This window comes from Peromyscus maniculatus, chromosome 10, assembly GCF_049852395.1.
Source record: "Peromyscus maniculatus bairdii isolate BWxNUB_F1_BW_parent chromosome 10, HU_Pman_BW_mat_3.1, whole genome shotgun sequence".
Taxonomy (NCBI): Eukaryota; Metazoa; Chordata; class Mammalia; order Rodentia; family Cricetidae; genus Peromyscus; species Peromyscus maniculatus.
In genome coordinates this window covers 40,583,791-40,654,378 of record NC_134861.1, presented here as the reverse complement: position 1 = coordinate 40,654,378, position 70,588 = coordinate 40,583,791, and the positions used below count along the sequence as shown (strand labels likewise).

Genomic DNA, 70,588 nt, shown 5'->3' with positions numbered 1-70,588 from the left:
CTCTGACCATCATCTCATTAGCCAGAGGATGCTGGGCAAATCCTCTGATCTCCTTGAAAGTGAGTTTGCATGTCTGTGGAATTAGTATATGTAAGACCCTCTTTACCTACGTTTCATGATTGTCAAGGGTCAGAGGACTGTAGGCATTCACACTCCAAGTTTTCTACTTCTGTGTCTGAGACCAAAAGCAAGATACTCAAGCTCATGATGTCTTTTGCTGTCTGGAGGGGAGAAATACTGACAACATTTTCCTTATGAAGCCACTTTGAAGATGAATTAAACTTATATAACGATCGTTTCAAAGCAATGCATCTAGAAAGTTTGCCCTGCAGCATTTGCAGTTATTAGCACAGGCACATAAGAGTGTGTGGTTGACAAGCAATGCTACATAGAGATGTGTTGCTGCTGCTATTAGTGGAAATAACCCACAACAAACTGTCTTTCCTATCTATGTACCAAGGTGGCCCCAGTGTTCCTGTAGCATGTGACCAGCAGGCAGTCAAGAGCAGCCACTGTCTAGGCAGTAAGATCTGATGAAGGCAAAGATTCTGAGATCTGAGGGATTAATTTAAAAGACTCTGAACTGCAGTGTGGGTGGATAATCCTCATTAAACAAAAGAGTAATTAGTCATATGAAAACAGCTAGTTATACCAGGCAGATTATTGAGATTATATAACCGACCTGCTTGCATTAGATAACTAGCTGCCCTTATCATCTGCACGGCCTCTTTAAAGTCCAAATCCTTCCTGGCTATTATATAATTAAAAGTGTTTCACATGGCGATCTGCATTTTTAAACCATAAACAAGCTTATGGGGGAGGGGCTGCTGAGGAGATGCCTCAGTCACTAAAACGCTTGCAGCACAAGCATGAGGGCCTGAGTCTGGATCCTTGGCATGTGTTTAAAAATCGGTTTTCTGTAGTGATGTGCACCAGGAATCTCAGCATGGGAGACGCTGAGAGGATGCCTGAGCTTGTGGCCAGCTAGCTGGCTCCAGGGAGCACTGGCTTCAGTGAGCAACCTTGTTCTAAACAGACAAACAAATAAACAATACAGAGGGCAATTGGCTTTTGCCCATACCACACCTGCATGCACACACACCAACACACACACACACACACACACACACACACACACACACACACACACACACACACACACACCTATCAGTGCACACACTCAAAAATAAGTTTATTTAAAAACAAAATCCTTAATTACTCATTTGTCACTAGTGATAATGAACAATGATACCATTTGTTAAGAGGAAAGTTTCATTGTATCTTCCAAAGTTATACTCACATTTAGCCTTTAATCCAGAAATCTCATTCCTTAGAATTCACATATAGTACTTGCGTATGATAAATAAGAATGCCTTGTGCACAAGGAAATTTGATGAGGAACTTTCAGAAAAGCCAGGAATAAAATCAACTTGAATTTCTGGCAAAAAGAACTGTTTATACAAGGCATGTAGTAGCAAAAATGTTCTAGTGTTATAGTCATCAAAAAAATAATGAGGCTTGTCTCCTTGTATTGAAATGATGGGTCTATTATTCAATGAAAAAGGCAGTGTTTACTTCTATGCAGTAAGTTTCTCTCTCTCTCTCTCTCTCTCTCTCTCTCTCTCTCTCTCTCTCACACACACACACACACACACACACACACACACACACACACACACACACACAGATACACACACACACAGATACACACACACACATACACACACACCAATTAGCTCTCCATGTCTGAGAGCCCCAATCTACTGACTGAACCAACAACAAATAAAAAATGTACAGACGTTTTTCTATTTAGTCTCTTGATATTCAATGTGACAACTATTTGTATTTTATTAGGTATTATAAGTAAACTAGAGAGAAATCAAAGTGTTTGGAATGACATAAATGTATCCTATACAAACACTGCCATTTTGAATAAGGGAGTTGAGTTGAACATTTATGTATGTTGGTGTCCATGGGTTTACTGGAACCAAGCAGAGATGACAACAAGTACATATTTGCATGTGTTTGTGTGTGTATCTATATATAACTTGTGCACATCTGTATAAAGGTGTGTATATATACACATATGATATGTCTTGTGGCATACTCTGGATTCTTCATATACATATATGAAATATATTACATTATATATAACTATATATAAAAATCTATATATAACTATATATATCTATAACTATATATATACATATATATGTGTGTATATATATAGTTACCTGTAGGTATAGGAGGGAAGAAGATGAGAGAAAGTAGATTAGAAATAAGGCTTTACTATATTTGTCTTTTTAAATAGTTTAGCTTTGGAGATCTTGTAAATGCCTTGCCTATCTAAAACCAAGAAGAAAAGAAAAATTAGAATCCTGTGCTAGTCCACAGCAGTCTACGCTGCTCAGCCTTTTGGTCCTACAGGTAATCAGGAGTGTATAAAATGAATGGCAGCAATAAACGTGTTCTTCGTAACATCTGTTGCAAGGTAAGCTAGTTTCTTGCCAAAAATGAAGTGTTCCAAGAACAAAACAAAATATCAACAAGAAAAGCAACCCTGGAGATGGGGGAGGACCCTGCCTCCACCCTTCTTATTCCATCTTGAATGTGGGGAAAAGACTGGTTCTTCATCTTCTGCCTCAGTGAGCAAAGTGAGAGCTCAATTCTCTGTTGAAAAGGAGATGTCACAGAACTTGAGGTCCTCAAAGCCAGGAGATTAGGTTTCTCCCCCTCCTTCCATATTGTTCTTCCTGAGAAAGCCAGCTTTCTTCCAATTGCCAGGTCTTTGGTGTTCTCTGCTTTCTAGAATTTCAGTGTCCATTTCCTCTCCATTTGGGGAACTCCATATCCTCTTCAGACTTTGAAATTCACGTCCTTCTGTTCAGAAAGAAAATGTTTGGCTCCTTTAGTTTTGGTTTCCTCCCTCACCATCTTCTGGGGGTACTTGTTTTCCCACACAGCCTTGTTGATAAGCTGTTGGCCTTTTGATTTGGTACCCTCATTTTCATTCCTGTCTCATTTCCAATGCCTTTTCTTCCTGACTTAACTAATGTAATGACCTTTTACTCCTTCCACAGAAATTTTATACTTTTATAATATTGTTTTTACTTCCAACTCTGTTTTTAGTCTAAGTATTTTTCCTTTACAAAATTAGCTGTATCCATTATTTTTCTCATGATTGTGACAAAATACCCAAACAATATCAGCTTAGAAGAGAAAATTTTGACTCAGATTTGATGTACCACCCATCACAGTATCAGGAGTGTGAGGTGGTTGGTCATAATGTGTCCACAGTCGGGAAACATAATACTAGGACTCTGCTCTCTTTCTAATTCAGTCTTGGACTCCAGCCCATGGAATGGTGCTGTTCTCGTTTAGAATCTCAATCTCACAGCTCTCTCACAGACATGCCCAGTGGTTTCTCTCAGAGGTGATTCTGGAGCTTGACAAGCTGACAAACAGTATTAACCATTACCAGAGTAACTTGTTATTGTTTTGTTTTCCTATATCTAAATATATCGACTTTTTCCTTACATTTTCATCTTTTGTTGATTGCCCTCCAGGTATTTTTCTGCTGGTCTGGGTGTCTAAATCTCATTCTAGGGAGTTTCCTCATATGTTTAGGGTGATCTCTGTTTATCTTGTTTACCCCATCAGGGTGACTAGCTCAGGGTGCATTCCTAAACAAACTAGAAACTTTAACAGCTTTAAAATTACTGTGTTCATATTCACTCATGGGGCACACCCAAAAGCTAGTAAGGGCTTTTTTTCTTTGTTTTTTTTTTTTTTGTTTTTTGTTTTTCAGTGTCTTCACTCAAGGGTATAAGATGCTTCATGTCCCATGTCAGTCCATGGTTGTGTGCCCCAGGAGGCAGGAGAGCTCACACTGACCCTCAGAGCCTCTTTTCAGGAGCAACAAACACGGCATCTTGATAGCTATGATCATGCCATTTTGAGAAGTTCCTGTTTTGGCTGAACTGTGATAATTCTGAAAGTGAAACTAAATTGATTTCCGAGACTACAGGAATTCATTTCTAGATTCCTGCCTTCCTAGCTCTGTTGGCTAGAGGGTCGATAGTAGTAGGTGTCCAGGAGAGATTTTTTTATTGGTCACCTAACATTCTGTAACTGAACACTCACTGGTGACCCCTAGCAAAGACAACTGCAGAAGGAAACTTTCCAGTCTCCTTCCCACCCACTTTCCCATAGAAAACTTTAAGAAAAGATTCCCACTCCACCACATAGGGTTGAACTCTCCCCTGACAGGCTGTTAACTGTTACTGGTATTAATGTCTATTCTAATAGATCTCTTTTAAAATGGCAGTCCAGCATTATCCTTGATCTTCAAGCCCAAAACCTTTCATCTTTTCACATCTCATTCTGTTAGAGCAAGTCACATGGGCTCCACATGACAGAGACGTGTACTCCTCCCTCAGGAAGAGGCATGGGAAAATTATTTATGAATAATACCGATGTCTACCACCTCTGCTCATGGTATTGAGTAAGGCACTGGAATGTGACTTGGGAGTTCTCAGAATAGGTGGTGGAGGATGCTGATTTTTTTTATTTGATTTTTAAATCATGAAGTCTCTGCATAGCCCAGGCTATCCTCCAACTTGTCCACCCACCTCAACCTCAGGAGTAGCTGGAAGTACAAGTTTGTGTCAGAAAATGCGAGCTCCTAGGAGGGGTACTTACTGAAAGTGAGCATCACTTTAAGGTAACTGGAAGTTTACTGACGATACTTCTGATGTTCTGGGTTTCACAAATACTCAAGAGAAGACTGTTAAAAGTCTCTCCTGAAGATGTCGTCATTATGAAACCACACTTCAATATTCTGGTCACTGAGTGAGGAACTGAAGCATCTGGAGCACAAGTTTAACTTCTTATCCAACAGCAGCACTTTCTTATGTGACTATTACACAAGTCTATGGATCCTTTGCTTTGTATTAAGAAAATCATATCTCAGTGTTTAGTGACTCTTTGTTGCTGTGATAAAATACCATGATCAAGAGCAGTGTATGGAAGAAAGAATTTATTTTGGCTTATGGTTGCAGAGGGTTGGTCCATAATGGCAAAGAAGGGGCGGCAAGAGGCAACCATCTCAGGAAGCACACAAAAACTGGAAGCAGGGTGAGGTTATATATGACGGACTTCCTCCATCAAGGCTCCACATCCTAAATTCCATAACTTTCCTGGACCATACCATCAATTCAGGATCAAACATTTAATACTTGAGCCTATGGGGACATTTCTCATTCGAACCTTAACCCAGGGAGGAAGGAGTAACTTCTGGGAGCCACTGTGAGGATTTCCGCTGATTCTTGTGAAGGCTTCTGTTCCCTTCTCTGTTTCCAGCAGTTCCCTCTGAGCAATTGGCAGGGCAGCACTCTGCTAAGACCACAGAGTGAAAGACCCTAACCCTTCAGGCTTACACCCCCAAGCCCCAGGAAATGAGAAACTAAAAATCTAGTTTCAAGGGCAAGCTGACTCAATCATTATTCAACCACCCCTGTAACAATGAAACAATGTAAAAAGATGTCTGTTAAGAGATGTGCTCAACTGTGACTGGGATAGTTGCAAGTGTTCCAGGAAGGACCACTGTGACCTTTGTGTAAGCTCCACTCCCGCCCTGGTACCCCCCTTGAGGTTTCAGGAAGAATGTACATGCGGACATGACTGTACCCATTCTGTGATCAGACCATGATTTTGTGAAACGAAATTGTATGGGAATTGTAATCTTATGGCTTTTGTGGGTTTTTCCTTTAAAAGCCCCCATGTGGCTGCAGTAAGATGGGACTCTTGCTCTCAGGACAAGAGTAGCCCATCTGTACAGTCACTTCAATAAAAACCTTGTGCTGTTGCATCAACTGGACTGGAGTCTGGGTTCTTGGGGCACCCTTGAGACCCTAGATTTTGGGTTCTATCAAGAGTGGGTACCCCCAAACAATGGTAACTGTCTTCTTATAATTCTGGAGTATGAAAGTCCAAACTTCTGGTCAGTAGGTTTTCAGTTTTCCTTCTGTTTTGTGTTGGGTTGTTTGGTTTGAGGTCCCCCTCCTCCCCCAAGTCTTCTCTCTGGGTTTTCACATGTCCACATCTGTGTCCTGATTGCCCCTTCTTAAGAGAAAACCATGCACATTCATTGCACCCGTACAACATCACTTTAAGCACCTCTTTAAAGGTTGGTATATTAAAGAATCACTTCCTTAGTGGCTCACATCCTTCAGGATGGGGCCAAGGATAACCTTAAACCTGTGATCTTCCTACCACTACCTCCTAAGGGCTCAGATGACATACCATGCTAAGTTTATGCAGTGCTGGGATATAGCAGGAATCTTAAAAGTTCTTATTAATAAAATCAAACCTGAGGCCAGTTATTGGGGTGAACGCTGGAAGGTCAGAGAAGCAGAACAAGCCACAGCCATCTCACCTCGCCAGTTCCTCAGCTGATCCTGTTTCCTCAGACTGGAAGCCTCTGAGTCCTCATCCAGAATGGAATCTCAGCTGAACTGCTGCTCCAGAGCCTGAAACCTTAACCAGCTAAAAGCTTCTAGTTTCTGGTCTTCATGCCTTATATATCTTTCTGTTTTTGCCATCACTCCCTGGGATTAAAGGCTCACTTCTTGGGATTAAAGGCGTGTGTCACCACCGCCTCGGGACGGTTACATCTACACTGGGAATCAAACTAGGGGCTTTGGACACGTTTTTGTATCTGAAATATATCCCCAGGACCAGAATTCTTGACTGTAGAAGACCTTCTTGATATACAGCTCCACTGAAAACTCCAAGGCAATATCTGTTGTGAGATACAAAAAAAAGGGCTGAAGACATCGACTTCTGTACATGAGAAAAGTAGGATTGCGAGGTGGAAACTGGGTTTTGTTCCAAGGTTTTGAAACCCAATTCCACTCGTGCATATCTATGAACTCAGAAAAAAAAATCCATAACTGGCATTTAAAAAACTAAGCAGAAAATTGTGTGTAGTAATTACCTCAGTTTTGCAAATGTGATTCCAAATTCATAGTTAGTGATAAATACCAACAAAGGTCAATTTACAGTTAGTTTTATTATACATTTCTGTATTTTTTTATGGTATGAAGAGAAAAAGGTTATTTTTCTTTATTCTAAAATAAAATATATCAAACTAAGGTCACTAGGTAGAGACACTATGGATGCTTTTCCTCCATTGGGCTTCTCCAAGATTTTCATTTTTTTTTTTGTGGGGTTTGTTTGCTTGTTTGTTTTAGTAATAGGTTCTAGTGTTCCAAGAAATATCTCCCAGGTGGAGAAATAGCCAAGGAAGTTAGGCAGATGAAGAATAAACTCATCCAACAGTTGGTACTCTAGGTTGGAAATCTACCTACTGTACTCTCTGTTTTGTGCTGTGAGGCCCACAGTCCTGAAGTATAACACACTCTTTGAGATCCTTCAGACTTCTAAGCATGCAGAGAACCAACCTTGAGAGAGAACTATCAAGGGTTTCTGTGTCCTGTTGCTAAGTGACTGCTCACGATATTTAGCCTTGAGGCAACAAAGAAATGGAAAGTGGAAACTCTTGCCAAAGGGACTGATTAGTAAGTTTGCATAAGTGATTGTTTAAGTACTAAATTGGAAGTGAAATTAAGGAATAAAAATGTAAATGTGCATAGTAGGTATCTGAGTAACAAAGAACAAAGAAAATTCTCTACAAATGTCTGAGCATCATATAGTGTTGTCTTGGGGATTTCCTAATTGATAGGTATGTATCTCTTACTGTTTCAAGATGAATATTTGAGTTCCTAAAAAAGAGGTGGGATTGAGGCCAAAGGAGAGACCTCCCACAACACAAACCCAGAGAAGCTCTCTGCCTTCTCAATCTTTACTTTCAATGGTAGCAAACTAAGAAGCTGTGTTTATATGTCCTCACTCAACTGAACACCCTTTAAACTTCATAGTTTTCATTCTACATACCAAGACAAAATTCACATATAAAGACAATGTTTTTTTGTGTGTGTGTTTGGTTTTTTAGACAGAGTTTCTCTGTGTGGACCTGGCTGTCCTGAAACTTACTCTTATATACCAGGCTGCCCTTGAACTCAGAGATCTGCCTGCCTCTGCCTCCCTAATGCTGGGATCAAAGGTGTGTGCACCACCACCGCCCAGCTGAAGACAACAATGCTTAAGGAACACTCAGTATCCTTTAGGACCAAGGAGCTTTGGGTCAGTTGAACTTTAAAGTGCTCACCTTAAGCTGAAAATACATATGCAGACTCTCACCTTGACCTGTTTTACTCCTACTTTGCAGAAGAAAAAGAAAGATGATCCATTTTGGACTCAGATCTTCTATAAGTCTGTTTCCCAGGGAAACACCTAGAGCTCAGTTGTCTGAAGTCATGAAAATGCTCCCATGAGTTGTGTTTTAAAACAAGAACCCCAATCTGGCTTGTAATTTTGAGGTGCATATTAGAAAGTAGATTACAAAACAATTCACATGCTCTGAACTAATGAAAAGGATATTTATGAATATAGGAATTCTGGGTCTGGAGAGAAGGCTCAGGGCTTAAGAATACATGGTGCTCTTGCAAATAACCTGAATTTGTGTCTTAGCACACAAGTCAGGCTCCAGGGGATCCAAAACCTCTGAGTTCCATAGGCACCAGCACTCATGTGCACATATCCACACATGAGTACAAACACCTACACGTAAATATATATATATATATATATATATATATATATATATATATATATATATAAAGTCATAATTACCTGAGAACAAAGTAAACTACTGTTTTCTTGGAATCCTATATTTTCCCAGGCACTTAGTTAGTCACTACATAAAACCCACAAAAGTGATTATTAATTCTGCACAAGAGAGATTTTTACTTTCCTATCACTCTTTTAGAAACTTTGCAAATTTTATTTTTTATTTGAGGGGCAAAATTATGAGAATGGCCCTAGAGATCAACCTTACATAAATAAATCTAATCACAACATTTCAGTAAATATATTTTGTGATTGTTGTAGGGCATGTGCCCTGAATTATTTCTATGCTCCAAAAAAGCTCAGGACCTACAAAAAGAAGATGTCATTCCAGCAGGAGTAAAAGAGCAGGCTTTGAGTGTTCCAGGATTTGTAACATTCAGGCTTGTCAGTAAATCTCTGGTACTGAAAGGAAACAGCCTGATATTTTTAATGAATCATTTGCATGTGGAATCTGGGAAAACAAACTTGTCTGCTTCTCATCAACCTCAGGCTAATGACAGAAGAGACAGAAGTTTCCCAGCATGAAGTCTTTGACAAGGATGCTGTAGATAGCAAGAAAGCACAGCCTGGGCTTGACAGCTTGTGACCAGTCTTCAAATACTCTGACATTCTTTATTGAACCAATCTGGAAACTGATATGCAAACATTATAATCAGTTATTGTACTTTGCTACCTGTTCATTTACATGTATTCTTCACTGAATATGTTTGCTCTGGTATTTAGTTTAGAGATGTAAAAATGATGTATATTGTCAATCTAAGGCTAAACAGACACATTGTGAACAAAATATTTTAGGGTGTTATTGATTTTCCAAACTATATTTGTTTTGCCTTTTTTTTGTTGGCAAGAGTAAATAGATTTTACTATATCTTTGTTGCAAAAATAACAACCAGTCTTGACAGAAATTCATTAGCAACATGTGAACACTTCTCTAGAAGCTCTCCAGTTGCTGATGAATTTCTGTCAAGCCAAAAGAAAGTTGAGATAATGCAGACGCCTTCCACATTACAAGACAAGACTAGTCATTATTCTGATTTCATGCCAAGCCATGTCCTGGGTAGCACTGTCTGATCTAATGGAACAAAGTGTAACTAGGGAAGGAAATCAGAACTGAGAAGCCCAGAGGGCTGGCTGAGCCTCTTTAAACAGTTTTTTTCCCCAGTTTTCTTGATCTTGCGATAAAAAGCCTAGCAAGGATTCTGGAAATTAGCAGTTTTCATCATGTTCAAGGCTATTGCAGTTTCCCACGCAGAACCACCCGAGTTGAGCATCCTATGAGGAGGATGGCTCTCATTGCTGTGAACTTCATGTAGCTCTCCTGATCCTCAGCTATCTGGTGGGAGCGTGAGTAGGGGCTGAGTGCTTTGGTCCCTTGATGGTGCACAGGGGAGGGCCCTTTGATTGAATATAGTGTGCTACCCACATCTTTCTCTTTCATGGAGTTTGCAATTATAGATCCCTCTTCTGTCCTACAAGCCACTGCTGAAGGAATCTCCCTAAAACTACATATTTTCTGGTCAACAATTTGTTGTATTCATGGGCTGACAGTTATCAAAATCTTCTAACAAGGAAGACTCAAGAAATCATCTTGCCTGACTCTTTCATTAGATTAAAAATTAACCCCTAGAGAAATGAAGTGACTTGTCCAAAACTACATGGCAGGATCTTTTCATCAGCCTCAAAGCCAACCAGCCTCCATGTCATCCTCAAGGACAGCTCCACTCAGAGTCCTCAGTGCCCTTATTATAGAGTGAAGATGGATTGTTTCTCATTGTAAGAGTGTGGCTGAATGGGTTCTGGGCTCACTGTTGTTTCATCCTAAGAGACTACTCTATCCCTTACCAATAGCCCAAGAAAAATCAAAATTCCAAAGTGGAAGCACAATTTCTCCTGAATGCAGATCACTTTTACACCACTGGGAAGTCAAAAGACCCAAAAGTTGAGCCATTTGAAGCTGGGACCACCAGTAGAGCGTTGACCTGTGCCACACAGAACTAAATTAGCCTGAATTCCTCTTAATGGTTGTCTTTTGTGTAGTGGTGGAAATGTAGAGTGGCTGTTCCTGCATGGGAGATAGAGAGGTTGCCCTCTTTCTTTCCAAGCTTGGAGGCATTCCCTACTTTCTTGTAGGCTCCCAGACTCATGTGGAGATAAGAAAAACATAGCGACCAGGTAAAAACAAATAAAGAAAGGATTATGAAATGTACTGTGTCTGTACCCTCACTACCTGTGGTGGTTTAAATGAGAAACGTCCTCCATGGGCTCATGAATTTAATCACTTTGTCACCAGCTGGTAGCATTTTGGGGGAAGGTTATGAAAGGTTATGGAATCTTTAAGAAATGGAGCTTTTAGTAGAGGAAGTATGTCACTGGGAATGGACTTTGAGGTTTTATAGCCTGGCTTTATTTCCTATTCTCTCTTTTGTTCCTTGTGTGCATTTAAAATGCGGTCTCCCTACCTTTTAGCTTCTGGGCCAGCTTCACATTCCCACTTCTGTGCCTTCCTTGCCATGATGGACTTTATCCCTCTGGAACACTAAGTCAAATAAATCCTGGGCTCCCCTGTGTTGCTTTTGGCCATAGTGTTTTGTCCTAACAACAGCATGAAATTTGAACACTGTCACATTCCAATGTTCTGGTCACCAGGGTTTTTCTGGGTTGACCACGAGGAGAACTTAATAGTGAGATGAGGTGAAATAACACTGGGAGTAACAAAATAACCATTTCATCACCCACATTGTCAGTAGCCTGTTGTGGAATATTACTTTAACTATGTAAAGATGTGTTTTATTTCTTTATGCTGCATTTGTTTAATGATGTAAAGATGTGTTGCTGCTTTACCTTGCCTGCCTAAGGCACCTGATTGGTCTAATAAAAAACTGAATGGCCAATAGCTAGGCAGTGGAGGGATAAGTGGAGTTGGTAGGCAGAGAGAATAAGGAGGAGGAATCTAGGCTCAGGGGGAGAAGAGAGAACAAGGGAGAAAGAGAAGGAGATACATGGGGTCAACCAGCCACACAGCCAGCAGCCAGCCAGACACAGAATAGGGCATACAGAATGAAACAAAGGTAAAAGGCCCCAAGGCAAAACGTAGATGAAGAGAAACAGGTTAAATTACATTATAAAAGTTAGTGGGACGAGCCTAAATTAAGACTAAGCATTCATAATTAATAATGAGTCTCCATGTTATGATTTGGGGGCTGGTGGTCTGAGAAAACCTGCTACAGCAGCCCCATATGAGTTTGTTCATTGACCTATCTGTATATTCTCCATTATTATGTTGTGTGCCAGGAAGGCTTCAGAAATCAGTAATGACTTTAGCAATGCTGTAGTCACTGTTCACTAAGAATCTGCTTGTGGCCAGCATTCCACTAATTATTTTAATCTCATCATCCCATTGATGCTCTCAATGGCTGTGTGGCTGGACTCCTGATGAGTACCATTTCATAGCTGAATAGCTGGGGCAAGGTCATTGCCCACATCTAGTAAAAAGGAGTGGCAGGATTTCACGTCAGATAGTCCAAGTGAAGACCTTGTTTTTGGCTACTTTCGCGGCTCATAAGGAGATCACAATCTGGGGAAAGGTACAGACCTGTTGACACACAATTTCCATGTAACCATTCCTAATGCAGACATTCAGCACCGATTGAATACCTATTATGAAAGGGGTAGAAAGTGTGCTAGACTTCAATGCTAGAAAATCCAAGGAGATACCAAGAATTTAGAGTCCAAGGGACCAGAGGCCAGCCACCCATGGGGCTCCACGAACAGCTCTTCATTTGCTTCTACATTTGAGTCACTACCAACTTGACTCACTGCTGCTTGATGCCAAGAATATGTTCTATACATGACTGGATCCATAGCCCTAGTACTGTGGCTGCATGTGGGAAACACCCAGAATCTTATGGATGAAATGTAGGCAGAGTATAAAACACTCCAGATTTAGGCATACAGTTCCCTTCCCAGGATGCTGTTTCTGAGGAAGCAGCTCTGATGCTGCAGTCTAGGAAAATGGAATGTGGATGCTGATATTTCACTTGTGGAGAGCTTGATGCTTGTCCACACAAGGGCCCTGGCTTCTGTAGCCCCTCTTGATTCTAGAATCTAACACAACTTAGGCCTTATTCTTTTTGAGTGTGCACATTTGTGTATATGTATCTGTGAGCATGTATGTGAAGGCCAGAGGTCAATGTCAGGTGTCTCTTTTTCCACCTTATTTTTTGAGACAGGCTCTTGTGTTTGGCTAGACTGACTGGTAGCAAGCTCCAGGAATCCTCCCCAGCACCGGAATTGTAGGTATTTGCCACCATCGTGGCCTTACCTGCAAAATGCTGAAAGTCATGGAAATTTTTGTTAGAACTAAGTAAGTTATTAATAAGTACTTAGGATAGTACCCAGCTGGTCATTAGTAGATGCATACTCAATAAATAACAGCTTTTAAAAAAAAATTTAAAAAAACCATCATCTTAAGATATCCCCAGTTGAAATGGGATGTTGTGAAATGGGCGAGGTTCTTGGATCTAAAGAAATGAGATGATTTACCTTTCTAACATGTTCTCATGCCACATCCCCATATGTATGGATCATCTACTCAGCTGCAATTATCCTCTCCTCTTCCAGGTTTTCACCTTAGATGCTTTTGTTGGAAAGTAATTATTAGTTTTCAGAAATGAAATGAAATATAGAACATGGGTAAAAATTGGCCAACTGCCCTTCCATGCCAATACCAATTATTTTCAGCAAACCAGTGTGGTGATGTATTGTGTCCCCCCAATATACTGTGCCTCCCAATAAAATTTATCTGAGGATCAGAGGAAAAAGCCAACCACTGTATTAGCCATAGAAGTCAGGCAATTGTAGCACATGCCTTTAATCCTGTCATTCAGGAGGCAGGGATCTGTCTGGATTTCTGTGAGTTCAAGGCCACACTGGGAACAGAGCCAGGCATGGTGGCACACGCCTTAAATACCAACACTAGTTAACTTGAAGGCAGAGCTTGGTGTAAATTTCCCATTAGCTAGCTGTGGGAATCTGGGTATGTCACCTTGTTTCTCAGGGAGAAGGTGGCCACTCTCTCCCGGGGCTGCTGTGAGGGTCATATGTGGTCTGGAGGTCTGTACAGGCAGACAGTAAGTGATAGAGCTGGGCAGGAAGAGGAAGTGATATAGTTGGACAGAGAGAGCAAATGATATAGCAGAACAGAAAGGCATATAGGTGTGGGTATGCAGAAAGTAGCTCTCTTGGGAAGCTGCAGAATTGGTGAGGTTAAGGTTAGCTGTGGCTTTTCCTATTCCCCTGATCTCTCAGGTGTCAATCCAAATATCTAGCTCCATGTTTTTTATGTAATAAGACCATTTAGCAATTTGTCTACAGACCAGGAAAAAGGCTCCCAGGTCACGAATCTTCTACGACTCACTTGAACCCAGGTCATTGCCTTGATGACTCAGAAAATAGAAAAAAAAAAAAAGCTTCAATTTCCTTCATCAGGTTGGGACTTGGCCTGGCCTCTCCCGACTTTCTTGAAAATCAAGTGACACCTGTGTTGCAATCCGAACGCATGGTTTTCTGAGAATGACTGAGCATCAGTAGCCTGTCTCATAAATCTCGCTGATATGATACTGAATACATTAAAAATTCAACCATATACCACAGCCTCACAATCAAGCACAAGTTTCATTCACATGCATAACCAGATGCCAGGCTTCAAATTGGGCAACCCCTTAAACTAGCCTTGCTAGTTTCTTTGGTCAAATAAGAAAAAGGAGAGTTTGGATTACACATATCTGATGGGGAGGGACTCCTACCTCTCTGAGCGGTGGACCAGAGCCTGTCTTGGAAGCACGGCCTTTCTTGGTACCGAAAAGTCAATAGTAGATGTGAATTTCAGCACACGCTCTCCTTCCACCCCAGGCACAGTTCCCACATGTGACCCTCACTGCAGCCCCGGGAGAGTGGCCACCTTCTCCCTGAGAAACAAGGTGACATACCCAGATTCCCACAGTAAGCTAATGGGAAATTTACACCAAGCACTGCCTTCAAATTAGGTTATTAACTGATCCACCTGACCAAAAGTACTCCCTAAATGTGGGATTATCAGTGCTAAAATACAACAGTTCTGAGAAAATTGGGACAAGTGGGTGACCCTGTGTTTAGTACAGTGTTTTCTATTGGATAGCTCAAGTTGAGGGCTCACAGGGGCTGCTACTATAAAACAGCCTGACCATTCTTTCACTGCCAGTGATTTGGGGCAGGTAGGATCCTCAGAAACCCAGCTACCTACCACACCACTACAGGGCTGTCCTCTGATTTCAGGGTCCAGGATGGCTTTCTAAGAATCACATCTGTGTTCCAAGTAACAAGAAAGAGGGGAAAGGAAGACGGAGAACCAAAGAATAATTCTGCCTTTTCTCTTGAAGAAGCTTCTTGAAAGTTTCCTAGGACACTTCTACTAACACCATTCACTAAAACCCATGTGAATTTACCCAGCCATAGAAGAGGCCAAATGGCTTTGTTCTGAACTAGATAAGCATGCCATTATTTTAGACAGAGGTGAGAATAGGTGTTGCAAAACAGTTAAGTTAACAGGCCCATGACTACCATTGAATCTCCACTATTCAGTAAATATACATAAATGCCCATTAGCATCATCATTATTACTATCCAGGTACATGCACTTGGCTCATAGAGGGACTAACAGGGAACTGCATATGAAAGGTCTTGGTTGAATCCTTAGAACAGAGATAGATAGATGGATGGATGGAAAGATAGACAGACAGACAGGCAAATAGGTAGATAAGTAGATGATATGATAGATATGATAGATAGATAGATAGATAGATAGATAGATAGATAGATAGATAGATAGATAGATAGATAGATAGATAGATAGATAAATAAAATAGAGATATCACCAGGAATAATTTCCCCAGGAGGACTTTGTCTGAGTGTTCTTGTTCTTAGTCCTTGTGCTTATGAGGCAAGGTATGTCCCACAAAGCATTCTCATAAAGGAGTCATCCAGGCATTTTAGACTATTTGAAGGATCAGTAAAATTGTGCTGTTGCTATAGATTGGGGTATGTACTCTTTGGAATGATATTTTTGGAGTAGAAATATCTCTGGATTTTATGGCTTAAAATAGCCTATCTTTTTAATTGAATAGGAAATAAGATGATTCTGGGTCTTTTAACATGAGAGAGACATCAATGGTTTTCGGTATTAGCCAATGATTTATGAGTTGTTATGTTTCTTACCCTTTTATTAGCTTTTATTTGGATCCCAGAAACCCTTCAAAGCAGGCATTGTACAATTTTATGGCGAGTGAAGAAGCTTTTGGCCTGTGTGGTAGAAGCATTGCCGTCCGCAAACGGAGCACTGCTATACCCCACAAGGTTCTCTGCTGCCCTCTAATGCCTCTCTTCTCACTCTCACCCTTATTTTCCCCGTGCACAACAGAACAAGCTCTTGAAAATAATGACAGTCAAAGCCGGGCTTTTCCAACTCTTAAGGCCTGCAGCGCACACCACGTTCTGATCAACAATACCAAAGAGCAGAGAAGCTAAGTACACTGGCGAACGTCACACTCATACAGGTCAAATGGATTCCAAACCTGGTCTTACTTGAGCAAGGAATTTTACTGCCAGACAGGAGTGTGTCAGGCAGAGAGCACTGTGTGCTGAGGGATCACAGCACTGAAGGAGTGAGGTGATTGGTCAAGGAAGAATAAAATGTGACCTGAGTGTGAGCTGCAAAGACCGGGAGGGCCACAGGCTTCCCTCGCCTGTCACCACTGGTCTTTTGATGTTCAAGAATGAAGGGATTTCTCATTCTATGAAGGAGAACTGCCAACTTGACCTTCACTGTTGTCAGAGTGGTCAGCCACGGTCAGGAGAGCAGGGACTGGATTGGAAATGCCAAGGCAGGCTGCTGAACTCCTCATCATCTTAAGGAATGAAAATAACAGATCTCAGATCCTCAGATATGGGACTGGAGGTTCTGTCTTTGTCTTTGTCAAAGGAAGAGGGATTTGGAAGGGGGTCTCATCTGAGATGGAGCCAACTCTGAAGAAGACATTCTCAGAGGATAGCTGGATGTTTCTCCCTTGGGTGGGAAAGCATTAACCATTTAGTGTGATTCAAAGCCAGTGAAAGATTATAGTTGGTCTTCTGGTAGACAAGAGAGCTAATCACTCTTTTTCACTAACATCCCACCCTTCAAGGTTCTAAGGAGTCAAGGTTTCAGCTTCCAATCCCAGCTTGCTTGTTAAGGGATTTTCTTGAGAACAAACACAAGCACCAATACCTTTCTAAAAACCAGAACTGATAGAGTTTCCACAAGTATTAAGCAGTTTCATGATAATTTTACACATTTCTTCCTAAGGACACTTAACATAATGCAACAGGTACATGTCTACTTTCCTTTCTGTGGCTGTGATAAAATACTGTGACTAAAAATGACGGAGGCCAAAAAGGTTATTTTAACTTGTAACTTCAGGTTACAGTCCATCTCTGAGGGAAGTCAAGGCAGGAGCTCAAGGCAGGAACTTGAGGGCATGCTCTCTTGATATTCCATGCAGCCTTACCTTCAACCAAGAAACTCACTTCACAGGCAAAGAAGTGTGGCAGGAGCCACAGGGACACTGCTTGCTCGTTCATAGATTTATGCTAAGTTAGCTTTTTATATAGCTCAGGACCATCTGCACAGGGAATGGTGCTGCCCACAGTGGGGTAGGCTCTCCTACACCAATTATTGATCAAGACAATCCCTGCAGATATACCCACAGGCCAATCTGATCTAGGGAGCTCCTCGACTAAGGCTCTCCTCTCTCTCATATGGCTATACGCTGTGTCAAGTTTACAGCTGCAGCAGACCATGACAGTGGGTATTACTGTGACTCCCATTTCAAAGGGAGAATCAGAGCTTGTTCTAAGAAGTAATTCAGATCAAGTCTTCACATCAGACAGATCTATGCAATAAATTCGAGACTGATACAGCAATCAAGTATCAAGACCATGCATCCACCTCTGTTACAACTTTCTGGGTAGCTGGTTCTTGTGTGACAAAGAGGATGAAAGGGAGGAGTGAGAAGAGGAATGCCTTAGGGGAAGAGGAGAAGAAGCTATGGCAAGGAAAGGAGAAGAGAAAGCAGAAGAAAGAAAGGAAGCCTTGGGGAGAAGGCAACTTAGGAATGGAGACCTGGCATCAGACCCTGTGCATGAGTGACCAGGCCAGACATCCCTAGGCCTCAGTTGCTTCAGCTGGGCCTGCTCCGGAGGAAGAAATTGCAGCTTGAGGAGGGGTCCTTAGGAGGACCTTTTGGCTTGGCACACACATAGAAATGGCGGCCCAGGTTGGATCCTGTTTTTTTCACATTCTGCACCACACATGGCTCCCTGTGGCCTCTGCAGAGGGGTGAGAGTGAGGACCCACTCAGCACAGACTTCCAGAGCAAGGTCTGTACCTCTTCTTTATCTTTGACCTCAGAAACTTGGCCTGCTCATCCACCATTGTGGCCATCACATCCTCTTCTGAAGTCTTTGGGGTAACAAGCGTGCCCACCAGAGGCCGCCTAGGTAGTTCTACAGCAGGAGAAGTTTGGGAAAGACTAACAGAAGGCTGAAAATAACTCATCCGGTTTTTCTGGTGTCTTCTGGGGCCACCTTGACGTTTTTGAGGCCTGGATGATTGCCTGTGGGCCTGTGCTTTTCGCTGTTTGGGGGCCTGGATTTGGTGATAGGGCTATAGTACTGGCTGCCATCATATAGGTTCTTGTTCAGGAGGGACTAGGAAGCCAGGAATCTTGATCTGGGTGCTTGCAAACTCATGGAGGAAATGGGCGCACAGAGCTGGGCACTGTTTTGCTAGCACACAGGACACATGCAAGACAGCTCCCACTGGGCAGTGGTCAGAGCTCATCACTCCAAGGAGCGGGAAGGCAGTTTGGAAAGTGTCTATGATCTCCTAGTACATAGTCAAATAGGGTACCATAGTTGAGACAGCGGGCACCAGTGATCACTGACCAGAAGGTGAAGGACCTCTCCTGTTTTGGATAGAAAGAATGGTAGCTATTCATAAAAGGTACTCAGCCTGGTACTCCAGGTCACTGAGCAAGCCATCCATCCACTTACACCCCAGGTCTTCTTCAAAGCACTCTAGACTGCCAGCATTGCAGTGGTCAATGGGATGGTGGGCTGTATTTAGGTCCCCCAGGATTATCACATGGCAGCCAGATAGAAAAGTATCTTAAAGGTCAGCTGCTCAGGCTTCCCAGGATCCGTATGTAAGCAGTACACGTTCATCAGGCTCAAGGGTTTCTCCTTCCCTTCCCTCATGCAGATCTTGTGCTGTGTAAGGAGAGCCGGGCCCTCACTATCCAGAGCCTGTAGTTGCTCTTGGGTGAACTCTGGCATATTTCCATAGCAACCAACATCCTGGTTCAGGGTGATAAGCAGGCCACTCAGGGCTTCTTCAGCAGCCACTGGGGTAGCACGGTCCTTACAGAAAGTGGCTACACGAGAACAGTCACTCCAGCTGTGGCTGAAGCTGCAATGGGAGTTATAGCCCTCAACAATAGCCAGGGGTTCCGATAGTGCATCTCTGGTCACTTTGGTGCCCTGGAGACAGACAATATCAGCATCCAACTCTTCTAAAATGTGTCGCAAAGCCATTGGACAATTACTGGGCACCTGGCATCCCAGACCTTGTAGGGGCTTCCGGTTCTCATTGATATTCCAGCTTACCACGCCCAACATTTTGGTTAACTATACTGTTTCACAAAGAATGTATAGGCATAGGCAAACTGTTGGCCAGAAGTTAACTAGCTTCCACCTTCCTCCTGCGTTTGCTCAGGTGCTCAGGCGTTCTCATCCCCCCAAACCACTGGACTGCTCGCAGGGGCTTCAAGTTCAGTTCTCTTTGGTGAGAGATGAACTTTGGTGAAAACTGAAAGGGTGGTGCAGATCCCAAAGAGGAAGAAAAGCTGGGTTGTATATGCTTGTAACCCCAGCACTCAGGACACTGAGGCAGGAGTTTTCAGTGAGTTCAAGACCTACCTGAGCTACATAGCAAGATTGTCCAAAAACCAGGGCAGAGTGCATGGTGAGAGGAACATCTGTGATGGTTCTTTTCTTCTGGATGCACAGGAACTCCTGAGTTCCTGATTCCCTTTCTCCTCTGTTCAAAAGTCCCCTTGATGCATCAGGTTAGTTACAGCGGGTTTTCCAAAGACTATTACTAAAAAGCAAAACAGTATTGAAAGACCCCCAGCTGAGATCTTCCTCCGGGAGAGACCCCAAACCCAAGGAACACACCGAAACCACAGATCAGATGCAAAAGCAAGAGGGTTTATTTAGACCAGGTACCTGGGGCGAAGTCTCTTGGAGGACTTGCGCGCCTTCCTAGGGCAAGGGGGACTTTTTATGGGATCCCAGGGGCAGAGGCACGGTTACAGAAGCAAGAAGCATAGTTACAGGGTCCCTATTGGTTGTTTCAAAGAAGGCCAGGGTGAACTTGGGGTCGTATGTGTGTGGCTGATTTGGCCTTGCCCAGGCCAGCTGCTTATTCCTCAAGGCCAGGGGGCCAGCCATAAAATATCCTGATTCGACTCAACTGTTTTTCTCCCAAGGCCGCCGACCACAGTTATCTCTCTCAAGGCTGGATGGCTGGCCATAGTTATCTCTGTCAAGGCCAGGTGGCTGGCTACGGCTGTGAACTCCTGTTTTTTTTTGATTCCTTCAGAATGGCGTTTCTTAGGCTAAGTTATTGGGGGGGGGAGCATTTCATTGGCCCAAAGCCCCATGTCCTCATAATGGAGCGGGGGTCTTTCATTCCCCCATTTTCTTTTGTACCAAATGGAATCTTTCATTTTAGGATGGAGAATAAGGGGTTAGCTCCATCTCTGACTGTCTGAGCCTCTGATATTGTTTGGTTAGGATCAAAGCCTGGGCAACAGAAACCCTATTCTTGATGAATTGCACCAATCTGTTGAGGATGTATGACCCAAACAATAAAATGAGCAGGAGGATGATTAGGGGGCCCATAATGGTGGAGACAAGGGTCATAAACCATGGTGACCTTTGGAACCATCTTTTAAACCATCCCTGTTGAGCATGGCTACTTGGAGCTGTCTGAATTGGCCGGTCTCCATAAGGGCTGCGGTCCTGTATCTACCCCAGCAGCTATTCCGCCCATGGTAATTCCTCCCAGTAACAGGGCCAGCGTCAGGGAAACAGGCTCTCTGGTGATGCCCCTCCTAATGTCAGGAGGACTATTAGGGGGATCAAGGGGACCCCCGGGTGAGTCTTATCTTTAGTGGGTTTGGAAAGCGTTGAACTAGATGTCTCGGTGCCCTCAGCTTCGTCGGGTTCCTTGGCAGCCTTCACATGCGACGCGTGGACCCAAGCCGCTATCCCGTCAACCTTGAGTGCGGTGGGAGTAGTTAACAGGATGGTGTATGGTCTTTTTTACCTCGGCTCTAGGTTCCTGGATTGATGGCATCGGACCCAGACAGAGTCCCCAATCTTGAATGGGTGAGGCACCACCAGGTGGTTCAGTTGCTCCCGGTAGGCAGGGGTTTCCACACCGTCTTTTGCACCAATTGGAGGGCTTGGAGATGCGCCTCTAGGGTAGGGCTAGTGGCAAAAGAGGAGATATCAGGGTGAAGGAAATTTACAATTGGTGGGGGAGCCCCATACATGGTCTCAAACGGGGTTAGGCCATGAGGCCCAGGAGTATTCTGGGCTCGGTAAAGGGCTAGGGGGAGTAGGAGCACCCAATCTCTAGTGCCAGTTGCAAGCGTTAATTTGGTTAAAGTCTCCTTAATGGTTTTATTTGTACGTTTTACCTGTCCTGAGCTCTGGGGGCGGTATGTACAATGAAGTTTTCAATCGATCCCCAGTAGCCTGGCCACCTTCTGACTTACCTGGGAGACGAAGGCGGGCCCATTGTCTGACCCCAATATCTGGGGTATTCCATACCTGGGAAAGTTGTCATCCAGGAGTTTCTTGGTTACCACGTTAGCGGTCTTTTTCTTGGTAGGCAAGGCCTCTGTCCATCTATGATGTAAGCTTGTCGCTCGGGGCTCTATTTTACCCCCATTTTCTTTGTTAGTTCCTGGTCCTCCGGGCTTCCGCCATCCGGAGGGCCTGGGTCAGCGCGATCAGCTCTGCCTTTTGGGCCGATGTTCCAGGTGGCAGTGGTGAGGTCCAAACTATCTCCGATTTGGTGGTGATGGCTGCTCCAGCCCTCCATTTTCGTTTTTGGGGGAAGCTGCTCCCATCCGTGAACCAGATAAAATCTGAGTTCAACAGCGGTTGATCTGTTAGGTCAGAGCGGGTGCCATGGGCCTCCGCCAGAATCTGGAGGCAATTGTGCTCCTTGGATGGATCTGGCAAGGGCAGCAGGGTTGCGGGGTTGAGGGAGACAACTGGTCTGAACACCACTCGATCTGGGGGCTGCTGGACCAGAGCTTCTACCGCATGGGAGGATAACACAGTTAATGGCTGTCCCAAAGTCAGTTTCCCTGCATCCTTGAGCAAAACAGCAATGGCGGCTACCATGCGCAGACAGGGGGGCCATCCTGCAGCTACCGGGCTTTCATGGCCCCAGTCTCTGTACCAGCATTTCTTTTGCAAAGCCTGAGTTCTCATCCACGAACAGTTCAAAGGGCTAGGACTTGTAGGGGGGTCCCTTTGGGTCCTGTCCAGATGCCAGCTGAACCTTTTTTTCGGTGGTCCTTCGATACCTCCTGCTACCTGTGGCCCCCTGGACCAAAGCTGTGCGGTCACTAAGAGAGCCTCCGGTATGGGTCAGGACTGAATGTTGAGCCCCGGTGTCCACTAGGAAGGTCACTGGCTGTCCCCCAATCTTGAGAGTTATCCTAGGCTGGGGGGGGCGGCTCTTGGCCTTGACCTCCCTAATCCTCCAGATTGAGGAGGTCTGTGGCCCTTGGCTTAGTTCTCCAAGACCCTTGAGGCTTCTTGGATCAGTCAGGAGCCCAATGTCCTCTCTGTTTACAGTAAGCACACTGGTCTTTGTCAAGCAGTGTCCTTTTTTGATCTCCCGTCCTAACTCCCTCTCTGACCTGTCCCTGAGACATTACAGTGGCCAGGACTTTTTTTTTTTTGTTTTTGTTTTTTCCTCTCCCTCCGTGTCTCGCCCTCCCTTCCTCCTGCTCGCTCTCTGTTCTCGTTTTTTCTCTCACATTTTTTCTGTCTCTCTTATTAAACATTTTTTTTGCCTCTCTAAGTCTTTTTAAAAACGCTGCCGGCGTCTCTTCCTGGTAACCTGAGCCGAATTGGTAGGGGGTCTAGAGCCCCTCGGAGACCCGCTAAGAGCAACTGGCGATAGAGACGTAGGTGCTCCCTACCTTCGGGGTCGCGGAGTCCCAGTTCGGGCGGGTGAGGGGAAAGGCTGCATTAGGCAATTGGGTGGGTCTTTTATTGTCTCCTGGAACCTCCGAGCCTCCAGGAAGACTGGCTGTCTTTGGCTGGTTTGTCACGCCTTCCTCGTAGGCGACCGGCGCCTCATCCTCCCGCTCCCGCTGTAGAAGCTGTTCGGAGGCCGCGGCGGGGGCTGCCGGTACCTCCGGCGCTGTCGGGGGGGGGGGGGCTGTAACACTCGGGGCGGGGTGACTCGGCGTCCACGCTCCGCGGCGGAAGCGCGCTCGGCGGCTGGTCGCGCAGAAGTGCGCTCGGCGGCCGGTCGCCGGCTGGGGGGCAGTCCCCCGCCGACCCCATCCCCGGCCCCGCCTGCGCGCCCCAGCCACATCCCGTGCCCGCCTGCGCCGCCGCAGGCCTTCCCGATCGGATTCCCCTGGTCCGCACCAGTTCTAAGTCGGCTGCTAGGCGCAGGCTGAGGCGAGGCGCCGCGCGGAAAACCGCGGCCCAGCGGGGCGGACTCCTCCACCCGCGCGGGAGACGCGGACGGCCGGGGAGAGCGGGGAGCGAGGGGAGCCCCCCCCAGCGCCGCCCCGGACCCCCGCGACCGCGCCGCGGCCGCACGGACGGGAGGAGGCGCGGGGCACACCGGCGCCCGCCGCCGCCGCCACTGCCAGAGCGGCAGAACGCGGGGAGAGGAAACGACACGCTGGTGGAGGGGTCGGGAGGAACAGGGAGCGGGAGAGATCCGCCGATCCGGCTTCCTATGACTGTTTCTAGGAGGAGAACGGTTAAACAGAAAACAAAAAACGACAGACAAACATAAATGAGACTAACATACGCTGCGCGGCTTCGGTTCCAAACCGAAAGCAAAACCAGAAAAACCGTGCCCCAGAGGGGACTTCAGACCATGCCCCAGGGGGGACTTCAGAAAAACCGTGTCCCAGAGGGGACTTCAGATTCCCGTGGAACATCTTCCAGGGTCCCAGTGGCGAAGTCCGGGCCCGTCGGCCCCTTCAGATCCACTGACACAGACAGATTATCAGGCGCGCAGACAAACAAACAACATTCAACATTCAGACAAACAGACAACACTCAGACAGGACAGGGATGACATAAACCAAGGCCGGCTGGCTTACCTCCTGATGGTGGGTCGGTGGTCCCAGGGAGGGGTCTCAATCCCCGTACGGGCCACCAAATGAAAGACCCCCAGCTGAGATCTTCCTCCGGGAGAGACCCCAAACCCAAGGAACACACCGAAACCACAGATCAGATGCAAAAGCAAGAGGGTTTATTTAGACCAGGTACCTGGGGCGAAGTCTCTTGGAGGACTTGCGCGCCTTCCTAGGGCAAGGGGGACTTTTTATGGGATCCCAGGGGCAGAGGCTCGGTTACAGAAGCAAGAAGCATAGTTACAGGGTCCCTATTGGTTGTTTCAAAGAAGGCCAGGGTGAACTTGGGGTCGTATGTGTGTGGCTGATTTGGCCTTGCCCAGGCCAGCTGCTTATTCCTCAAGGCCAGGGGGCCAGCCATAAAATATCCTGATTCGACTCAACTGTTTTTCTCCCAAGGCCGCCGACCACAGTTATCTCTCTCAAGGCTGGATGGCTGGCCATAGTTATCTCTGTCAAGGCCGGGTGGCTGGCTACGGCTGTGAACTCCTGCTTTTTTGATTCCTTCAGAATGGCGTTTCTTAGGCTAAGTTATTGGGGGGGGGGAGCATTTCATTGGCCCAAAGCCCCATGTCCTCATAATAGAGCGGGGGTCTTTCAGTATTCTTCCTAACACTTAATAGTCAACCAAGCGGAGTCTTCTTAAGACACATAAGTTATAAACACGGGAATTTATTTTCAGAAGACACAGGCCACTGAAGAGGCAGTCTTTGTTGGTGGTATTGTCGTTTGTATCTGAGAGCGTGCAGACTTGAGCTGGGCTGCTTTCAGACAATGGAAGAACAACATAACGGGTAACTGAGACAAAGCTAAGGAAAAATACGTATTTTGCCCAAATATTTGGTAGCTTTGCTTGTCAGCTGAGAACACTGATTGACATAATTTAGTGTGCATTGCCAGACACACACACACACACACACACACACACACACACACACACACACACACACCCTTTCAAGCACTCAGCCTGCTATTTCAGAACTCTCTTTGAAACGATGCTTCAGATACTGTAAAATCACAAATCACCACAGAAGGAAAAGGGTGAGCCTAAGGAAATTAGAAGAGAGACATTAGATCTCAGGTTATTTCTACAGCCCTTGGCTAGCTATGATGGAAGACACCGTACAAGAGGTGGGAGAAGTTTATAAAGCAAAACGGACTGTGGAGAGAGGGTATAGGAAGTCTATGAGCACACAGTTAACCCAGCAGTCACATAAAAAGAGGAATATGTACAACCTTTTGTGTATGTAGGCCATCTAGTCCTTAGGGCTGGCGACGGCTGCAAGGTCAATGGTATAGATGCTCAAAGAACTACAGAGAGGATGGATTCAGGGTAGCATGTTATGGTGATAAAAGGGGGGAGTAAAAAAGAACACCCTAGCCCCCAAGCTACCTCTGAGTGTTCCAAGGACCCTCCTCAGCATCATCTGAAAACACTGTGATTTGCCTCCTCTGAGATCTCTCCTGGCTTAAAACTTGACCTCAGACAAGTCTCCACAGGCTTGCCTTCCAAGTTGATTTCTATTCTGTCCACTCCATCTCGGAAGGGGATGTGAAGGCCCAGTAGTTTCTGACACAAGCGGCCACTTCCAAGTATGTTCGTGAGCAAGGACATTAGTAAATCCCGACTCCAGGAACCAACCTTCACAGCAAGGTAGGCAGAGTCTTGTGTAAAATCCCCAGGTTGCAGGCTGGACTGGCAGGGATCCGGTTCTGAGGACCTTCAGTAGTGGGAGCTACTTGAAAGCTGGGGCCGATCTGAATCCCTGTTAGAACTGGTTTGTCAGGCCAAGACTAAATTCCCAAGAGGCAAGAATAAGTGGTAGCTGGGCGGTGGTGACGCACGCCTTTAATCCCAGCACTCGGGAGGCAGAGGCAGGCGGATCTCTGTGAGTTCGAGGCCAGCCTGGGCTACCAAGTGAGTTCGAGGAAAGGTGCAAAGCTACACAGAGAAACCCTGTCTCGAAAAACAAAGCAAAACAAAAAAAAAAAGAATAAGTGGTCCAGTTGTCAGTGAGGAATTCCTGGGCTGCCTACTGTGTGTCCACTGTGGCTATAGCCTCAGGGGCTCTTAAAAAAACTGGATCTTCAACCAGAGGAAAACGAAGAGAAACATCTGTGATGGATAGTCTTGGTTGTGAAATTGGCTACATCTGGAAATAGCTAAAACCTAAAGGACTGGGCACATCTTTAAGGGATTTTTTTTCTTAATTAAAGCACTTGAAGTAGGAAGACCCAGTTCTAATCCAGATCTTTGAGGTAGGAAGATCCTTTAATCTGGGCCACTCCTTCTGCTGGCAGCCTAAATAGAGGACATAGAAAAAGGAAGCTTGCTCTCTCCTTGCCTGCTTGCTCTTGCTCTCACTAGCAAGACCATTCCTCCCAGTAAGGGAGCCTGCTTTTTCAGGATTCCAGCATATACTGAAGATGAATTGAGACATCCAGACTCATGGACTGAACAACTACTGGGTTCTTGGACCCTCTGTTGATAGACAGCCATTGTTGGAGCAGCTGGACCACACAACTGGTAAGCCAAGCCATTCTAATAAATCGTGTGTGTGTGTGTGTGTGTGTGTGTGTGTGTGTGTGTGTGTGTGTGTGTAGTGTGTATGGGATTTATTAGAATGCATATATCCTGACTAATGCAACCCAAATTGTCAAGGCTTTGTGACACGTTGCCAATTTTTATCACACAGTCTAATACCATCTGTGTGTGTGTGTGTGTGTGTGTGTGTGTGTGTGTGTGTGTGTGTGTGTTTTGCAGGTTCATATGTACTCATGCATGAAGAGGCTAGAGAACAAACTGTCATTCCTTAAATATCTTCCACCTTGATTTTTGAGAGCATCTTTGTTTAGGACTTGGGCAGTACCTGGCTCCAACATTTATGCTATTTTCAATAAACTAAGCAAATTCTTTGAAACTGTATTCATTTAGTTTTATTAATATCTACTAAACACACTTATTATAAAACAACTAAAAATACTCTGGATGTTGAGAAGTAAATAACACATTTCTAAATAACAATGGAATCGAGAACTATTTTAGACTGAACGGTAACCAGTGGAGACATACAGAATGTCAGTACTGCAGCAAAAGCAGGCCTCAGAGGAAAACTCATAGTACTAAAATACATGTGTAAGGAAAGAAAACAGACTGCAATATCAGTGACCTAAGCATCTGTTGCAAAAAGTTGAATGAAGATCTTCAAGAAAGCTAGAAGAAATAAGAAATTTCTATATATCTAAAAATAAAGAAAAAAAGCTCAAATAAATAAAATAAATGAGGAAAGATAAAGATTGGAGCTTTGTAAAACAAGAACAATTAGTAATCCCAAAGCAAGACTGATCTAAGAGAAAAGTACAGAAAAAAAATTGTCAATATCAGCAACAAATATGGCTTAACACAAAATTTAACTCAATATTTTCTGGTTTTGTTTTGTTTGTTGAGACAGGGTTTCTCTGTATAACAGCCCTGGTTGTCCTGGAACTCACTCTGTAGACCAGGCTGGCCTGGAACTCAGAGATCTGCCTGCCTCTGCCTCCAGAGTGCTGAGATTGCAGGTGTATGCTACCACTGCCTGGCTCATTAACGCAATATTTCCACAAAAATATTTTACTACCTATAAAGGGCACCAAGTATGAGGAGGAAGAGAAATGGGGTGAAATTAGTTTTGAAACCACCCATAAAAATCAGATTTCAGATTCTTTGCATTCAATTTAATACAACATTCGCTGGACAATAACACGGACTCCTATCAATTTGACAGTCAAGGCCTAGAAAAGAAAAAAAATATCATATGCTGTGGACTTGGACAGAACTGAGTCAACTCCAGCCCTAACCATGATCCCAGCTCTAACCATGATCCTAAGAATATGACTTTAGGAAAATGTATAACCTCTCTGGAAGCTCGATTGTCTCATATTAAAAAAAAGAAGAAGAAAACAGTAGCCAAACTTACTAGGGACATGTTGGAAGGGTGACAGGTTGAAGCACCAAGCAAGTTCAAGTTCCCACAGACTCTCTTCACCATAATGACCCCTGATCTCAGGTTTACTATTTGAATATTTGTAGGGAAAATGCAAAATCATCAGAAAATAAGATCATTCATTTTGAAGCTTCACATTTCATTTCCTTTGTCCATTCCAACAGGTGAGGTTTGACCGGCAATTTTTCAAAAAAATAATGTTACCAGCTGTGCTGAGGATGTAGTTCAATGGTGTACAGGCTTCTCTACCATGTGTATAAGTTCTCAGATTTGATTCTCAGTTTCATTAAGAGAAAAAAAGAGAAGTTAGTAATATATAAGCAATATAAAAGCACCACATGAGAGAGTTAAAATGAAATAACAATGTAAAGTTGCACTCTGCTTTGGTGGAGTAATTTTTTCTTGAGTATTAGTGGTATGCAGTACAAACTAAGCTGATCATGTAATGTTGCTATCATTGGTTGGAAAGTTCTTCTATCTCTGGTGTTGACATTGTAGTAGAGACCTCTTCCTGACAACTTCAGCTTTGCATCAGTGTGGTTTCTGAGTCTTTCATCTTGATGCATGCTACGGGAGTGTCTAAGATCCAAATTATTCAGATATTAGAACTACACAGTGGATGCTCCGGATTCTTCATACACTGAACAAACCTGACAGGCCTGTGGAAGAGAAGCAAGAAAGGAAATCAAGGGACAGAATGAGGACTGGCGAGATGGATCCTAAGGTAAAGGCACTCACTGCCATGCCCAGTGACCTGAGAGTTTGATCTCAGACTTCATGTGGTAGAAGAAAGCACTGATTCCTACAAGTTGTCCTCAGAGGCCCACATGAAAGCTATGGTATGTGTATGCATGTGCGGATGCATATTCATACAGTAAATAAATAAATAAATAAATAAATAAATAAATAAATAAATAAATAAATAAATATGTAACAAAAATGTGACAAAAATTTGAGAGGGAAGAGACTGAATGATGCACCTATGGTCCAACTCGTCAATGAAAGGAGACCCTCCTTGGCAACCAAAGGAAGATGGACCACTGAGCATCCACCCACATGCCTCTCCTCAGCAACAACACTGAGAAATGCCTAAGTCAGGAGTCAGTGACTTGACAGTGTGCCTCAATTTATTTGCAGTTCACTTGTAAGACCATAAAACTAAATACCAAGGAAGACATGTGATGGAAATGTATGGAGGTGAAAAAATGAGCATGTGACAGCTAATGATCATGAGAGGTGGCCACTGAGACCAGGCCCACCCACAGTTCCTGATGATTCTGCTTTCCTCAGTCAGGAAGCTTCCCGGTGACTTTTCGGTAAAGGCATGAGACAGAACAGAACTCAGGGACCATGCTTACGAGGTTTGGATGCCACTGTCAGAGGACCATGCTTGCTCTACACATAGCATGCTCAGGTATCTAACTGGTAAATTAAAAAGACTGTCATTTCATAAATGTAAGATGACAAAACCATAGAGTCTGTGCTCTGCAACCTTCTCCTAGTTGGCCAGTACTATTTCCCATACAAAGTATCTTTCAGTGACTTAGCCTAGTCAGCTGTCTACAGACTTTCTTTTATAGTTAATCTTTTCCTTTCTTCTGTTTTTTGCATTTAACTTCTGCAGCATGTTGGTGTTTGTTTTTTTTTTTTTTCCTGGCAGTTTCCAAAGAACAGCCAGCTGATTGATGGGAAATTCAGGCCCTCTGGGAAATGAGCCATCCATCTTTTAAATCTGTCCTTCTGCCTTTGAGATATGGTGGGTGATGTGAAGAGATACAAAATATTCCATCTCTTCAGCTTGTATATACTTCAGGAAGCCTTTTCTCTATGCTTTAGTCTTAGCTGAAGCTATTCCTCACAAGAAAAGATCCCAAAGTGCTTCTTTGTGAAGGTAGATGTCCCTGCCTGTATCTTGGCCACAACCAGTTACAAACAATGAGGGGGCCCCCCAGTTTTGGAGTTATAGGTAACTTTAAAGATATATACCTGCAGGTAGGTTAATGATAAATTTTTGTTAAGCATTTACATTGGTTTTGGTCTTAATCTAGAAAAGATAAATCTTTGTAGACTGCCATGTGGAAATTTACCAAATAATGGGCATTTACATTTGAATCTAACTAACTAAGGAGATTTCACATGAAAATGTGTAGCCAGCCACAGACTTTTAAAACTTAGGAGAAAAGTCTCTGTTGGCAAGACACGTTTTTGTTCCCCTGAAGCCCAGCAGTAAAGCAAGAAGTGCATCCCCTGAGGGTCATTCAGCTTTTGGAGCAAGTCACTGCTCAGGGATGGCAGAGAAGGAGGACGAGAATGAATGGGCAGGCGGCCAGATTTAAGCCATTGACTAGGGAAACAAGATATGTTTGGTGGCAGGGCATAATGCATCATACATCACACACCACCAAGGCCTGGGAAGGATCCCTGAAGTCCTCTCAGTTCACACAACTGGTTTTTCTTTTTTCCCACAAGAACTCAATTACCTGTAGTTATCCTGGCAGGAAAAAGTGATATTCATTTGGTGCACAATCAACTTCAGATCATTTATAGAGGAGCCTGAGCATGAGTTACTAGGGAAGAAAAAAAATATTCAAATAATAAGATCTTTCAAATTCTCTGAGTGTCTTGCTTTCTCTGCATAACTGCTCCTGGGAACAGCATTGAAGAGAGGTGAATCACAAGTCCACCTCTGGGGTTCTCAGGTCAGCAGGAGTGAAGGTGTGAAGCAGTCACTGTCCTTTGTGGAGACAGAATTAAGAGACCATAAGGAGGGCTAAGTGCAGAGTAAGCCCCTTTCACTTGCTAAGCCTGTCTGTTCCCAGCATGTTCTTGTTATCTTGAATTTCTTCGCAGGCTGATTCATATCCTATCACTCTGCTACAAAGTAGAGACATACCTGGAATCTGCTTCGATGTCATGCATCACCCAGGCCTGTAGTTTATGCACCTTTTTTGGGTCCAAATTAAAGACTTCTACACTTCCAAAGGTGCTAAAACAGAAGAGATAAATAACATCACTGACTCCAAGCCAAAGTGCAGGGCATCCATACCTCCTGTCACAATCCAGCCAGTGGGACACCACTGAGTAGAACCTACCTTGCCTCCCACCTTTCTTCATTCACTATGACTCTTGGTTACCAGATTTTCAAGGTAAGATTTATTTTTCAAGGCAAGCTTTATCTCTGTTACAGCTCTGGCTGTCCTGGAACTTGCTTTAAGACCAGTGTGGTCTCGAACTCACTGAGCTCCACCTGCTTTTGTTTCCTATGCTGGAATCAAAGGCTTGAGCCACCACTGTCCAGCTCAAGATAAAATTTTTAACTATTCTTTGGTAATGATTAATATATCTAAGATAACTTGATGTTCAAAGAGTAGCATTACCAGAGAGCTGGTTACAACCATAGAATCTCTGTTCACTAACACTTATCTAGATTCTTCCTTGTTAGTGTGAATAGCTACCTCTCCTGTGGCAGGGACTTAGCTCTCTGCTATCAGATGACAAGATTCTGAGTGCCCATAGGAAAAGAGGGTCAGAGGAAGACAAAAGAGTTAATATTGCTTTGTTTGTTTGCTTAAACATTAAAACAGAAGAGAGGAACAGTTAATAGAGGTACCTACAGTGCCCATAGAAAATTAATATGTGCTTCCATTTTCAGAAGTATTTTTGTCAGAGAAAAATTAGAGAACAAAGGCCATGGACGTGATAGAAATTAAGATGAGAAGGAGACCAGAGATGGGAGGCTTGAATGTGGACCAATTCAGTCCTGAGGATGAAATGAGGAAATAATAGCTGATGTGCACTGGGGAGTTTTCATTAGGCATGGAGCTCAGCACTGTTCACAGTATATCTCCGTTTTTCTCTACAGCATCCTCATCATTTATGTATACATGGACTCTCAGAGGCTAGGTGCCCGTATGTGTAATGACCTCTGCTGTCCACCCTGTTAAACCAATACAATGCTTTGTGACAATTTTGCCAAGAGAGGGTGATGACCCAGGATACTTCTCCTGCTGAAGTGGGATTCTCACTCTTCACAGGGGAGACAGAAGTGAGCCATTATTTCTGAATGGAGAGGATGCAGACAGGGAAAAGTGGGGAGTCAGGCCAGAGAGTATGGGTGAAATAGGAAGATAGAATTCAAGGGGAAAGAAAGCTGAGAAAATTATGTGGGACCTCAAAAAATCAAAAGTGATGGCTGGAAACCATGTAGTGGCTCTTAGGAACATTGGAGGATTTTAGACAAAGGAGAAACCAGACCAAACATTGACCCAGAATAAAAATATCTTCAGAGAATACAGACGTTTTGCCCATTTTAAGCTGAGCTATTTAGTACATAAAAGAAGGCACATCCTTTCGAGGAATGCCAGGTCCAACAGACTATGGTAACTGCAATTAACTAACCCTTGCAAACAGGATACAAAGAAAGGAAAGAAGTACCTGTTTTTGTAAAATGGTTGACTGAGGGACCCGTTGAGCATCACTTGGACCACACCACAGGCAGCTTCTGCAAACTTAAAAAGAAGTCCATCATTATTCTCCAGCAATTCCATTCAAACGAATATTTAGTACTAGAAAGGGAGGGAGAGGATAGGCTCGACACCGTCAACACAGGAATGGTCAATCTATCCAATGGTCTAAGCGATTGGAAGCATGTGCTTGGCATGAGTTCTTGATACAGCCATGTCAGTCTGTAAATGATGCAGAAGTTGAAAGTCTAGAGTGGGAAACAGAGTATCTCTAGAGGAAGGAAAGGAAGGCACTCACCTGGTGTCACCTGTAGAGGCTACATTTTTTTTTTTTTTTTTGGTTTTTTGAGACAGGGTTCTCTGTGTAGCTTTGTGCCTTTCCTGGAACTTGCTTTGGAGACCAGGCTGGCCTCGAACTCGCAGAGATTCACCTGCCTCTGCCTCCCGAGTGCTGGGATTAAAGGTGTGCACCACCACTGCCCGGCGAGGCTACATCTTATTTAGCAGAAGCAAGGTGGACAATTTAGGGGTAAGGGAAATGGAATACTGTGGAAAGAGAAACCTAGGTAAGAGACAGGGACCCTGAGGCTCTAAAAAGTCACAAAGAAAAGGGGAGATTGCTTGAAGAACTCGCTGTGTAGACCAGGCTGGCTTTGGACTCACAGAGAGAGTTTTACTTCTTCATGCAACCAACTTTCATCTGGAAAATTTGCTAAGAACTGGAGTAAACAATGTGAACAGAGTACTGTCCAGCTTCCTCTGGAGACAGACCCAGACTTCTGGGACTTAGGTCTCCTTCCATAACATCTGTGCATAGTACCCAATTCATACACTATAATAATAGGTTGAACAGCTTTAGCCATTGGTATGAAGATATCTGTGAGAAATGAGAGCTTGGCTTCCCAGGTTCTTCTGGAGTCTTCAGTGATTTATATCTAGTACATGGCAAAGGGTGAGTTTTGCTCTGTAAAATTCCAAGGAAGGAAAAGCTGACAGGAAAAAGGAAGATATCCTGTACTAGAGATTAGGAAAGAACAAAAAAAGTGCCATATAGGAGTCCACGTCGCAAAGAGTAGGTGGGATTCCACCACGTGAAGAAGCTGTGACTGGAAGGGGCCCTGAGTGTAGGAGAACAGTGGTGTCAGTGGGGGAAACTCATGGAACGCCAAATACTTCATTGAGAAAATTGAACATTATTCTCCAGGTGACCTCTACACCACTGGAAGATTTTTTGCTGAATTATGAAGACCAGGGATGCTTGTCTAGCTAAGGAGAGAGATGGACAGACCCCTGATCCTTAAGAATAATCATTAAACACTGACTCAAAAGAGCACTGGATCCCACAATGTAGAAGTTTCATGAGTCCCATGACACAAGATAAACATTGGCTCAGTTGAGGGCTCAAGGTCACATGACTTAGCAGCAAGAGGATCTGGAGACTCAAACCTGTAAGAAGAACAATCCTTACTGTCAATGATAGGGACTAGTCTGTTTGCCTTCCTCCATGAGAGTCTGGCGAGGATCAAGGTGAGGGTGCCACAGTGTATCAGAAGGCAGGGTGCCTTCGGTCACCCTCACCATTGAACTCTTAGTACGAAGGGTTGAGATGGGAGTACAAGAAAGCACTAAGTACATATAAAACGTGACCTCCTGTAGAAGGTTTTGGAGATAGTGTGTCTGTAAAACATATCCCAGAGTGATAACATAACTGAAAAGCATTCTCTGGAAAAGCAAGCAAACAAAAATATACAGTGTCTCTGAGTTTTCAAAACTTGTAGTAAGTACTCAACAAATATTTTTTGAATGGATAGGTTCTGTTACTTAACAAGATAGTAGTATTTTATTTAAATGCAGCAGCAACATTCTAGAATACATATATGTTGATCTCCATTTGATGGAGACAAAAATGAGGAATCTATGGTCAGAATGTCTAAGAAAATTGCCTATTAAAATGTGTCCCCTAAGAATAAGGCCATCTGAATCAACTGAGCAAGGTTCATATGAATTCACAGAGACTCAAGCAGCAAGCACAGAGCCTACATGAGTCTACACCAGGTCCTCTGTGTATGTATTAGAGCTTTCAGATTAGTATTTTTTAATATGGGATTCTGATTATATGAATGAATGAGTCTTTGATTCTTGTGACTGCTCTTGGGGCTCTTTTCTTTCTGTTGATTGCCTTGTCTAGCCTCAATGCGAAAGTTTTTACTTTATCTTTTGTATTTTATTTTGTCATGTTGGTTATCTCTTAAAAGCCTGTTCTTTTCGAATAAGAGACAAAAAGAGAATGGATACAGAGGCAGGTGGGGGAGGTGGGGAGGAACTGGGAGTAGTAGAGGCATGGTAAACTATAATTAGGATAAACTGAATAAGAAAAGAATCTATTTTCAATAAAAAGAAAAAAAATGACTTACTACTAAAAAAAAAGTGTCCCTTCACTTCCATGCTAATTCTTTGTCTCCCTACACCACTCCACTCCTAAGTCCCCTTGAGGTAGGAATTTAGTTGATACAGGGAGGTGAAGAAGAGCACACCTGCATTCATGCAATTATTCTACCACTGATCTAATTCCTGACTCTTAACCTGCCATTTAAAAGACATAAGCAGTAAGCAGATAGTATGAAGTCAAGGCTAATGCTCTAAAATTAGGCTGACCTACACTAGGACCTCAGTTCAGCTACTTACCAGCCAATGTCCTTGGATTTAGTCTCTTTTAAGAAATTTTTATTAGTTCTTAGAGAGTTTTTTCACAACGAGTTTTGAGCATATTCACCACTTGCCCAGCTCCTCCCAAATCTACCCACCACCACCACCACCACCCAACTTTGTGTCCTCTTTTCTTTTCCTACCCATCAAGTCCAACTTCTATTGGCTAGATATTCATGAATAAGTGGCCTGCCCCCAGAGCATGGTTGACCTACCTATGGCAACACACTTAAAGAAAACTGACTTGTCCCAGCAGCTATCTGTCACCAGGAGTTGCCCTGCTAGTGAGGACCCTTTGTGTCCACCTCCCCTCTCCATGCTGAGAGTTGTCCTTAGGTTGGTACAGGTCATGTGCATGTTGTTACAACTGCTGGGAGTTTATATGTGCAACTTTCCTGTTGTGTGCAGAGGACACGGTTTCCTGGTATTCGTTCACTGCCTCCAGCTTTTACAGTCTTTCTTCCCCTTCTTCTGCAATTAGTCTCTTAAGCTAAGAATATTAGTGTCTTCACCTCTAGTGTAAAAATTTGTTCAATTCTTACACTATCTATTTGGAGAGAGAAATGGGAATGACATAGAGACATGGGACTTGTTGACTGTGAAATGTGTATGCTTCTGTGGTTTGGATGCGTGTTCTTCCACTCTCAGCCCCTAGGTCCTAGGTTGGAAACTGGGTTGGTAAGAGCACAACGGCTCTACCCTCATGAATGACGTCAGTACTCTTGTGAAGGGGCTCAGGGAAATTCTCTAGGCATCTTTTGTCTTCTGACATGTGGGGACACAGCAATGAGTTGGCATCTGAGAAACACAGAACAGCCCTCATTAGACGTCAAATCTGCTACCACCTTGACCTGCTGGCACTTAACCCAACTGAGGTCCTTTCTAAATTACACAACCTGAGCTTTTGGTTAGAGCAGGGCCAATGGACTAAGGCACATGTTTTGACAAATGTGTTTCCATCTTCCACACTTCCTCAGATGTGCACTTCATTTGAATACATAATCAATACATTTGGGCTTTTTTATTCTCCTTTCACTGGTTTTTCTTCATTATTTTCATTCTTTTCCCACTGTGGTCTACTTACAAAGGAATTTTTCTTGCAGTGACACACGAATAGGGAAAAGTAAATAATGCCTGTGCAACTTCAAGTGAAGTTAGACACAGATGTGAGGTGAGCGAGCTAGTGTTTCTCCACCCAGATTCAAGATCTGGAATCCATGAGTAGCTCCCATGTTTGCTTGCACCTCCATCTTGCCACCTCCAAAGTGGCCACGGTATTCATGATATTTCATAGGGTTGTTGTGAGGATAGAGTTCTTAACTCCTGCAAAGGGTTGGGTACATATAAAGTGGTCTACAAATGCAGCTTATTCAAACTGTTCCAGAAATCGAATCAATACCTGGGAGTCAGGATAAGTCAAACCTAGCTTCCTGACAGACACAGCCAATGAATGTCATTCACTCATTGGGTTTAGGGATTCTTTCTCTGAGCTTGCAAAGCCTCTGTGGCTGTTCTGAAGCTATGTTCGAAAACCTTCTAGCATGTATCTCTGAGCTTTTGTTCTCAGCAAAGATTTCCACACTTTCACACCACAAAAAGGGTCAAAATTAACCAACCAGTGACCAGACAGCATCTTCAGCCAAAACTCTAGAATTTAACTGCTTGGAACTTACCTTTTGCGACATCACTTTCCAGAACACTGAAACAGGGTTGTTGGGGCAGTTTTCATCCCAGCGTGGGCAAGAGTCATAGTTCATGTCTAAAACATATAGTTTATAGGAAACAGTTAAGTGGAAAAGGCATTATACCTTTGGGCCCATTCTTGGCTGTTCAATTACAGTGGAAGTGTTTTCCAATGACATCTGCGCCAAGGCAGAGGCTGGAGAATGGACACATCTCAACCCAATTTAACTAAGTGTCCCTGAATTCCTTCCAACTCCTTGCCTTCCCCTCCAGATCCCAGACAGGAACAGTGTGATAGGTTTTGACTCATCATTCTGGGAAATGGCAACAGAAGTTTGCCCCAAAGAGACTAGCCCCCATCACTCCCCTGGAGTCCAGGAACACTTAGAGAGAAGGCCAGGCCCTTTCGGGAAGAAGACTCGTTCACCAGACACTTCTCTGTTTTGCCGGAAATTCTCTCCTGGAGAGTTTCCTTCTCAACCTCCAGAAGTTTGAGGGCTCAGGTGGTCTCAGGCCTTCTACAGCCAACCCCATCAAAACAGGCTCAGCCCCTAATGTGGTACAAAGCATAGAGTGTGGATCCATGGGTTCTATGACGCTGTTCTCAAGGCCATCTGCCTTAGTATATAAACATTTACTGAGGGTTAGGCTCTGGAGATAGAGGGTTGAATCAGGTGGGAGCCTGGTCTCACATAACATGTGATGTATGGAAGTCAAATAACCAGAGAAAGAGTTACTTGTGTTGTGCAATACAACCAGAAAAAGTTCAGGTTGAATTTTGCTTTGGACAAGAATCAGAGTCTTCAGACAGACTCTAAAGAGAAGGGCACCTTATGCAGATGGCATGTGCAAAGGCCAAGAGCTGTGATGAGCTTTGATCGGAGAAAGGAAATGATGGAAGATGAGGCACCTGAAATACAGAGGCCATGCCAAACCAAGGAATTTATATTATTAGCCTAGAGGTAAAAAAAAAGTTTGTTAGGTTTTAAAAGGAAATAGAGACAGTCACATTTCCACTGTAAGAAAAACTCTGTCGTGTCAGATGGAGACTGACCTAAAGGGGCAAAGAGTGATCAGAATAACATTACAGCTTTCCCAGCAAGAGAGGGTGTTAGTGTGTTAGACTCAGACAGTGCAAGTGGAGATGAAGAACAGATGGGTTACTAGGCAAATAGATTGATCGGCTATGAAGGGAAAAGAGAGGTCACCAATAAACAATAGGGATGACACCTTAAGATGCCCATGCTAAATATCTCAACTATAATAATCAGTTCACCGTGCCTATTTATAACCAAACATTACACTGTACATCTTAAGTATATATAATTTCAGTTTCAAAATATTTTTTAAAAAATGGCCCAGAGTTATGTTCAAGAATACACAGTGCAGAATGAAATAGTATAAAAAGGTCGAGGGGGTCGTTCCTTGCAAAAAGAGAAGAAGAGAAAGTGAAGAGGGAAGAGGGAGTGGATGAAGGAGAAAGGGAGAGTGGGAGGGGCGGGGAAAGGGGAAAGGAGGAAGGAGGTAGAGAGGGCAAGTGAGGGAGAAACTAGATTTGGGGGCTTACCTCAACAGCATTATAAAGTAGTACTGTCGTTTGATACAGTCTGCCTCACCAACATTCACATTATTAATTCTCTATTGCAATGTGTTGAGTTGATGAGACCTCTAAGAGGAGTTGGAATCATGAGGAAATCTACCCTCATGAATAGATTAATGACTTTCTTGGAACATTGGATTATTTTCCTCTAGACTGTGTTAGATCTCATGGGATTGGACTGGCTATCACAAAAATGAACAATAAATAAATTGGGCTTTCTCGGCTCTCTCTCTTGCTTCCTCTCTTATGGGCTCAGTCACTTCCTCTACATGTATACTTCCCACCCCTCAGAGGCCAAGGACAACCCTAAGTTCTGAAGCTGGTATTTCAAGAGAATAGGGATTGCTGTTTTCTAAGAGCCTGACTTGTCATTTAGGGCACCAATGGCATTAGGGTGCCCATTGACCTTTCAAAGTTCCTTGCTCACCTCAAGGATCCATTCCCATGCATCCTGAGCCATCCCAGATGGTCCAGATCCTTACCAGAAGTGCTGGGGTCTCCACACCACCAGAGATCATCAGCAATGTAGCCCAGCAGCGTGTCATCCAGGGTGAACATCTTTCCCTCGACCCTGGTATACTGGTGGGCCAGATGTTTGGATTTGCTCCAAAAGAGAGTCTGAGAAAGAATAAACAGACAATTAATTAGGACCAAGAATAAATCCAAGGACTGGGGATGTGGTTCAACTGTGGAATGAGTGCTAACATTCATGAAGCTCTGGGTTCCATCCCCAGAACTTCAATCAATTAATGTTAATCAATCAATTAATCAATCAATCGATCAATCAACTGACCTTGTATAAATAAAAAAAAAAGCAGAAACTATCAGAGTAAATCACACACACTAAATATTCAGAGAAGTCAGTTTGGTTATTGTCTATCATTGACTTCCTCTGTTCAGAGCACTGTACTCGGTACTCCTTGGGGAGGAGCCACAGCAATGTCCATTCACTGAAAACGGGATGAGAGGTGATAACTGTGGATGGGTGGGAGGGCCTCACTTAGTTTCAGACATGTGAAATTTTGCTTTAAACACAGACTTTGAAAGAGTTGTACCTCATGACAGACCTTTTCTAGTATATTCAAAGGACTGAAAACCAGGCTTCTCTGACCCCAGGGCTTGTTCCTTTTACATTTCACCTGGCTACTTTAAAGCCTTTTATACTTAAGCAATTTCTTTTCACCAAGCCTGAGCTTCCCTGGTGGTGAAAAAAAGACTCTGACCCCTGGTTTGCCTACCCCATAGAATGGTTCTAAAAAACTAAGAAGACGAGGGCTAGGAGAGTAAAGACCAAAAATCACTCATCACATATAAGTCAGACTTGTGTTACCATTTACATGTCTATGATTATCAGAAGCTAGGGGAATGTCCTGTGATTATATAAGTCTGGGTTACTTCTCTTCGTGTGGGATGGGGTTGATGCTAGATTCTTTTCTCTGTGTCCCATCTCTATCTGATCTTCCTTCCCCAGATATCCTAAACCCTGATGGTATCCTAGTTCTCCAAAACCTGTCCTCTACCAATACTACCCCACCAACCATATCAAATAATGCCTAATGTCAACATTTCCTCTCTTCCTGCATCCTAACTTTGGGCCTGGGGTCTCTTCCCTTTGGCTCTGATTCTCAGTTCTGAAAGTTATAACTTATTACCTTGTTACATGGTATGGTTTGAGTGACCAACTTAACCAGTGGTTCGTAGTCTTCTCTTGTGATCTTGCATGGATTCTTGGAAACAAATGCTCCTTTGAACGTACTCAATATCTTCTTGCAGTCCTGATCACTATAAAAGGAAACACAGAAAACAGATTTTTAAGATATTTTGGAAGCGGCTGGAGAGAAGACTCATCAGTGAAGAGCACTTGCTGCCTGGGATTGGTTTCTAGCACCCATATAGTGGCTCACAACTGTGTGTTCAGTTCCAGAGGACTTGACATCTTCATCTGGCCTCCATGGCCACTGCACACACATGGTGCATAAACACACATACAGGCAAAACAATGATACACATAAGATAAAAATAAACCTTAAAAATATTTTTGGAGCATAGATAACAGCAACAAATGCTTTATCTGGGAATCATATACTCAGGGTCAGCCAGTCCTCTACATCATTCTATCAAATGTGCAGCACATTCCTCTGAGATGCAAACCAGTCTCCGTGCTGAGGCTCCTTGAGGTTAAAGTGACCCAAGTGCTGGATAAAATTAAGGAGAAAATAGGAAGAAAACTAGTTTTTTTTCCTTATCCTACATCTTATATAAAGCATTTAAGTCTTAATGCCTTTGGAAAAGACAAGATTTCAAAATATCTAATAGAGAGGGCTGAATGTTCCAAACACAGAGAAGTCACAAATGCCTGAGGTGATAGAAATGTCAATCACTCTAATCTGGTCATTACATAGTAGTGTGTACATGGACCAAAATGCTGTGTTGTGCCCATAAATATGTCCAATTGCTACATGTCATTTAAAACTTTAAATAAATAGGCCTATTGCAGTTGGACTTGTTAATGTAGGGCAGGGTTCCACAGTCTGTGCATTCATAGCTTCCCTTGCCCCTGGCAATTCTGACCCTTGTTATGTTTGAAAATCAGTAGATACAAATGAAAATGTGAAAGGTTAAATAGCATTTTTTTCCAAAGTCGAGACAGAGTAGTTTAAGTTCATCAGCACCTGCCTTTGAAAACTATGCCAGGATCCCATTAATGATCTCTCTTTCCATACCTTTTACATACGCAAAAAGAAAAAGTTATGAGGCCATGTACATTAGTGTCAATCAAAATTTATGGGGTACTATCACAGGCAATTTAGAAAGTAGACGTTTGGCGGCGACCTTGCTTTCAGTAGGGTTTATGCCTTAATTCCAGTAATTAATGCAGTGGCCTTCTCAAGAACTTTCTGTTCTAAATTCCAAATGTTGTAAAGCTCCTCTGCTTTTTCCCTTGGTAGTGTCTGCAGGACTGGAGGCAAAATAAGATGGGAGACTGAGGAAGAGTAAGATTGGAGACTGAGGAAGAATTCAATGGGACACAGAAGAAGAGAAAGATGGGGGATTGAGGAAGAGTAAGATGGGAGACTGAGGAAGAGTAGGATGAGAGACCAAGAGTGTTTTCCACTTGGAAAAAGGCCTGGTGGAAAGAAGTTATCCAGCACTGGGAACCTGCCACACATCAGGCTTTTTCATCAGCAAGCCCTTATTTATCCACCAAAACTCACAATGCTACCAAATTATTTTTATGCTTCTCTTAGGTCTTATATTCCAGTTCAAATCATAGTAAAAATTCAAGAAACCCCAGGTTAAAACCTGAGGAGAGTTCTTTGTTCGGGAGGGAAGACTGGAGCAATACTGCTGAACCTGACTTGGAAGAGTTGATTCTACTTGGAAGAGTTTGTAATTCGAAGAGAAAAACAAAGGCATCATCTTGCATACATCATTTTCTGTTTTTAAAGTCTTCTTTATCCTTTTTTCACTCGTTAGGATTAAAGTTTTAGGGGCAAACTCCTACACTAACACACTTTAAAAGTGTCTTTTCTTTTCACTAACTAAGACTTTTTGTTGTTGTTTTTCTATCTTTTTTAAAAAGAAAGGTGAGTTTGCCCAGAGGTGTTACTGGCTGCCATCTTTATCATTCAAGCTGAGTATGACCCCAAAGTGCTCCTGTCCACCATTTTAATCTTGCAAACATATGGCTCACAATCTTTACCTAAGTTGCCCCCAAAATGTGTGTACCATCTTTTTTCTTTTTGAACTTGCTGTTTGCAGTGAACCTTTCTCCAACCTTATCTCTCAGCTATGCTTGTCTGTCGTTTGCACTCACCAAGATGCAAACTTCCACTTTTCTTATAGTAACAACATTTCTGAGTAGCAGGAACTACAGGCATATAACCCCACAACAGTAGTGGCACTGGGTAGTTTCAATTTGGTTTTGAGATGCTAGGAATTAAACTCTCAGCATCACACATGCTAGGCGAGTGCTCTACCACTGAGATTCACCTTCCAGCCCATCTTGACTATTTTTAAATGTACAGATAAATACAGTTATGCTGTTTTGTAACTCATTCGCATTGACACCCTGGCCTTCCTCTACCCAGCCCCTGACTGCCATATTTCTGTTTCAATTTGACTATACTGGGTATCGCATGAAAGTGGAATCTTTACATATGGCTGACTTTACTTAGCATTATGTTTTTAGGATAGTCATGCTGTGTTTTATCTTAACTAGAGTTACTATTGCTGCGATGAAACACCACAACCGAAGCAGCTTATAAAAGAAAGCTTTTAACTGGAGACTTGCTTAGAGTTTCAGAGGGTGAGTCCATAACCATCATGGCAGGGAGCATAGTGGCAGGTGGGCAGGCATGGTATTGGAGCAGTAGCTGAGAGCTTACATCCTAATCTGCAAGCAGCAGGCAGAGAGAACAAGACTGGGTCTGGCATTGGACTTTTGAAACCCTAAAGCTCACCACCCCCAATGGTACACCTTTCAGTAAGACCACACCTCCTAATCATTCCTAAACAGTTCAACTAGGAACCAAACATTCAAACATATGAGCCTATAGGGGCCATTCACATTCAAAATACCACATAGTGTGTATTAAATCTTCTCCCGTTTGAAGGCTGAACAATATTCCATTGTGCAATTATAACAACATCAGTTTGTCTGCACATCAGACAGTGGGCATGTAGGTTGTTTCTTCTATACATTCTTTTATTCCATATTTTCTGGGAGGCTGCCATAAGTCCTACAACGTGTCCCAGCTGCTATCAAGATAAACATTTCTGTTCATGGGGCACTTGAACATAGACAAGAATAACACAACCCAGTATTGGAGCAAATACACTTAGTCCTGACCTGAATGCTAGCTCTCACCACAGGGTCTTTGGTTCCAAAATCCATTATCTTTTCACATTTCATTATTGGGTCAAGGACCACAGAATCAGTTAATACTGAGCATAGGTGTCCATCTCTCATCCTGAAGCCCAATGATGTGAACTCTGAGGTGAAGAAGGAGGCCTGCAAACCTTTTACAATTAACTTTTCCCTCCAACTTTAAAATAATTCCCTATTAAGCCACACACAAGCCACAGATAGACTCCAGGGCCAGACTTTGCCAACAAGGTCAAGAAGATGGATAATGAAAAATCTCGCTGGGGGGAGGTGGCACACACCTTTCATCCCAGCACTCGGGAGGCAGAGGCAGGTGGATCTCTGTGAGTTCTAGGATGGCCTGGGCTACAGAGTGAGTTCCAGGACAGGTTCCAAAGCTACACAGAGAAACCCTGTCTTGAAAAAACAACAAACAAAAAACCTTAGACAAAACAAAGAAAAGATGGCCCACTCTGCTAAGTCCCCTGAGTTCCCCTGTAGATGTAACCAACCATCTTATTAAATAAGAAACACAGAACCAATGTAAAAGAGAAAGCCGAGAGGTCAGAGCTCTGAGCTAAAATCTCACCCTTCCTCCTGCGGTGGTCCTAGCTCTCTGAAAGAGAGCTACTTCCTGTGTGTATGTCTTTACATAGTCTTTCGGTTCTGCCTTCTCATTGGTTGTAAAGCCAAACACATGACTGCCTCATCACTGACTGTAAGTACAGTCCTCTAGGTCTTAAAGGCATATGTCTACAATGCTGACTGTATCCCTGAACACACAGAGATTTATGGGATTAAAGGCGTGTACCACCACTGCCACACTCTTTCTATGGCTCTAATAGCTCTGACCCCCGGGCAACTTTATTTATTAACATACAATTAAAATCATATTTCAGTACAAATAGAATACCACCATATTCCCCTTTTTTTTCCTGCATATGGTACATGCTTTTAAACTGAAATAGAAGGTAAGAGTCTACGTTCTTTTCATGTTGCCAAAGGAAAATGGCTCCATTTCATTCCCCTAGAGTTCTTCATTTTGTGTGACTTTTCTAAAAGCCATACCTTACAGGTTCTGAATATATTTTCTGGAAATGATGCTAGATGTGTAATATACTCAAGGGCATCCTGCTAAGGTCCTAACAAAATAAGGTTCTGTTCTGGTTGCTATGGTCAGTCTGTCTTCCCAAGGTCCAGATGACAAGGAAACTGAGTAAGTTCCCTCCCTGGTTTCAGACTGAGCCACTGGTGGCAGGCTGGGTCTTAGCTCCTCCTCCCCAGGACAGGAAATGCATAGGTTGTTTGTGGAGGTGTTGGTGAGAGACAAACAGCTCTGCCCTCAGAGAAGCTAAACAGTGTGACTTCATACCTAAACCGCATCTTAAGTTTCTTCATTTCACTATGAGCAATTCCACAGGACACCAAAGTCAGATAAAGCAATGGTAGATTATAATTTGAATACAGACAAAAAGGAAATCACAGACACAAAGAAACGATGGTAGAACCATCTTTGCATGTAGCTGATAGAAGTGATGGCTGCATCTTAACCTGCTCCAACCTCAGCTTTATGCTTCCAGCCTGGTGTAGAGAATTTATTAAGATTTCATATCAGAGAATTGGGCCCATCCTGTTGGCTCCCGGACACTGTACAGGTAAAGCCAGCTTCCTTGAATCTTCCCTTAAACTCTTAAAAATGAGCTAGATCTTCCAAGTTTCCTGAAAACCACGCCTGCCCCCACAACCTTTGTTGGGAGTGTTTCCCTTCTTACAGAGAGCAACAAACCCAACTCACACAATTACAGGGTTCTCCCAGTGGCCCTGGGTAAAGGTCTAGACAGTAATGAACAATCTTGGGGCACTGGAGATGCTAAAGGCCTATGACAACGGGAACCCATTCATGAGTATGTAAACTGAACAGAAATTTCATAAGGAGCCCCTATCGGCCTTTTGACTTGTGGGAATAAAGATTTTCTTGATCTGAGGGAAGTTTTTTTTTTTTCTTCCCTTCCAAAATGGAGTCTTGGAGGCTGGGCATAGAGTAGGTTAGCCCACATGTCAGGACTCAAGGTCAGTGGTGTGCACTCCTCTTTTCTACCCCCCTGCTCCTAACTTTACTGCTCCCACAACCATAGACCACTGACTACAGTTTACCCCTCATGGCTCCCCTTTCTGCTAAGTTCCTCAGGGTTGGTTCGTTCCCAGTGGCCAAAGGTGGAAAGCAGCAAGAGAGGCGGGGGGGGGGGGGGGGGGGGGGGGCATTCGTGACCATGCCATTATGCTCCCTCTGAGCTACATGCTGCACAAGATGCCAATGACTTGTGCTTATATCAAAATCTCACACCAGCCACTGAGGGGTGGGGGCGGGGGGGGGGGGTTCTAGTCTCTTAGAAGTAAAGAGACCAGAGCTCAGAGCAGCTTAGGCCCTGTCCAAGGTCAATTAGCCAGCTCCAGAACTGCCTTGTAGGCCAGATCTTGCTCTTTTTGCTAGACAATGCTGCCTCCCACAGGAAAATCAAAACTATGCAGCTACTTTCCAAATAAAGTGGCTCCTAGAAGGAAAGAAAGTTATGATTCCTTGAAGAGTTGTGTCTCTAGATCACAGGAGACATTCAAGATTAGAACTGGGCAGTCATTTCTAGATGCTAGGATACCATGAGTCAAGAAGGAAAGGGTAAGTCTTATCCCGATGGGGGGACATACACACGCACGCACGCACGCACACACACACATACATACATACATATATACATATACATATATGTGTCTGTTAAACCTGGTTTTTATATGGACAGCCTCCACTGTATCAGAACTCTTTTATCACCATTCTAAATTCGTACCACTCCCATAATAACCACATTTCCACCTTCATAATGTGCCACTCCTGTGGGAGGCTTTGACACCCTAAACCCCCGTTCCTTTAACACATTTAGCTCTCGAGGCGTAGGGATGCACAGTCTATAAACTCAGCTATCTGGTCCTCCAGGTCATGCTGTCTCTGCTCAAAGAGAAACTGCGGGCTCACTGACCTGCATTAATTCTTGAATTGGAGGCCACTACAGCCTGTATTTAAAGGAAAGACTGCCACCTTGTGGGCGAAGTGAGTGAGTGACTGGGGAGACACACGGAAGCGATGATGAGTTTCTAAACAGGGTCTTAAGGAAAGGGCCCACAGAATCAACTAACCAGGGCTCATAGAGGCTCACAGAGACTGAACCAACAACCAGGGAGCCTGCATGGGTCTGACCTAGGTCCTCTGTGCATATGTTATGATTGTGTAGCTTACTTTTCTTGTGGGACTCCTAACAGTGGGAGCAGGGGCTATCTCCAATCCTTTTGCCTGCTTTTGGGATCCTTTTCCTCCTATTGGGTTGCCTCATCCAGCCTTAAAATGAGGGGATTTTCCTGGTCTTCTTATAATTTGATATGTCGGTTTGGTTGATATCCCTGGGAGGCCTGCCCTTTTCTGGAGGGAAAAGAGGAGTGGATGGGGGGAGGGGAGGTGTGTGCAGAGCAGGATTAGGAGGAGAGGAGGGAAGGGAAACTGGTCAGGATGTAATACATGGGAGAATTCTAAAAAAAAAAATGGCTAAACCACAAAGCTGGAAAACAATTAAAATCGGCCATGAGCTCAGTGCAGAGGGTAAACCCAAGAACAAGATAAAAACTATGAAAGTTATAGAACATGCTAGAAAGCTACAGGTTCTGTGTGAAAATGGGGGGGGGGCTGACTAGATGAGAGTGGGGGGTGGGGGGGACAAGCTATAGGTGTTCAACATCCTATAAGGTGGGAACATTAGATGGCACAGAGCAAAGCATTGAAGGAAAACAGAACCTGAGAGCACTAACATCCAAGTAATAATGTTCTGGACAGAAGGTCCTGGTACCTGATGTGTACCAGGAAAGACACCTTTTGGCTGGAACAAAGCAAGCAAGGAGGAGCTGCTGGAAACAAGGAAGAAGTAAATTTGATCTTCAACCGTGGACTTCTATTTATGGTAGAGTTACGAGCAACGGGACTTCTATTTATGGTAGAGTTACGAGCAACAGTGGACTTTGTGAACAGGAAGTAGAAGATATGACTTAAGTTCAAAAGAATTCTCTTTCTTTGCTGGCTGTAGTCTGAAAGGAAGTGGGAACAGAGGCAGGTAGATCAGTACTGCTGACAAGAGCTGACTTTGCACCATCGTGGGTCATCACGGTGAGAAAAAGTAGCTGGACATAGTGATGCATACTTTTAGTCCCAGCACTTGAGAGACAGAGGTAGGAAGATATCTGAGTTCAAGGCCTTCCTGGTCTACAGAGCAAGTTCCAGGACAGCCAGAGCTAACACAGATGGGGGAAAAAGAGGAAAAGAAAAAAATAAGATGGGAAAAAAATGATATATTCCAAGTTCACTGTGGATTTCTGTAACACAAATTTCAAAACAGTCTTAAAAAACAAAGAAACAAAAAACCCAGAACCAGATGGAAGCTGAAAGATCAAGTCAGAGCTAACCTCACTTACCAACTCCTCAGCCTCCAGAGCGAGACTCCCTGTTTATTCATGCCTTATGTATCTTTTTGTGCCCTGCCATCTTATTTCCTTCCTAGTGCTGGGATTAAAAGCATGTGTGCTTCTCAAATACTTGGTAGCAAAGGCATGAGATCTCAAGTGCTGAGATTAAAGGCATATGCCATAACACCTGGCTCTGTTTCCAGTGTGGTCTTGAACTCACAGAGATCTAGACAGATCTCTGTCTCCCAAGTGATAGGATTAAGAGTGTGTGCCACCATTGTCTTGCCTCTATGTCTAATCTAGTGGCTGGCTCTGTCCTTGGATCCCTAGATAAGTTTATTAGGGTAAACAATATATTGAGCTACACAATATATCACCACAGATTTCTACTGGACTGTGATATGGTGTTGAACAAATTATCGAGTCAGTAACTAGAAGGCTTGTGAACAATGGAGTGGCCATCAACTGGAAGAGAGTTTTCAGAAGAATTGGCCTTGGCTACAGGTTCAATTTGGGATAGTTGGAGCTTGGCATGCCCATAAGACATCCAAAGGAAGTCACAGAACAGAGAAATGGGCATATAACAAGGACAAAGAAGAGACAATAATGGGCTCAGTAGGACTGAATTTTGAGGCATGGCAACGTGAAGACACTGGCAGGGGAAACATGGATGAGATCAAAAGCAAAATGGAGGGTTGTGTGTGGGAGGGAGTCCAGCTCCGACCTGCTCCCACTTTTCGAAGGGTTCTTGGGTGGAGAGAGGAATGAGGAAATAAGAGAAAGATGGAAAGAGACAATAAGAAAGACAGAAACACAGGATAGCTTCTGTAGGGCCCTGGGTCAATACCCAGTCACCCCAGGCATTTATTCAAAAGGGGTTTTTTATACAAATGCCAAGGGACAGGACAAAAGATCTCCCCCTATCAAGACCAAAGCACAACATACAGCCAAGTGTAGATCTTCAAAACACCTGGTAAACACACCTATGACCAAATCGTCCCATTATGCAGCCCTTCTGAGTAAAGTAAGCCCAGATTTTCTGACCCTGAGTAAGGTCTCACTAGATAGTCTCTGTGGGCCACCACAGTTGTGACACATGCTAAGTGAACACAATCTGTCAACACGAAGGAAGTGCTCCACAGTGACAGGTCCTCCCGATACCAAAAGAAGAAGACTGAGACAAGGCCATTTCAAGTATTGGAAAGGAAGCTCTGTCAAGAACTGTATGGTTTCTACATGTAATGGCAGGGGTGGAGAGGATCTGGTTCTTCCACTTACATCAAATGCTGTATCTAGAGAACTTATTTGGGAGAACACTACTTTCACTTAAATATAATATACATATGTCATAAAGAAAGCAAGAGGTCCAAACCCATCTTCCATGTTCTCATATTCCTCGCCCATTTCAAAGCTTAGCATGTTTTCTCTTAGGATAATAAGTAAGCTTCCTTACCAGTCACTGGTAGGAATGACGCATCAAAAAGTTTTAGGCTTAGCAATTCTATGACAGTCATTTATAACATCTTCAAATTCCTGTATTCTCTAAAACCTATTTATCATTTTCTCTTAAAAGATCCCCCATGTCTTCTGGCTGGAGGTGGTGCATGCCTTTAATCCCAGCATTCTGGAGGCAGAGACAGGTGGATATCTGTGAGTTCAAGGCCAGCCTGGTCTACAGAGTGAGTTCCAGGACAGCCAGGGCTACACAGACAAACAACAAAAAACAGCAACAATTTCCCAATCTCACAAATTTATACTTACACTATATCAGTACAGTGTAACTTGTTCTTTTTTTTTTTTTTAATGTAGAAGAGATCATATCCTGAGACAGGAGTTCAGAACAAGCCCCTTTCCCATTTTCCTTCTTGTTTTAGAGGGAGGATCTCATTATTCCAGACTGGCCTTGAATCCATGATGTAGCTGAGGATGATCTTGAACTTCTGATTCACTTGCCTCAATCTCCCAAGTGTTGGAATTACACCATATCAAGTTTTATGGAGTACTCAATGTTGGACCCCAAAGTCCCAGTCACAGTTTGGGGGGGTCTCGAGTGGCGCCCCAAGAACCCAGACTCCAGTCCAGTTGATGCAATAACAGGAGGATTTATTAAGCAAACCCCGCTCCTAAGAGCAAGAGCCGCATCTTACTGCAGCCCCATGAGGGCTTATAAAGGAAAAACCCACAAAACCCATAAGATTACAATTCCCATACAATTTCGTTTCACAAGATCATGGTCTGAGTACAGAGTGATCACAGAGGGGGTACAGTTACGTCAACAGGTACATTTTTCCTGAAACCTCAAAGGGGGGGTATCAAGGCGGGAGTGGAGTTTACACACAGGTCACGGTAGTCCTTCCTGGAACACCTGGAACTATCCCAGTCACAGTTGAGCACATCTCTTAACAGAAATCTTTTTACATTGTTTTATGATTGCAGGGGAGATTGAATAATGGCTTAGTCAGGTTGCTCTTGGAACTAGATTTTTAGTTTCTCATTTCCTGGTGCTTGAAGTTTCTCTTTTCCTGAGGCTTGGGGGTGTAAGCCTGAAGGGCTAGGGTCTTTCACTCAAGACAGAACCCAGGGCTTAGTGCATATTAGACAAGCACGCTACTAAGAGAACTGCATCCCCAGCCCATTGTCTTGTTCTTTTTATGACACCATCTTAGGAACTAACCCTTGCAGAGATGGGCACAGTCTCTCCTATGAACAGTATCCCAGTTTGTCACCTTCCACTGGGACCTGCCTCCTAAAAGCTTTCCCATCTCTTACATCACCACAACGAGGGCTAAGCTTTGAGCACAAGTACCTGGGTGATATACTCAAACCTTATCTATTCCTTCTAAAACATTACCCTTTAAAACTATATCCAGACCTTTAAGACTATCCCAGCACCATTCAAAACACTCTAGTGGTTTCTCAAAAAGTTAAACAGTCATCTGCCATTTGGCCCTTTATTTTTGGATATTGCCACCCCCAGATGAAACTATATGCCCATACATTAATTTATACACTAATATCCAGAACACCTTCATTTATCATATTCAAAATGTGAATATAAGCCAAATGTCCATCATCCAAGAAGTTGATAAACAAATTGTGGCATATACATACAGTTGACTTAGTAATAAAAAAGAACCAATCTTTAAAATAAAGTATGTGTATGTACATGTGCAAGTATGGTATATGTATGTGTAAAGTATATACACATGTGTGCAGACACATGCACTTTTGTGTACACTCACAGAGGCTCAAGGAGGACAAGGTGTCTTACTCTATGACTCTCCACTTTATTCCCTGGAGACAGGGTCTCTCACTGAACTGGAGCCAAGCTTATGGCCAGAAAACCTCATTGACCTCTGTCTCCACTCCCCACAGCTCTGGGTTATAGGCCCTAGGGCAGCCACATGTAGTTTCTCACACATGTACTGGGATCTCAACTCAAATGGGCCATAGAAGTGGCATTATCAACCCTGGGTTAAGTGAAATATTAATACGTAGCATTTATATAACTGATTATACACCTGAAGGTAAGGGTGGAATTATTTTCCTAATTTCACAATACACCAAGATGAATTCCAGATAGCTAAAGGATTTAACTGTGAAAAGTAGTAGTTTAACATTTTTAAACCCATATGACTCTTTATAATGTCACATAAAAAATCCATTCTTAAATAAGATACAAAGGCACAGCCATGAAAGAAAATATAATTGCAATGACATTTAGATTTTTGGGATGAAAGGGACCATAAATAAAGTCAAGAATGGAGCCACAGATTGGGAGAATATGTTTGCCGTCCATATAATCGACAAGAGATTAGGATGTTAAATGTAGAAAGATGGGCTAAGCAGAAAAAGTCGGGAAGGCCAAGGAATGCATGAAAAATGATCAGTTGGCCTACTTGATCTGGAAAACGAAACCAAAACTCAATGTCACAATGCAAAAGGAAGTTCAGAGTGTTCATGCAAAGAGACTTGGTTCTGCAAGTTTGAAAATAGATATCAATGTTTTGTCCCCATGTGATGGGGCGAGCACAGTTGGCCCTAACCAAACAGATGTCCTTCACCCTTCTTCTCTGGATAGCATGTCTCCAGTGAAGATTTCAAAATGCCAAACATGTCTCAAACCTCCTTACACCTTGGGCTAGCCATGCAGGCCACTTCTGGCCAATGAAATTTAAGGAGACATCAAAAGCATGAAGGAGGGATTCTGGGGAAAACATTGTTGTACGCTGAGAAGAGGCTTAAAATGAAGTCCTGTCTCCCTGATCTTCGTTCCCTAGATGTCATTATGTTAGGACACAATGGCTAGAAATCCTGCAGCCATTCTTTGACAAGAAGCTTAAGGATAAAAGACATCTCAGGAGATGAAAGACTAGAAAGAAAGAGCCTGACTCTTACTGACCCTGGGGTCACCTCTCTTCTGGGTATCTCATTATATATAGATCATACATCTCTCATGTAAAGCCTGTTTTGAGTCTCTGTTGCATGAAGCCCAAAGCCATTTAATTGGTATACCCTGTGTCATGAGTTGAACTGTGTCTCCACAAAGACGTTGAAATCTTTACCCTAGTACTTCTAGGGTAAATGTATCCTTACTCGGAAATAAGATCTTTGTAGAACACACACACACACACACACACACACACACACACACACACACACCCCAAAGGGTGTGTATTTATGAGTCACTGAGGCAGGCAGTTCTACATCCCATATGACTGGGCTGATGTAAAAAGGAAGAAATTGGGGCTAGGGAAATGGCTCAGTGGCTAAAGTGTATGCTATGCAAGCATGAAAACCTGAGCATTCATGTAAAACTTAGGCACAGCTGCATATGGGGAGCAGAGACAAGGACCCCCTGCCCCCAGTGGCCAGCCAGTCTAATAAAAATCCCAGATTCAGTGAGAGAACTTATCTCACAAAATAAAATGGAGAGCAATAGAGAAAGATACCCAGTGTTTTTCTCTGGCCTATTATACGCGCGCGCACGCACACACACACACACACACACACACACACACACACGCACGGAAAGTTAGATGTAAAAATAGGCATAGACAGAGAGAATACAATATGAAGACCCCCAGGGAACCCCTCCCACCCAGCCAAGGATGTCTAAAGATCCCAGGAACTGGGAGAAGGGCATGGAACAGAGTCCCTCACAGTCCTACAGGAGCCACCCCTGCCGAGATCTCCTCTTTTGACTTCCAGCCTCCAGACTGTCAAATAGTCCATGTCTGTTGTTGAAGCCACACATACAATAAGTACCTTGTGATGGAAGCTCTAGAAAATCAAAAGGCCAGTGAAAGAAACCATGGCACAGTCTGTGACTCACATTTGTGTATAGATTATTTGTGCATAGATAAATGCCATTAAAATTGTAAAATATCCTTCCCTGAAAAAAAAAAAAACACAGTTAATTCCACAGAAGGAAAGTGTGCAATAAACACAAATTAAGAGCAGCCTGGAGATGATGCTTTCTCTTACTACAATGGTGATCAGCACCCTGGGGACACCTGTCAGTCAGGGTGTGAGGAAATGGAAACACTTCCTGTGTCAAGAAGAAAAGTGCCCTATGAAGAGAAACTTGGCATTGTTTTCTTCAAAATAAAAAGTGACATATGTCTTAACTTAGATAATTTACTCCTAGGATTCTATCTTAAACACACACACACACACACACACACACACACACACACACACACACACACACGGACTTTATCCTAGCATTGCTTAGGAATTAGTGCAAATATTAAAACACTGAAAATGTCCTTGTGTGTGAATCTAGCGCACAGTAAATTCATCAAGTGTTGGTCTACTAACTGCAGAAGTGAGAACCAGCTGTGCTCACCATCAAGCACACTGTTAAGTGTGGGGGAAGAGGGAAGTGAGACAGAGAAAACCTGTTGAAGAGCATGTGCTGCCTTGTGCTAGGTAAATTTCTAGAAAGCCATGTGAGGAAACAAATGGCAGGATTAGTCTCTGAAAAAAGGGAGAAAGAAACTGAGTGAGATACTTTTTGTAATTATTCATCTGTAACTAACTACTTTAAAACAGAAAGAAAGCTATGACACAGTATGGCAAATTTTCCTATTGTGTTCTTGATAAAAAAGAGAAGTTCCTAATATTTCATGGACATCCCAATGTGTTTAAAATGTTCATGATTTAACCTCTTTCACTTTAAGACAGTGACAGAAGGTACAGGTTGAGGTGCACGCAATGGGGAATGAATCATTTAGTGTACTGAGAGTGATGAAAAGCTAACTTGGTAAATGAGAAACACTCACTTCTTGGCTGTGAATTGATTGTCTTGGACCCTGAAATTGCACAATGCCTTGGGAAAAAAAGATTACAGCAAGAAAGTAGGTCCCAAACTCTAATTGACTGTCCTTACCTCTGTTTCAGCATCCTTTTGTGGCATTAAATTTCTATCAGTTGTGTATGTTTTCTGCCTCTGTCCTTGCAGGACTCCCAAGGAGATTTCATCACTGCCAACTTAGATGCCTCAACAGATTATTCAACTTATAATAAACCAAAATGACCAACTTTACTATGAATTTCACCCTATTTAACCTATGAATGCAGAAATGACTTCATAATATTTTATTGTTAGTCATAATAAGAGGAGGAAGGGAAAGGGGAGAGAGGAAGGAGGAGGAGGAGAAGGAGGAAGAGGAAGAGAAGGGAGGGAGGGAGAGAGGGGGGGGAGAGAGAGAGAGAGAGAGAGAGAGAGAGAGAGAGAGAGAGAGAGAGAGAGAGAGAGAGAGAGAGAGAGAGAGAAGTTGAACAGTGTCAGGGAGAATCTGGGTGGTAGCCATAGGAGTGTATTCCTTGAGTATATCTTGGATGAAGTTCTTTCTTCAAACTAAATTAGCCTAATCATTTCTAAAGATTCCAGAATCAATTATTGTGCTGGTTAGTTTTTGTCAACTTGACACAAGCTATACATACCTGGGAGGAGGAAAGCCTAACTGAGGTATTGCCTCCATTAGATTGGGCCTGTGGGAACATCTATGGGACATTTTCTCAACTGTTGATTGATGGGGAAGGGCCCAGATCACTGGGGGCAGTCCCACCCTGGGTTAACGGGCCTGGGCTACATAAGAAAGAGAGCAGAGCAAGCCAGAGCACAAGCCAGCCAGCAGTGTTCCTCAGTGGCTCTGCTTCAGTTCCTGCCTTGATGTTCCTCTGTGAGTTCCTGCCTCCCGCAGTAATGGACTGTGACCTGGAAGAGCAAACATTCCCTTCTTCTCATTAAGTTGGTTTTGGTCCTGGTGTTTGTCATAGGAACAGAACTCAAACTAAGACAGTAATATATGTAGAGTCAGACTTCTCCCAAGTGTGTATACCACGCCTGACACATTCTGGCAAGGAGAAAACACCACAACAACTAAAAACAACTTTCATTACAAAATATTTTAACTGCATTGTTTAAAGTGCTTAACATGGGAGCAATCTGTCTAAGCAGGCATAGGTTGCTTTTGTCCTTCACTTTAAACTTGTACTTTTAAATGGTGGGGCTACCCACTATTTAAAATTTTAACTGGGGGCTAATAGGTTTCACATTCTTCATCTTGTATTTTAAATTTCTAAGCGAGGAAATGCTTCATTTTCATTGTTTGAAAAACGTCAGTCATTGAAAGGAATAAAAATATTAGTCTCTTGCTTGGTTGACTCCGTATTTCTCCCCTTTCTGGCCCTTCATAACACATGTGCACAGGAAACAGATTCTTCATCTTTCACTCTGTTTCCTGTTTTCTTTTTTTTCTCATCATCTAAAATCTATTCTTGCCACTCACCTCTCCTTTGAGAAAACTGATCTTTTCAATATCCTGATCTGATCAATTTCCAAGTAGTTTCTCAAAGAACAAGAAGCATAGCTGGTCATATGGAGTTATTTTGGCAGAAAATCATGTCCTACTCCACAGCGATTCGGTGAAATAAATCCTTTCCTCTCCAAGTTGCTGTGGATCATGGTAAACAGAAAGCAAAGCAGGGCAGTCATATATGGACCTCCACCTCCCCCCATGTGGATATACCTTGTCTGACACTTTCTCTGTAAAAGAAGTTGTCTTCATCTCAGCTCCCAGACACCTCTGGAGCACAGGCAAGAACTTCTGTGCCCACCCACTTGGATGTGTATTTACCCTTTTTGTAAATATGTTTATGCTTTGTATTTTTAATTATATAATTCCATTAAATTGTATGTAAGTAAATTAGGTAAGTGACAAATAAATACTACACTTCCTATGAAAATTAAGGGATTTTTTTGGTAAATAATGACCTGTGTGAGTCTATTTTTAAAAATGCTGATATTGAAATGCCAGGTGTAATATCCATTGGACATTATGGATTTCTGGAGGCATTCTGCACTTAGATGATTTCTTAGCCCACTTAAAAGGCTCTGCCTCTCCAATAGCTCCCCCAGTTTCTTCCATTTTGCTTACCAGCTGTTACCTATTTTTGTTCTTCCCAGAAAAAATACAGATGAAAGATGACTATGATTTGGATAGATAGTGATAGATGTGGTGGGAAGTGGATGTACATTTGCGACAGGGGACAGACAAGACTCATGCCCAGGCTGTCCTCACACTCACCATATAACCCAGGCTAATCTTAAACTGTGGTCCTTGGCTTCTTAATGATGGGATGAACATATGCACCCACACCAGCCTGGATATATTTCCATAGCAGAACCCATTTCATCAAGTATATAATTGTATATGAAATGTGGAGGAGGACAAAAGAGAGAAGTGATGCCAAGATTTTGTTAGATGAGTGACTGGAAAATAAGTTGCTATTTCAAATACGGGAAGAATGGAGTGAAACAAATTGAGAAAGGCACCTGAGATTTGGATTTGTAAAAATGAGTTTTGTAAGCCCCACTGCCATTCAAGCGGGGGTTTTTCAATAGGAAGTTGGGTTGTGTCAGTCTTGGGGCAGTGAGGTTTTGGGTGAAGCTATGAATTTGGAAGCCAATAGTGTGTTGAGAGATGAAGGGAAGAAAACATTTCACAATGAGGGTGTGAAGTCAACTCTTTCTAGTGATTGGTCAAGTGAGACAAAGACAAGAAACTAACAGCAGGTTAATGAACGTGATAGGATTGGTTTAAGGTGAATAGATGTGATGCTGAAAAGGACTAAAGAAAAATTAACTCAAAAGCCTCTGGATGGCCTTCTTAGTTCCATTCTTGTCTTGCTACTATCAATTCTTAGTGAGACAGCCAGCATGAGCTTTTCCTTAATTAAGCAGTGACATTCCAGTACACAGTATTTTCAATACACATCACTGTGGCATGAATCTTGACTGTGAAGGTCAAGAAAGGACCTTGAAGATACCTTATGTCACTTAAAATATAGTGTGCTAACAATAACAATGACATAAGCATAAAATAAATATATAACAATTACATATCGCATATCCAGAGATAAAGCAACCACGTAATTATATTGTTACTAGGAGCAAGATTTTCAGTATAAGAGAAATGAAACACAAACATAAAATTATGAATATTAATGCCTTATGCTTTTGTTCTGGATTGAAGTTATAAATGTGAACTCATAACATTTATGTCTCTCCTTTAAAAGACTATGTCTTCTAGTGGCCAGAGGGATGACTCGGCTGTTAAAGAGCATGTACTGCTCTTCCAGAGGACTTGAGTTTGATTCCCAGCACCCATGTCGGGCAGCTCAAAACTACCTGTAACTCCTTCAGGGGATCCAACACTTTTCTGGCCTCCAAGAACACTGAATTCACATACACACACACACACACACACACACACACACACACACACACACACACAAACACATAATTTCAAAAACTAAAATATTAAAAATACTATCCTCTAGAACCATCCACTAATGTCGAGAAAAAATCATGCCATACTATAGTGAGTAGCCCTGACACACTCTCTAAATTTTGTTTCTATCAACAATAGTCAGGGTTCTTCAGAATAGTAGACAATCCCATCTCTATGGCAGGACAGTTACAAGATACGTCCCGGACACTGAGGACTGAGGCTTAGTCTTGCCCTGAGAGTGTGCTCTCCTGCCTCGTGTATCAGCGGTCCAGGCTCTATGGCCCTGGGAGTCCAGGCCTTAAACTGATCCTCTGGATTTTGGTCCCAGATTTTTAAGTGTCATGTTATTGGCCACTCTGGCTCTGAGGCCTCAGACTTGGGATTGAGCAATGCTGCTGGTATCCTTTGGTCACCAGCCTGCAGAGGTCTGTTGTGAGACTTCCCAGTCATCAGAATTACACAAGCCAGTTCTACTAGCAAATTCTCCCCTTGTCTACCCGTCCACATCTTTTCACTGGCTCTGTTTCTATGAAGAGCCTTGACTAATACATCTTTCCTGATTGGTAAAGGAGGAAGAGTTAAGCACTATCAGCCTTTCTTTTATGAACTCTCTTTCAGGACAACCAGTAGAGAAACCCGTCTCCTTAGAAGAAATAAAGTAAATAAATACACATCAAAGGACTCTTCTAGTTAGAAGACAGTGATTTGCTAACCCCAATAGAACTGATCAATCTTGGCCATGATATCAGATGCCACCAAACTAATGCAATGAAAAGTCATTGTGGAACCTGAGAACAGATGGCCCAGGCATACTGCACCCAGCTCTGATAACCTTCAAACTGTAGGACGATGTGACATCATGGGCCTTTTGATGGGATGTGACAACGAAAACTACCTCTGTGAGATATTCCTGCTCTGTCCCCAAGTCTAACTCAAACCTGGCTGTCAGTTTCTAGACAACACTGCTTCTAGAAGAGCAGGTTAAACAGCACCACAGAGCCCAGTGAGGTGATGCAGCAGATCGAAGCATGAGCTGCATATGCCTGACAACCTGAGTGTGCTCCATGGAACCCCCATGAAGATGGAAGGAGAAAACCGACCTCCGCCCACACTCCATGACACATGTGTACCCATGCATATGTGCACTTGCACACATCATGCACATACATTCAGTAATAATAAATCAGAGCATAAAAATAAACCAATAACACCATAAGAATGTAACTATCCAAACCCAGAGGGTGAAAAATCTTAAGATGAATGGCCATTCTGTTCCATATACTAACTGATATCTGTAAATGGAGAGAAAATGGTAATAAGTTAAAGAAAACTTTCTGTACTCTGTACAGTGTAAAACATGCCTCTGCATTAGAACACATCCAAGTTATATTGCGTCTTTAAGAAAATCCTGGAAGATTAATCACAGGCTGGACATTACTAAAATGTCACCTTGCAGAGCAGCTGCCCTTTTCCTCCCATAATTGAAAGTGTAAACCCTCTTCTACATTCTTTCCAGCTCTTTCCACCACTTGCCTATAGTGTATATGTTCTTGTTTTGTTTCATGCCTACCTCTGCCTGTGAGACTCTAAGTTCTGGAAGCTAAAAGAATCCTGTATGTTTTGTTCACTGTTAGAAACCAGAAAGATCTGCAAGAGTTCAGAAATGCAGCTGGCCCTAGGTACATGTGGCTGCCACACTTGTGAATGGAAACCACTGCAGATTGAAAATATTCAGAATAAGTTACCTCTATACCAAACACATATACATTTTCCCTCTTGACATCATTCTGCTGTGGGATGGTCTGTATGTCAAATTACTCTGATTGGTCAATAAATAAAACACTGGTTGGCCAGTGGCTAGGCAGGAAGTATAGGCGGAACTAACAGAGAGGAGAAAAGAAAGAACAGGAAGGCAGAAGGAGTCACTGCCAGCCGCTGCCATGACAAACAGCATGTGAAGATGCCAGTAAGCCATGAGCCACATGGCAAGGTATAGGTTTGTGAAAATGGATTAATTTAAGCTGCAAGAAGCCTGTACCAGCCATACAGTTTGTAAGCAATATAAGTCTCTGTGTTTACTTGGTTGTGTCTGAGCAGCTGTGGGACTGGCGGGTAACAAAGATTTGTCCTGACTGTGGGCAAGGCAGGAAAACTCTAGCTACATCATTCTCTGGACTACATGACATAATAACAATTAATGTAGCATTTGTGTTGGATTAAGTTTTTAAGAAACCCAGGGAAGACATAAAATATAAGTGACAAAGTGAAGATTATATGCAAATATCTCAGGATTTATAGAGGATTTCTTTTACCACACAGATTTTGGTAGCCTTCTGAGGGTCCTGGGAATCCTAAGACCAGCTCCTCATAGGTACAGAGGAATGAGAGTAATCATGAATAAATATGTTACAAAATACTCAAAACTTAGAAGGAAGACCAAATTAAGCCTAAAGGATAGACACCATTTGTTTGCAATGTCATATTGTAGTGTTGCCATAGTTAGAATATGGTCTGCGTCTGTACTCCAAAGAGTTTCCATGCTGGGAGCTTGGCCCACCATGTGGCAGTGTTGAGATTGTGGGACCTTTAAGAGATGGGTCCTCATAGAAAATGTTTAAGTCATGTGTAATCACTCTTGGAATAAACTAATCTTGTTCTGAAGGTGGGAGTTAGTTCCTGTGAGGATCAGGTGGTCCCTCTCTAGTCTCTGGCTTCCTGTGTGACTGAGAGATACCTTCTGCAGTTCTCATCATCATGATGCAGCCTGCCATGCTACGATGTAGCCAGAAAGTCCTCATCAGAGCCCAGGAGCTGCAGCACCATGTTCTTGACTTCTGAAACTGTGAGCTGCATTTTTCTTTCCTTCATCTATTTCCAGACATCCTATACTTCATTATACTAGTAGCAATAGACTAAGACAGGTACTGTTGGAAAGATTTACTCAAAAGACAATTACCTAGTGAAATATGGTTTTCCTTCCTTTCATATGAAGTTATAGCTCCAACCTTTTAAGCTAGAGGGTAATCTGTCATCCTTGACTATTAGAGATACAAATAATTTCTGTGCAATAAGATAATCATGGAGTTTCTGCTTCATACTGCCTTCTAGAACATTAGCTAGTTTTATGTCTACCCTATCTATCTAAGTCCAATATTCATTTTAAGTAACAGTGGATACAAAGTGCCTTAAAATATTCTTTGAAGTGAATTTATCAATTGATTGAATTTATCACAAATGAAAATTTGAAGCCAGATCTCTCTGGCTCCAAGTTCTGCTCTAGTTACATTTCACCTGGTCACTTTCAAGGCACTCACAAATGAATAAATGAATCTCTAATGTGTGCATATCTCTTTGCTATGAAAGTCACACTCTTGTAGAAACTTACACTTTGAAAATGTTTTCAGATTGTGAGAAGATTGGCCATCTGCTGTTGAATCTTGTACTTGTTCTAGATTTTTCTCTGATTAATTGGTTTTCTATTGCTGTAATGAAATGCCTGACACAATCTTACATAAAAAGAATGGGTTTATTTTGGTTCAGTGGTCTGACAGTTCTGTCCAAGATCAGGAAGTCTTTACCCTGTGTTTGTACCAATTTTTCACTTTCATCAAGACTTAAGCAAAATGCTGAGTCTATCAAAGTGCAAACCACAGAGAAGTAAAATGTTCAGACTGGGCCTCTTAGGAAACCCAGAAATTTTGAAAAAGCAGAGGCAAAGGATAATTTTAAAAATTGTAACCTGAAAACAAAGGGATCAGAAAAGCCAGCCAACACAAGAAAGAAATGAATCAGAAGAACAGAGGAGAATATTCTCTGACTCTTTTATCATTTATGTTTGGGTCCAGCCATCTTGATATTGACATAAGTGAATTCAATTTGAAAGGCTTTGACAAAGAGACCAGAATATGATGAATACCATATGAGGTAAGTAGGGGTCGTAAGGTGAATTAGAACCCCCCCCCCCTTTGGCTCTCAGTATCCTCTGTGGCTGTGATGAAGGGCTCTTTCATATGCTTAAACCCCTGCATTCTTGCCTGGACCTCCAGTATCTGCACCTGTCATCAGAGGCTAACATCCACAAAATCTGTGGGGGAAGCTGATCTTCCCCAAGATGGGAGAATCATGGGATTTAAGTCATCCCAACCAGACCCCTCTCTAGAGACCCATCTAGTTCTGGGTGCTGGATCTCCACTCCACCCTCAGGTTCTCCCCTACTTTGCACGTACTCTGAGCACTGACTGTCACACGAACACTTAACACTCTCCCACGGTGCCAAGAGCTACTGTCAGGAATGACAGCCTGTGCATACTGTGGTGAATCCTGGACATGTGTCTCTCAGCAGGTCTAGGGCCACCTTAGTCAGAAGATAGCTTCTAAGTGTAGCCTTCAAGATAGGGACACTAACGGTGATTCTTCAAGTGTACTCTACATCTGATGCCCCTGGATCAACTTAGAGAGTTGAGTTTCATCTTCAAAGCCAAGCTTTGATATTCATCTTCCCCTGGGGCAGAGAGTGTAGTGCATCCATAGAGTGTGTGCTTGGCACACCTAGAGTCCAGGTTCAAACCCCATGTATATATGTTACTTTTCTTGTCACTGAGAACAAATAACTGATGTATTTCTTGATTTCCTTTTGAAAACACTTGACAAAAGCCACTTTAAAAGGAAAGGCTTTCTTGTGGCTCACACTTTGAGGGTATAATCTATCATGGTGGCAGAAGAGAGAGGCTGATCACATTGCTTCCACGGTCAGAAAGCATAGTGAGATTAATGTGGGTACTTATCTGGCTTTCTCCTCTTTATCCTGTCCCCAGTCAAACCATTTGGAATGATACTAACGGCATTTACATTGGGTCTCCCTACTTCAATGAAGCCAATCTGAAAACTCCCTCCAGGGATGCCCAAAGATTTGTCTCTCAGTTGATTGTAGACCCTGTCAAGTTGATAGTCATTGTTAACCATTACAATTTATTTAAAAAAAAAAAAAAAAAAAAAACTTAAGGGAGGATTTGTTTCGGTGCCCACTCCACCATGGCAGGGAAGGCATGGAGGCAGGGGAGTAGCTTAACCTGTGACTCTGACCAATAACTAGAGAAAGGGGAAGGGTAAAGCCAGTACATGGCTGATATTTTACCTCCCTCCCTGCTTTTTGTCCAGCCCAGAATCCCAGCCCATATGATGGTGCCCCACCCTCACCTACATATTTAGTATGAGTTTTCCCTCTTGGTTAAAGCTCTCTGGAAATTCTTCCAAAACAAGAAAACATCTAAAGATACATCTTACTAATGCTATAAATAGACCCTAACCCAATCAAGTTGATAGTGAATGTTAACCTTCATATCCAGCACAGAGAAGCTGGTAGATGAGTTTTGTGAGGATAAGAGAATTTTTACAAAGAATAGAAGGGAAAGGAGCAGGTAAGAAAGATAAAAATCAGAAAAGCTGCAGTGTTGAGGAGATGGCTCCATTGGTAAAGTGCTGGCTTGCAAGCAGAAGGACCCGAGTTCTATCTCCACAATGCCTGTCAAAACTTCTATCTCCACAATGCCTGTCAAAACCCAATGTGGTAGAGGCAGAGACAGGCAGATGCCTGAGGCTCACTGGGCAGCTAATGTAGGTTATTTGGCAAGCTTGTGGTGGTTTGGATGAGAATAGCTCCCATAGAATCATATGTTTCAATACTTGGTCCCCAGTTGGTGGAGCTCTTTGGGAAAGACCAGGAGGAGTGGCCTTGTTGGAGGAGGTGCATCACTGGGAGCAGGCTTTGAGGTTACAGAAAACTCACTCCATTACCAGTGTGTCTGTTTTGCCCCACCTCATGGTTGTGTGTCCAGGTGTGAGCTCTCAGCTACTCCTCCAGCATAATGTCTGCCTTCATGCTGTCATGCAACATGATGGTTGTGGATTCTAACCCTCTAAACCTGTGAGCCCTGTGATAGCTTAAATGCAAATGGGCCCCCTGTGCTCCAGATGATGAACTCTTGGGAAAGGGTTAGGAAGTGTGGCCTTGTTGTAGAACCTGTATCACTAAGAGTGGGCTTTAAGAGTGAGATGCACCTTTACATGGGTATCAAAATCTCATGCCTGCCCCTCACCCCACCCCACCCCCGGCAATGCCACCCATGGTTCAGGATATTAAGCTCTCAGGGGTTACTCCAGTACCATGCCTGAACACTTCCCAGTAAGATGATCATGGACTAAACCTCTGAAATTATAAGCAAGCCCTCAATTAATTACCTCCATTTATAAGAGTTGCCTTGGCCACGATGTCTCTTTGACACAATAGAACAGTAACAAAGACAAACCCCAAATTAAATGCTTTCTTTCCTAAGTTGTCTTGGTTATGGCAATTGCACCGTTGCCTCCCCCTTCCACAAAATCATACAACCTATATAGAAGCTGTCTGTCCCCTCCCCCACCCCAGTCTATAAAACCCAAACACAAATTGATAGATTTGAGTGTGGTGATATCAGGGAGGTATATTTATTATGGCTTTGTTTATACTATTTGTGATATACTGATTTACATGCCATTTATGTGATTCAACTCAATAGTTAGTGCTTATTATATTTCAAGGATTAATCTGAGAGCTCAAAATATATCACTGGATGATAATTCCTAAACTCAACAGGGTAACATTGCAGGAGGCACATGGTAGATTATTTTTCATTATGAATGTAGTTATAGAAGATTGTAAAGGGCAGCAAATCATAACAAAAGAGCAATCATAACAAAAGGCTAATAGTAACAGAGACAAGGATGCTCCCATGCAAAATGTGAAGAGCTGAGGGTACCCACCAGATGTGTTATCCCCCACATTGAGAAGTAGAGTTTCTTTCTCCTGCCCTCAAGTAGGAGTTGGCCTTGGCTTTGTGACATGTGGAAGTGAAGCAATACTAGTTATGAGCCTAAAGCTTTAGGAGGACCCAGCAGACTGTACTGGTAGAATGTGTAAATCCTTCAGAGACCCTGATCTAATAGAGAAGGACCATGTGGAGAGGACCATGAAGAGACAACAAAAAGAGAAAGAGAGGCATCTCTGCTGAGCCAAGTTGTCAGTCATGAAAGCAAGGCATCTTGAATGATGGCTTGAGTGATGGCAGACCCAGATGACATCGAGTGAAGCAGGCCCCTAGATGATCCCTGTCCACTCACAAAAGCATGAAATTTAAATGATCCCTGATGTAAGTAATTGGATTGGGAAATGGTGGTTTATTATAGAGACATAGAAAAAATGGCATCTGGTAATAAGATTCTTAATAAAAATAAAAAAAATCTTGAAACAAGATTTTTGGAAGTGCCATTGCCATTCACGGCACACAGATATGTGCTCAAACATATCTGCCTGCTGCTGGGAAGGTGTTCTATTAAATGAAAGTAACATTAAAACATGGACCTGGTAGAAAGTACATCACGTACCATAATTGAGAGTGCGTCACATCTTATCAGGTCAGGCCTTAAGAAAAAGACTATGGTTCCAGGAGATAAGGGAATCCTGCCAGACTCCTTTCAGATTAAAGCCATAGCATCAGCAATTCTAGAGCTTCCAACCTTTTGTCCTAGACTGCAGATATTTTATATTGACAGCCTCCACAATTACATGGGCCAGTTCCACACCTCCTCACCATTTCCATTTCTCTGGAGACCCTATGACATCAGTACTGACACTAGATGTCAGGCAGAAGAAGAAAGGTCTCAGGGAGAGACTGTTCATGTTGACTTGATGAACACATCAGGAAGTGGTTATTGGAAGCTGGCAGAAAGGCATCACCTTGCAGAAGTGATACAAGTTGTTGTAATCCTGTCAACCACAAAAGTAAAGATGCATAACACCCCTCAGGAACCTAAGGCTGTCACAGAAGCCTTAGAGTAGAACACTGACAGTCCAATCATTTTTTTGTCCTTTTTAGTTGTATAAGAGAAAGTGCAGACACAGAGAAAGAGGAATTCTTGATTCTTAGTGCAGAATTGAGAGCAAATGCTTCAAATTTGCTATGCTTGAAAATAAAACTGTCATTCTGTGTTTCTTGACAAAGGTATCAAAATAAGAAACAACCCCAAGATAATAATGAAACTCAGGATGTTGTCAGTAAAATGTGTCTGCAGGACAGAGGTCTCAGTGACGTGGATGTGGGACACTTTGTGTATGTGTGTATAAATATTATCTAGAAACATAAAGAACCCCCAAACATATATGTAAGTAACTCAACAGAAAGGATGAAGAGCTGAACAAAGTTGAAATAGACAAAAGCCAGACAAGAACTAAGGCTTGCTGGCCAACAGGGAAACTTAGATGTTGTTTTTCTATTCTTCTCATAATTAAGAAGAGTTTAAGACATTGAATAATGGTCATATTGTGGAGAAGCGGACCCTGTAGACTGATGTGGGAGTGTGAAATAATAAAGCTATTTCAGAAAGGATTTGGAAACATCTGGAATTCAAAAACCATTAAAACTGAAAATAGGTACTGTGGTAGTTTGAATGAAAATAATCCCCACAGGCTCATAGGGACTGACACTATTAGGAGGTGTGTTGTTGTTGGAGTAGGTATGGCCTTGTTGGAGGAAGTGTCACTGGAGGTGGGCTTTGAGGTTTCAGAAGCTCAAGCTAGGCCACCTATCTCTCTGTCTCTTCCTATTGTCTGCCAATCCTGATGTAGAACTCTCGGCTCCTTCTCAAGCACTGTGTCTGCCTCTGTGCCACCATACTTCCCACCATGATGATAATGGACTAAACCTCTGAACTATAAGCCACCTCCAGTTAAATTTTTTTCCTTTATAAGAGTTGCTGTGGTCATGGCATCTCTTCACAGCAATAGATACCCTAACTAAGACAGGAACAATATCCCATTTTACCCAAGAATTCCATCCCTGGATGTCTGCCATATAGGACACTCCAGTATAAACATGAAGGCGTTCACTGCAGAAGGAAAGCAGCACAAGAATCAGGACTCGAGCATCCCTGTGCCGTTAGTAGCCACACCACTGCCTGGAACACAGTAGGGGCTCAAACACATTTATTGAATGAATGAACGGGATTGAAAAATTTATAAAATGGGCCAGTAAGGTGGCTCACTGAGTAAAGGTGATTGCTGCCAAGCCTGAAGACCTGAGTTTGAGTTCCAGAACCTGGGTAGCAGGAAACAGAACTCACACAAGTTGTTCTCCAACAGCCATCCATGTCCTGAGGCACATGCTCCCCAAATGCAATAAAGATATATAATTAAAAATTGGAGTTAAACTTTTGTCAACTGGAAGTGGTTACATCTACTGTATAAAGAATGAGGTGGATTTGCATGTACCGATTTAATGACCACCACAGCCAACTGTTAAGTTAACAAGATAACTCAATAAATTAAAACCAATGTAACCTTCAGTACTAGAGGACTGGATTATGTAAATTTTAAATTATGATTGAACTGAGTCTACATTTACACAGCAGTAATATTTTGGGCATTTACCATGGCAAAATTATCCCTCTTAGGCCTCTTCTCCAGGTGCTGGGTGCTATCATTAATGTTCCCATTTTACATGGAGAGAACTCACCATGGCACAGATACATTGAGGAGCTGGTCCAAGGTCATACTGCAACAAAGCCAAGACTCAAGCTCAGATGACCTGGCTTCAGAGTTTACATTCTTAGACCATGGGAGGATAAGGTGCCATGCGGTCAGGTTAAACTTGTTGACTTATTATGCTTATAATTATTGTTTCTTTTCTGTTTCAAATGTCTCTATACATGGCCTATAAACTTCATGGCCACTCTTCCTATAAAACACGCATAGGCAGTTAGTTTAGTGGCTTGGGAGTTCAATCCATACAACCACATGTAGACAGTTTACTCAAACTTTCTGACTCAGTTGGCCTATCTGTAAAGTGTAGATTCCAGTTGAAACTCCCTGTGTGTGGTTGTCTTCTGTCCAATTCTATCCTGTTCCATTCATTCATTTACTGAGATGCTGGGGATGAACCCAGGGCACTGTGTAAACTAGGCAAGAGTCCTCCAGTGAGCCGCACCTCAGCTTGTGGGGTCGCTAAATGACTGCATAATTGGTTTTTTTTAAAAAACTTTTTGTTGTTTGTTTGTTTCTTTGTTTGTTTGAGACAGGGTTTCTCCATGTAGTTCTGGCTGTCCTGGAACTCACTCTATAGACCAGGCTGGCCTCAAACTTAGAGATCCAGCTGTCTCTGCCTCCCAAGTGCTGGAATTAGAGGCGTGTGCTAACTCTGCCTGGTGCAATTGGTTATTTTTAAGTGCCTGGAACACAATAAGTACCTATCACTAATCTATTAATATAAAATGTGTGTGTGTGTGTGTTGTTGTGTGATGTCTGAAAAGATGGCCTCACAAAATTAACAGGATAGGCCAATAAGGTAGACCAGTCTTTAGGGATGCTTGCTTTTAAACCCAATGATCTGAATTTGATTCCCATAATCTACATTGTAAGAGAGAGACCTGATTTTATGACCTTCACATGTATGCAGTGAAACATACACGTGCACACACACACACAAAATGAAATAAATATGTACAATTTTCAATCAATCCTGTTATTTTTAGATTGATTGTGATTTGACAAACACAAATAATTAATACTTGCTGGATGCTTATATATACACTTGAGCAGATAGGTTGAACAGGTGCTTGTCAGAATCGACACTCCACAGAGTTAATACTAAGTACACATCATGCCAATTCCACGCATCCAGTTTGCTAAGCACAGTGAATTTACACAAAATGATTGAGCAACCAAGATCATTTAAAAATTTGTAAGCAAAATACTTATCAGGACCCTGAGACTCTTCCTACATGAAGATTTTCAAATAAGACCAGGACCCAAACCACTGAGCATCTGGGAAGCTTGAGCATCTGGGAAGCTTGTGCATCCGAAGACAGAATGTGAAATTGGGCATCTGGGCATGCCTCCCAGACTGTGGTGCGTTCTGTTTGAGTTCAGACGTCAGTTCTACACTAAGACACCTTGAGGGGATAGAAATGCAACAAGTCCTCCTTCCCTTAGCTTCCCTTAGCTTCACGCAGTAGGCGGAGGTAAGTATGAGGGCTGATTTCTATGAGCTGATGAAGGCAAAGGTCTGCACAGGTTCACCAAGCGGATTCAGCTTATCCGATGAATACTATTTCCGTTCTATAGTCTGTCTTGCTTTGTTTTATGAAAGATCAGGTGCGAAAAGAACCAGGATGCTGTCTGGGCTTGTTTTTTGTGGTGTGTGTTTTAATTAATTAATGTGTTCATTTTAAGGCTGGTTTCCCTTTGCAACTCAAGCCTGTCCTGGAATTTACAATGCAGCTGTGCAGCCCAGACTAACCTCGAACTCACCCCAGTCCCCCTGTACCAGTCCCCTTAGCGCTGGAGTTGCACGCATGAAACTACCACTTTAGGATGCTGTTTTATAAAGACAAAGAAAACTCCAGGCAGACATCTGTCCTTTCTGATTCCCTCAACCCCCACAGCATGCTCAGTAAGCCACTTAGTCAAGAGTTGCCTGTGACCATAACTTTCTGGGCATGAATGGTGGCAGATCGAAACCACAAGCCAAATGACACTGTGAATGCCTGCGAGTCATAGTCTGTCCCTGAAGCGCAGCTGTGGCCAAGGGTGAGCCCAAGGGTCCAGCTCAAGACCCGCTGTGGAAGGCGAACATCTTTGTGGAGCTCGGCACAGATCAGCGTCCCCATTGCAAGGAAATGCAAACCCCGAGTTGGTGGCGGGGGGAGGGGCGGTGCTCTGGTAACTTGCTCAGGGGACTTAGGGCTCATCCGATTCCTATTCGGCACTGCCCCTTGGCTCCCAGCTGACCGGCAACACAAGATTCTTTGTTTGGGACAGTCTGGAATCTCCCCCGTGCGAGCTCCAGCTGGGTCACAGCCTGCCTCCCCGGTGTCCAGCCGTACACCGTGCCCAGTGTGTGCCTCAAATGTCAACTCACCTCATCTCAGGCCGCAGAATTTGAGTGTAGATGAAACACCGTGCCAGGAAGATCTCAGGAAAGTGCTTCGTGGTAGGCTTCCCTTTCCACACCAGGGGTGCACGCGGCCACAGAAGTATGCCCATGATCACTACAGAGGCGATCAGACTCACTCCGAGACAGATCTGGGCTGTCCTAGAGAGGCGGCAGCAGGGTCTGTGCCCAGACACCTGGCTAAATTTGTAGTTGGCCATGAGGCTCCTGGAGACCCCCGGCTAGGCAAAAGGGCGTATGCACTGGCTGAGTCTGAGCCTGACCCTCCTCCTTTTCTTTCACTTGCTCTTTCCCTTCCCAGCCTTGACCCCTGCTTCAAAGTTCTAACTGGACCGATAAGGCTTTAAGGATGTCAACAGCTTGAGCATACTCCTGGGCAGCACCTTCTGTCACTGGTACATTTGACACTTTGAGGCAAGTGCTTCCTGGAGGGTAAAGTCTGCCTATCTCTCTCTCAATCTCTCTCTCTCTCTCTCTCTCTCTCTCTCTCTCTCTCTCTCTCTCTCTCTCTCTCTTCTCCCTCCCTCCCTCTCCCTCTCTCTCTCCCTCTCCCTCTCCCTCTCCCTTTTCCTCCCTCCCTCCCTCCCTCCCTCCCTCCCTCCCCCTATCTCTCTCTCTCTCTCTCTCTCTCTCTCTCTCTCTCTCTCTCTCTCTCTCCTTCCTCTCTCTCTCCTTCTCCCTCTCTCTCTCTCTCCTCCTTCCTCTC

General features: G+C 43.2%; 1 protein-coding gene, 1 long non-coding RNA gene and 1 pseudogene across 2 annotated transcripts; all 3 read right to left on the bottom strand.

The window, feature by feature from the left end:
- Positions 1 to 15,696: 15,696 nt before the first annotated feature.
- On the bottom strand, positions 15,697 to 19,995 carry LOC102902991 (DNA-(apurinic or apyrimidinic site) endonuclease 2 pseudogene; annotated as a pseudogene).
- A 954-nt stretch (positions 19,996 to 20,949) lies between these two features.
- LOC143267596 (uncharacterized) lies at positions 20,950 to 23,339 on the bottom strand. The gene is made up of 2 exons (XR_013042877.1): positions 21,215 to 23,339; positions 20,950 to 21,165 (listed from the first exon to the last, which is right to left on the bottom strand). It is a non-coding gene; the product is annotated as an uncharacterized LOC143267596 (long non-coding RNA).
- Positions 23,340 to 27,207: 3,868 nt separating this feature from the next.
- Positions 27,208 to 70,354, bottom strand: Cd38 (CD38 molecule). The gene is made up of 8 exons (XM_042285943.2): positions 69,850 to 70,354; positions 40,387 to 40,516; positions 39,217 to 39,352; positions 37,125 to 37,210; positions 32,717 to 32,790; positions 31,176 to 31,268; positions 30,763 to 30,849; positions 27,208 to 28,941 (listed from the first exon to the last, which is right to left on the bottom strand). Exons 1-8 carry the CDS (start codon positions 70,080 to 70,082, stop codon positions 28,878 to 28,880), a joined length of 903 nt encoding a protein of 300 aa, XP_042141877.2. The 5' UTR covers positions 70,083 to 70,354; the 3' UTR covers positions 27,208 to 28,877.
- Positions 70,355 to 70,588: the final 234 nt, after the last annotated feature.

Bases quoted from the DNA above. Each gene is read 5' to 3' on its own strand.
- Cd38 (XM_042285943.2), bottom strand. From the start codon at position 70,082: ATGGCCAACTACAAATTTAGCCAGGTGTCTGGGCACAGACCCTGCTGC. The intron at 40,517-69,849 runs GTGAGTTGACAT...TTCCTTTTATAG, and splicing joins ATTCTGCGGCCTGAGATGAG to TGATCAGGACTGCAAGAAGA. The intron at 28,942-30,762 runs GTAATTGAGTTC...TCTCTTCCACAG, and splicing joins TCCTGCCAGGATAACTACAG to GCCTGTCAGGTTTGTTCAGT.